At 39.1% G+C, this 72089-nt stretch overlaps 1 protein-coding gene across 1 annotated transcript; it reads right to left on the bottom strand.

The window, feature by feature from the left end:
• Positions 1-19330: 19330 nt before the first annotated feature.
• LOC107765048 ((-)-camphene/tricyclene synthase, chloroplastic-like) lies at positions 19331-25459 on the bottom strand. The gene is made up of 7 exons (XM_016583641.2): positions 25217-25459; positions 23209-23506; positions 21501-21885; positions 20763-20981; positions 20421-20559; positions 20090-20338; positions 19331-19726 (listed from the first exon to the last, which is right to left on the bottom strand). Exons 1-7 carry the CDS (start codon positions 25457-25459, stop codon positions 19418-19420), a joined length of 1842 nt encoding a protein of 613 aa, XP_016439127.2. The 3' UTR covers positions 19331-19417.
• Between the last annotated feature and the right edge of the window lie 46630 nt (positions 25460-72089).

Genomic DNA, 72089 nt, shown 5'->3' with positions numbered 1-72089 from the left:
TTGTTCAAGTATGAGAGGTAATTAAGGAATTAAAACCAATAGTAATAATTCTACGTCTATATGTTATGGTGGAGATATCGCAAGCGAAGATTTATCTATCATGAAATTCGAGAATTATCTCTACTCCTCATCATTTATCTTTTAATTTTCTGATGGTGATTTATTAATTTTATAAGATGCATTTAATATTTTTCTCTTTTCTTGAGTAGATCAACCTTCGCAATATCGGTAATCACTGTAAAAAAATTCTTTAACAGACTCTTTGATTTTATCTACGCTAAATTTCCTCCTTAACTCTTGGGATTTTACCTCTTTTACGTCAATGGAACCTGTGAATTCATCGAAATTATTTAAACGCTTTTACGCAGAGATGATAAAATCATTTAAACAATTTTAACTTATTCCTACATTTTTTTATTAGTGCTAATGCTATTGACAATATCATTAATTGTTGTACAAAGTTCTTTTGACAGATATTTTTTTTTTACTTTCTGTGCCAACTCATATTGCCTCTTAAGCTCTACATTTTTTTATTTCTTCGCATCAACGAAACCAACTTGACGTGAATTCGACGAAACAATTATGCCTCATTTTCGATGTTTGCATACAAAAAAGTCCAAATGCACACACATATATATATAATTTTATTTGATTTAAGTTTAAAATCTGCTAAGATGAACCTCAAAAGATTTAAAAAATTTATAATATTTTAGGACGAAAAATGTAAACTTTCCTTTTAAAAAATCCACCAGTTTCTTAACCACTGAAAATATAAGGTAAAGTCATTAGGTAATTATTCTTGAGGAAAAGTTCATTAGTTTCACAAGAGGAATGAGAATAACTTGACGACCTCTTGAGAAAAAGTTGATAATTCTTCTTTAAAGGGCTCGACTTAGGAGGACGAAAAAAAATAGAGACTCTGATTTAAATGGAAAAAAAAACACTAGCAAGATTGTTTTCATAAATTTTTATACTAAAAAAGAAGAATTAAAGTAATATTAATATAATTTAAAGGCGATCACAGAGATCTATTGTGTAGTGACTTAGGTAAAGAATGAAAAGAAGGTTAATTATTAGCATAAATAAATTTCCAAAAGAGAGAATATACAATTTGATTTCTAGATTACTTCAATTGAATTTGTGCTAGCCTTTTTGGTCAAAAAAAAATAATTCACATCCTCCTTTCACCCACATATATTTTTCTATTAGGCAGATCCTTTCATTTAATTACCACCATTCTTTCATGTGGCAATCACACATATATAGATGAAGTCAGTCTTTTTCGGATGGAAGTCCAGTGACATACATGAGAAATATGTTTTATATATATATATATATATATATATATATATATATATATATATATATATATATATATATATATATATATAAAAAAAAAAAAAAAAAATCTTTATAACGATTCAGCATGTCGTTTTGAGAGTTATAGTTCCAATCCCCTAATTACTGCTTCCCCCGTATCTTTTTCTGCTACTGTGACTTGCCGAGAGGTTTCGTTTTGGTTTTTGGAATGTTTTGGGATAATTAGTCCCTGAATGGAGGCTTAAGTTTTAGGATTTGGACCGTAGTCGGAACTGTATAAAGACGACTCTGGAATGGAGTTACGTCGATTCTGTTAGCTCCGTTGGGTGATTTTGGGATTAGGGGCGTGTTCAAATTGTATTTTGGAGATCTGTAGCTTATTTAGGCTTGAAATGACGAAAATTTAATTTTTGGAGATTTTGACCAGTAGTGGATTTTTTGATAAATGACGAAAGTTTAATTTTTGGAGATTTGACCAGCAGTGGATTTTTTGATATCGGAGTCGGATTTTGATTCCAGAAATTGGAGTAGTTTTGTAATATTGAATATGACTTGTGTGTAAATTTTGGGGTCATTCGGACGTGATTTGATAGGTTCGGCATCAGTTGTGCAAATTTGAAGTTTTAAGTCCTTTATGTTTGAATTGGAGGGTGGTTTGTGATTTTAGCATTGTTTGATGTGATTTGAGGGCTCGACTAAGTTCGTAAGGTGTTTAAGGACTTGTTGGTATGTTTGGTTGAGGTCTCATTGGCCTCGGGTGGATTTTGGGTGGTTAACGGACTAGTTTTTGGACTTGAAAGATAGCAGATTTCTGGTATTTTTGTTGCAGACATTCCCTACATCGCGTTCGCGAGAGAGGTCTCATGATCGCGTAGAGCATCCGGGAAAGGCAGCTAAGTTGTTCTTCGGTTTCGCGATGTGGTTCCCGTATTTGCGAAGATGTGGGACCTTAAGATTATGCGTTCGCGATAGGGTCCTCGCGTTCGCGTAGAGGAAGAGGCAGATGGAGCTTCAGGCACTAAGCCTACGCATTCGCGAAGGGGGTCCCGTGTTCGCGTAGGGTCAACAAGTGAAAGGTACGCGTTCGCGAAGGAGGAAAAAGTGGTCAGTGGAATTTAGTTATACGCGAATGCGAGAGAGTGGTCGCATTCGCAAAGAAGAAAATCTGGGCAGGCAGTATTAATTTCAAAAATGAGGGTTTGAACCCATTTTTCATCTTTTGAGCTATAGACCACGAATTTGGGCGATTTTTTGAGGGATTTTCGTGGATTTGATTGGTGTAAGTAATTCTTACTTGATTTTGGTTAAATCACATGATTACATCTTTAATTTTATCATCTAATTTGTGAATTGGGGTGAGAAATTTGGGAAAAGAGGAAGAACTCTTGAGTTGAGATTTTTAGGTTTTGATTGGGGTTTTGTTATCAGATTTTAGTAAATTTGGCATGGTTACATTCGTGAGTGAATGAGTGTACATATTTCGTTATTTTTACCCGATTTAGAGACGTTGGTCTGAGGAGGCTTTTTGGGTAATTTTTTTTTCCAATTTCTCTCTTTAGCTATGATTTTATTAGCTAGATTAGACAACTTTGGAGACTTCAAGGTATATATGTCGTGTCCGCAGACTTCGGAGTCCCTTTCTACTCTTTCCCATGTCAAACACTTTTTGTTAGACTCTGGAGTACAGAGATATTGTTTGCATTCTGTAGTTTTTGATTCACGGTGTTTCAGGTCTTGGGATAGTTGTGTACATTTTAAGAGTGATTATTGTATATGTCAAGCGGCATCTTAAATGCTTATTTAAAATTTCTTATTAGTTGTTAGATTTTATACTTCCATTTTATTTTTCCGCAAGTGTTATTCTTACCTAATCGTAGAGAATAGGTGATGTCACGACAAATTCACGGAGGGAGAATTTGGGTCATGACAAGTTGGTATCAGAGCTCTAGGTTCATAGGAGTTGTGAGTCACTAGCCAATTTACTAAAGTCTCGCAAATCGGTACGGAGACGTTTGTACTTATCTTCAGGACGCTATGGAACTGTTAGGAAAAATTCACTTCATCTGATTCCTTGTCATGCGAAATTATTGACTTTGAAATTATAAACTTCTATCTTATATTCTCTCACATACGGTGAGGACACATACAGACGGGGTGACCAGGCACCCACGCACCCTGCTAGAGCCGCCCGAGGTCGGGGTCGGGGTAGGGGTCGAGGACGCCCACGTGGTGCAGCTAGAGCACCCGAGCGAGCTGCTACAGAGCCACTAGTACCTCTAATCGGAGAACAAGCACTCGAGACACCTACTACTATTACACTAGCTTTTCAAGAGACCCTTGCACAGTTCCTGAGAATGTTCGGTACTCTAGCTCAGACAGGGTTGATTCCACTTCAGCCAGCCACATCTCATGCTGGGGGAGGAGCACAAACCCCCGCCGCCCGAACCCTAGAGCAATGGGTTCAGGTTGATCAGATTCAAGAGGTTATGCCGGTATCACTTGTAGCCCGAGTTCACCTCGAGGGTAGGGCAATAGTTTTAGAGGGGGAGTAGCGTAGGCTCGAGAGGTACCAGAGTACCACCCTCTTATCTTCAGTGGTTTGGCGATAGATGATGCTTAGGGTTTTCTGGAGGGGTGCCACCGTATTCTCCATACAATGGGCATAGCAGAGTCGAGTAGGGTGTTTTTCACTGCATTTCAGCTTCAAGGAGCAATCTGTTAGTGATGGCATGCTTATGAGTTGGGCAATCCGGCTGATGTAGCTTCCCTTACATGGACTCTGTTCTCGAACATGTTTTTGAGAAAGTATGTCCCTCAGAGCCTCAGAGACACATGGCGCACACAGTTTGAGCAGTTGCGCCAGGGTGCTATGACTATTTCAGAATATGCAATCTGTTTCAGTGACTTGGCTAGACATGCACCGGCGTTGGTTTCTACAGTTCGAGAGGGGATCTATCAGTTTATTGAGGAACTCCATCCTAGCATCACGACTAGAATGACTCGGAATTTAGAGATGGATATCTCGTATCAGTAGGTTGTGAGTATTGCAAGGAAAGTGAAGGGCATGTTTGCCCGGGAGAGAGAGAGAGGCCAAGAGGTCTCGAGAGTTTGGCCATTATTGAGGTGCCCTCACCCTAGCTATAGTTTGACATGGTAGGGGATATATGAGTCGCCCCGTTCATTCAGCTCTTCCAGCCGCCAGTGGTATTTTATCCCCTTCTAGGCCTCAGCAGCCTTAATATGCACCTCTAGTATCTAGTGTGCCTCCTACACGAGGTTTTATTACGGTCAGTCCAGCAGATCTCGCCCGATCAGCCATAGCAGCCACGTCCTCCTAGAGCATGTTTTTAGTGTGGCAACACTCACCATATGGTGAGGGATTTCCCCAGACTTAGGAGGGGTGCACCTCCACAGACTTCTCAGCCACAGCGTTCTCCACAGGGTCCCCAAGCTATAATTTTAGTACCAGCTGCCACTCCACCTACTCAGCAAGCTCGAGGTGGGTGTGGGGGAGGTAGAGGCCGCCCTAGAGGGGGATGCTAGGCTAGATACTATACCCTTCCTGCTCAATCAGAGGTTATTGCTTCTAGTTTTGTCATTATAGGTATTGTTACGGTCTGTCATAGAGATGCATCAATTCTATTCAGTGCAGGATCTACTTACTCCTATGTGTCATCTTATTTTGCCTCGCATTTGAGTGTATCTCGCGATTATTTAAGTTCCTTTGTTTATATGTCTACGCCTTGTCGGTCGTATTTGATTACTTTTAGTAGTTTCGAGACTAGAGCCGATTTATTGTTGCTCAGCATGGTAGATTTTGATGTTATCTTGGGCATGGACTGGTTGTCACCCCATTTTTCTATTCTTTATTGTCATGCCAAGACCGTGATGCTAGTTATGCCAGGTTTACCGCGATTAGAGTTAAGGGGTACCTTAGATTACCCTCCTAGCTGAGTTATTTCATTTCTTAACGAATAGTTGAGAAGGGGTGTGGTGCGTATCTAGCTTATGTAAGAGATGTCAGTATTGATACCTATACAGTTGATTCAGTCCCAATAGTGTGGGATTTACCTTATATGTTTCTAGGTGATCTTCCTGGCATGCTGCCTAACAGAAAAATTGATTTTGGCATTGATTTGTTGCCGGGCACTCAACCCATTTCTATTCCTCCTTATCGTATGGCCTCTTCTGAGTTGAAGGAACAGCTATAGGAATTCTTGATAAGGGTTTCATTTGGCCTAGTGTGTCACCTTGGGTGCTCCTATCTTGTTTGTGAAGAAAAATGATGGTTCTATGCGTATGTGCATTGATTATCGCAAGTTGAACAAAGTTACAGTGAAGAAGCGATATCCTTTCCCTCATATTGATGACCTATTTGATCAGTTACAGGGTGCCTGAGTGTTTTACAAGATTGAATTGCGTTCAAGTTATCATCAGTTGAAGATTTGGGAGCCAGATATCCCGAAAACTGCTTTCAGGACTCGGTATGGTCATTATGAGTTCCTTGTGATATCATTTGGGCTGAACAAAGACCCAACAACATTTATGCATTTGATGCACATTGTATTTCGGCCTTATCTTGACTCATTTGTCATTGTTTTTATTTATGACATTCTAGTGTATTCCTGAAGACGGGAGAATCATGAGCAGCACTTGAGGACAGTGCTTTAGACCTTGATAGAAAAGAAGTTATATGCAATGTTCTCAAAATGTGTGTTCTGGTTAGATTCCATGGCATTTTTGGGTCACGTAGTGTTGAGTGTAGGGATCAAGGTAGATCCAAAGAAGGTGGAGGCAGTGTAGAGTTTGCCCGGGCCATCCTCAGCTATAGAAATCCGGAGCTTTCTTGGTTTGGCGGGTTATTACCATTGATTTGTTGAGGGATTTTTGTCTATTGCATCACCTATGACCAGGCTGACCCAGAAGGGTGCTCCATTCAGGTGGACAGATGAGTGTGAAGAGAGCTTTCAAAAGCTCAAGACAACTTTGTCTACAACCCTAGTATTGGTATTGCTTACTGGTTCGAGGTCTTATATTGTTTATTGTGATATGTCACGAGTTGGCCTTGGTGCAGTGTTGATGTAGGACCATAGGGTGATTGCCTACACATCCAGACAACTGAAGGTGCATGAAAAGAACTATCTTGTCCACGACCTTGAGTTATCTACTATTGTTCATGCCTTGTAGATTTTGAGGCACTATCTATACAATCTCCCTTATGAGATCTATACTGATCACTAGAGTTTGCAGCATCTATTCAAGCAGAAGGATCTTAACTTGCATCAGCCGAGGTGGTTACAGCTGCTTAAGGATTATGATATCACTATTTCGTACCATCTTGGGAAGGCCAATATGGTGGTAATGCCTTGAGTCACAGGGCGGGGAGTTTGGGGAGCTTAGCATATTTTCCAGCAACAGACAGGCCTTTAGCCTTGGATATTCAGGCCTTGGCCAATCAGTTTGCTAGATTGGATGTTTCTGAGATGAGCCGCATTTTGGCTTATGTGGGTTCTCAGTCTTCTCTTTATGATCGTATTAGGGAGCGTCGGTATGATGATCCCCATCTGTTTGTCCTTAAGGACACAGTTCAGCACGATGATGTCAAGAAAGTCACAATTGGAGATGATGTTGCATTTAGGATGGATGGCAGGCGATGGGTGCCCAATATAGACAGATTGCATGAGTTGATTCTTCATAACGCTCACAGCTCGCGATACTACATTCATCCGGGTGCTATAAAGATGTATCAGAACTTGAGGTAGCATTATTGGTGGCGAAGAATGAAGAAAGACATAGTAGAATATGTAGCCCAGTGTCTAAATTGTCAGCAGGTGAAGTATGCGCATCAACAGTCGGGTGGATTTCTTCAGAAGTTAGAGATTTTGGATTAGAAAGAGGAGTGGATCACTATGGATTTCGTTGTTGGGCTCCCACAAACTCAGTGGAAGTTTGATTCAACTTGGGTTATAGTGGATAGGCTGACAAAGTCAGCTCATTTCCTTCCTATGATGACTACCTATTCTTTCGAGCAGCTGGCTCAAGTTTATATCCGCGAGATTATCTGACTTCATGGTATGCCGGTATCTATCATATCTGACCGAGGCACGCAGTTTACATCATGGTTATGGATAGATATACAATAGGAGTTAGATATTCGGGTGGAGTTGAGCACAACATTTCACCCTCAAACGGATGGACGGTCTGAGCGTACTATTCAGATTCTAGAGGATATGCTCTGTGCGAGTGTGATGGAGTTTTGATGTTTTTGGGATTTGTTCTTGCCCCTTGTGGAGTTTGCCTATATAACAGTTATCGGTCCAGCATTCAGATGGCACCGTATGAGGCTCTGTATGGTAGGTTTGAGCGGGGCGAGGCCAGATTATTGGGCACATACTTGGTTTTGGATGCTTTGGAGAAGGTTAAGGTGATTTAAGGATAGACTTCGCACAGCCCAGTCCAGACAGAAGAGTTATACGGATCGGAAGGTTCTCGATGTTGTATTCATGATTGGAGAGCGGTTCTTGCTCCAGGTTTCTCTTATGAAGGGTTTTATGAGGTTCGGAAAGAAGTGAAAGCTGAGCCCAAGGTTCATTGGTCCATTTGAAGTGTTGCGACGAGTTGGGAGGTTGCTTATGAGCTTGCCTTACCTCCAAGTCTAGCAGGAGTTCATCCGGTATTCCATGTTTCTATGGTTCAGAAGTATCATGTGTTCAATTTCAACTCAATGAAGTTGGAAAAGGATCTATCTTATGTTGAGGAGCCAGTGGTATTTTTTGACAGGCAGGTTTGTAAACTGAGGTCAAAGAACATTGCATCAATGAAGGTTCACTGAAGGGGTCAGCTGGTCAAGGAGGCAACTTGGAAGAACGAGCAGGATATGTGCAACCGTTATCCTCATTTTTTAACCACCTCAGGTATGTCTTTATGATCGTTCGAGGATGAACGATTGTTTAAAGAGGGGGAGGATAAAGACTCAACCGGTCATTTTAAGAGTTATAGCCCTGATCCCCTAATGAATGCTTTCCCCCGTATATTTTTCTTCTATTGTGATTTGTCGGGAGGTTTTATTTTGGTTTTTGGAGTGTTTAGGGACACTTAGTCCCTAAACAAAGGCTTAAGTCTTAAGATTTGTATCATAGTCGGAACTATGCGAAAATAACTCCGAAATGGAGTTCCGCTAATTTCGTTAGCTCTGTTGGGTAATTTTAGGCTTAGGAGCGTGTCCGGATTATATTTTTTGGAGGTCTGTAGCTTATTTAGGATTGAAATAGCGAAAGTCGAATTTTCGAAGATTTTGACAGGTAGTGGACTTTTTGATTCGGTATGGGATTCTGATTCCGGAAGTTGGAGTAGTTTGTAATGTTGAATATGACTTGTGTGCAAAATTTGTGATCATTCGGACGTGATTTGATTAATTTGGGCATCGTTTGTGGAAATTTGAAGTTTCAGTTCTTTAAGCTTGAATTGGAGGGTGATTCGTGATTTTAGCGCTATTTGATGTGATTTGAGGGGTCGACTAAGTTCGTGTGGTGTTTTAGGACTTGTTGCCATGTTTTGTTAAGGTCCCGGGGGACTCGGGTGGATTCCGGGTGGTTAACGGACTAGTGTTTGGACTTCAAAGACAGCATATTTCTAGTGTTTTTGTTGCAGACATTCCTTCATCGCATTCGCGAGAAAGGTCTAGCGATCACATAGAGCATCTGGGAAAGGCAGCTGAGTTGTTCTTCATGTTTGCGATGTGGTTCTCGCATTTGCGAAGATCTGGGACCTTAAGCCTACGTATTCATGATATGGTCCTCACATTCATGTAGAGGAACGGGCAGATTGAGCTTCAGGCACTAAGCCTACGCATTCTCGAAGGTGGTCCCGCGTTCGCGTATGGTCAACAAGTTAAATGTATGCGTTTGCGAGTGGTCCCTCGCGTTCGCAAAAGAGGAAAAATTGGTCAGTGAAATTGTTTTATACGCGAACGCGAGAGAGTGGCCCCGTTCGCGAAGAAGAAAATCTAGGCAGACAATATTAATTTCAAAAATGAGGGTTTGAACCCGTTTTTCATATTTTGAGTTAAGACCACGGATTTGGGAGATTCTTGTAGGGATATTCATGGAGTTGATTGGGGTAAGTGATTCTTACTTGGTTTTGATTAAATCCCATTATTACATCTTTAATTTAATCATCTAATTTTTGAATTGGGGTGAGAAATTCGAGGAAAAGAGGAAGAACTCTTGAGTTGGAATTTTTAGGATTTGAATGGGATTTTCTTATCACATTTGAGTAAATTTGGTATGGTTAGACTCGTGAGTGGATGAATGTTCATATTTTGTGAATTTTACTCGATTCTGAGATGTGGATATGAGGAGGCTTTTTGGGCGATTTTTTCCAAGCGCTATCATAATAATCAATATAACCCCTGCATCGTACAGTCTGATCCCATAACTGTCACTCATCATCAGGCTCTCAGCCTCACTCAGCTATCAATCTCTCTAGTCTCACCCACGGGCTCACAATGTCATGAAAACTGACCCGGAACAATGATATGATGTATCAATAAGTAACAACTAAGACTAAGATATGATATGAATGTATGAATATGACTGAGTACGAAATATCAATGAAATCAGTGAGATGACAGCAAGCAGCGAACACTATGGCTCCTAACGATATCAGCAAAAGCCTAAGCATGATATCTACCATGATTGTCAGTTCAGTTACTTTATCACATGGTAAAATCATAGGTATCAACAAACAATAGGGCCACTATGTAGTTCCATAAATATGGAGTCACAATTCACCGGGTGTACGCCCACATTCCCGTCACTTAGCATGTGTGCCACCTCATCATCAATCACATAGCACGAAATTCGGGGGTTCATACCCTCGACACTAAGTTTAGAAGAGTTACTTACTTCGAACAAGCCAATTCCAATACCAAGCAAGCAAGCGATGCTTCAAGAATGCCATCACACGCGCAGCGACCTCCGAACGGCTCAAAACTAGCCAAAAGTTACTCAAGTATATCAATTAAAGCCCAAGGAAACAATTCCAAATGATAACGATTGAATCCTCAATCAAATCCCAAATCCAGCCAAAAATCACACTCGGGCCCATGACTCGAAACTCGACAAAACTCACAAAATCCGAAAAATCATTAGATTATGAGTCCAACCATACTAGTTTCACTCAAATCCGACTCCAAATCGGTGTTCAAAACTCAAAAATTCATATTATGAAACTTTAGGCCAACACCCCCAATTTACATTTTAGATTTCATCAACCAAAAGTTAAAATCGAAGATATATTCATGGAATATAATCAAGACCGAGTAGATAACATTTACCCCAATTTATACGGTAAAAATTGCTCCAAAATCGTGAACCCTTGTATTTATCATTCTGTCCAGCACTTCTGCTTCTGCAACATCGCTTCTACGACATGAGCTCCGCTTCTTCGGAATCCATAAGCCAAATGACCCCTCGCACTTGTGAATCAACATCCTCTTCTGTGCAACCAAACACACTCATATGCTAAATCTCGTTCCTGTGCCCAAGACCATCGCTTCTTCAGGGCCACAAATACGCCCCATCTTCCGCTTCTGCGATCTGTTCCAGCCAAGCCTTCTTGCGCTCCTGCGACTAATTGTTCGCATCTGCAGACTTGCGTCTGCGCCCATACTTCTGGAGATGCGGAAACACCAGAACTAGCATATCTACAACAATGCAACAAGGAATGAAAATGATCTAAACCTTGCCCGAAACTCACTTGAGCCACTCGGGACCTCGTCCAAATATACCAACAAGTCCTATAACATAAAACGGACCTACTCGACACCTCAAAACACACATAACAACATCAAAACAATGAATCGCAACTCAATTCAAAAATTAATGAACTTGAAACTTGAAACTTCCACAACTGATGCCGAAACCTATCAAATCACATCCGATTGACCTCAAATTTCGCACATAAGTCACACTCGACATCACAAACGTACTATAACTTCCGGAATCGGAATCTGACTTTGATATGAAAAAGTCCTTTCCCGATCAAACTTTTCAAAATCTAAACTTCCGCCATTTCAAGCCAAATTCTACTACGGACCTCCAAATAACAATCTAGACGCGCTCCTAAGTCCAAAATCACCCAACATAGCTAACAAAACAATCGAAATTCTAATCCGAGGTCCAATACTGTAAAGTCAAAATTGGTCAAACCTTTCAAATTTAAAGCTTCTAGTTGAGAATCATTCTTCCAAATCAAATACGAATAACCTGAAAACCAAAGACGACGATTCACATAAGTCATAATACATCATACAGAGCTATTCATGCCCGAAAACTACAAAGCGAAGTGCTAATTCTTAAAACGAGTGATGAGGTCATTACATCTTCCCCCACTTAAACATACGTTCGTCCTCGAACGTGCCTAGAGTTGTTCCAAAAGCCATCAAACCACTGTGTAACCTTACCATGCACATACCCCGGGGGTGATATCAAGTCACCCTATCCCAAATAGGTCTGATAACACAACATAACTGAAATTTCCTAATTTAACTTAGACCATAAGCCTTAGAATCCAATTTGCAACATCCAAAATTTCCATAAGTTTAGAATCTTATATCAACACATTGTACAAGTCTGAATAAGCTATATCAAGTCTTCACCATGACCCAAAATGTAATCACATGATATACCACGCGACTCAAATACTCATAGCGATATCTTCTAATCACAGTAGCTGCTCCAAATAATCTAATGCCGGTAACAAACCTCTTATCAAACAAACCCTTGTTATAACACCTTCATACACTGCCAATGATGAAATAACCATGCAACAACTCATAACCATTCACCAGGTCAACAGGTTGTAGAGCTCCCTCTCCTTCGACCAGAACTATAGTAGATTTCCAAGATAACTTTTGACATAATCCTTCCAAATATACCATAATCAAATCCAATAGTATCCATCCTAGGTTCAATGACTTCATCTCGTCCAACCCGTCCACTTCAGTGGCATAAAAAATCAATACAATCTAACACGATGACCCGTGCAACATTTGGCAACATTCCAAATGTACTCAATCATGAAAATAACTCAAACGAGAGGACTGTCCTACCAACTTAACAAGTACTACCACAACGCTATGCTAAGAGCCTAGCACACACAGTAGAACCAAAACACACGAATCCAGCATAATGGATCATATCTCAACATAACTTCACGGCAATGAGTGATCCGATCCAAACACTGGTCCATATAATCTACCTCGAGCTGCCTTGCTCAAAATCAATAACCACGCAAAATTCGACATCAAGTACCCAAAGTGCATTACCATAATCACATAGAGAAAATAACACAATACAAATGTTCGGAAAGAACATAGCCTACGCGCAATCAATCATGCAATACCCAAATACTCATCTCGCTCAAATTCCACTGTAAAGCCCAAATAGAACTGCACTATATGTGCATATAACAATCGAATCACAACCCCTCATGACATAGAAGAGTAACTCACAGATCATTTCAAAACACGAATAAGATCAACAATAACTGAAAGGAACATCTCTCAATAATAGCAGTTCGGAGTCAACAAATTCGACTCGGTGTAGAACACACATCTATATTGGGCCTACCAATGAACCCCAAATTCGGTCACCCACAATAGATAAATAACCCTCCGAAAGTCCACAATGAATGAATCACAACACATACTACTCTTTTACTAACCTTGGCTACATTTTCACAGTCCACAACCCGAAATAATCCACTCATGAGAACTACTAGTCTCCAAATCCATAGAACCTACAAATGCCATATCTGATCTCGACTCCACCGCCTGAATGTCTAACACTTCTCCAATACATAATCATCCCTCGAGGAATACTTCTACAATTCTTCTGTGCCACAAAAAAAAATTTGAGCATCAACAGTCGATCCACTAGAAGAGTGTCGTAATACCATAGAAGTATCCATAAATCAAAACACAATGCCCCTTTTGAAATATATACTCTCATCAAGCCATACCAGATAGCAATATCATTTACCTAGTTATCTGAAACTGCACATATTGCCTAAAGGCTCATGACCTTCCCTTCAAAACTGAAACGTGACCTTAAACATGAAAACCCCAATCATACACAACACACCGCATATACCATGTCATCATACGAAAAATATGAGAACTTTGTAGTCCACTCCAAGTCACAAGTAACTATATACTCAATTAGCCAAGAACTTTTCATTTGATCCCATCAAGGAGAAAATCGCAACACGCAACATGTCTCACACACCAGTAGGAAATATATATCTCAAATCGTGGTAGAAACCATCAAGAACTCTCTGAGACTATTTGAACTTAATTAACCATCAAGACTGAATCTCTCTAACTCAACCAAGCTACGCAAGCCGTTAAACACAATATTATCACCACAAAACACCTGTAGAAACTCACTACATCATAAGAACCAAAAGAGTCAATCACATATGTTACCATACCGATCCAACCCATTACCAAGATGTCCTCATTCTCAGAGTTCCTTCTGAATTACCCTCAACTTGATACTCCTCATCTCTAGAGCACCACTATCCTTAACCAAACTCAACCTATGAGACCCTAGCATAAAACCACACCGCCCTAAGGACAACAAGCCACTGAATTCCCTCAAAAGCACCCCAAAGCACTATAACCGATACACCCACTCTGAAGAGACCTTATGCGAATTTAAAGTTGTTTCTTTTACCTTTGTAATACTGAAATGTAGAATCCATAAGGCTATAGAAGTGCCACAAGTCTCGACACCAACCAATGAAAAATCTTAGACCCTAGCCATATACAAATCTTGAAAATTTCCAATTGTTACATTAAATCTTAAATCCGTTAGGACCATTCTAAAGAGTCTTGCACTCTGCTCAAATATCAACTAAACTGACCGAACAACATGTGCCCCATTAGCACAACAACAATCAAGGAAGTAATCCACACTCCTAAGCAACCGAGTGAATTCCATACTCCATGCACACTACGTTCTTTACATATAACAACTTTATCATTAAGTGTTTCCTATATACCTACAAACATTATACAACCCGTATCCAGAAATGCTTTACTCGAGTCATCCTCGAACTCAACCTCTGCCAGCCATAACTGATTCACCAGCATACCTCAGACTGAAACCAATACAACAGATAACCGTACAATCAACTTATCCATAGAAGACTCCCCCACTTGTCTCAAAGTCATAGATCAAAACACATAATAACTCACAATTCCCACACTCTATTATTGCCATAATACCGCAGTGCGATTCAACTAAATCCTTTATAATCTCATGTAACACAAACCATCTAATATCTCAGATTATCTGCAATTCTCGCATTCACCCTTATAACAGTCAAGGCAACTCTCATAAATGATCTAAACTCAAATTGAAAAACATATAATTCACTGGTAAAAGAGGACTCACTACAAAACAACATAGGGATCACTGAAACCTTAGGACACTCCGCTGGAGATAACCCACCTGCTTTGCATCAAACTAATATCTCTTTATACCCTTCAACAGTCATAACTATTACGCAATCACTGAATCTTCCCAAGTCTGAACTCATATCACGACATTGAAAACATCACTTTGCTCTACAACCAAAAAACATGAAGTATCCTTTAACACACCCATAACTCGAGATTATACGTCAAATCAAGATAGAAATCAAGCACCAATTTACATCTCGATCAAATGCTTTTTGTAACATCCAAACCATCTGATCACTTCCTGCAGTCACATCATACTCGTTACATAGCCATCCAACCCCAAATTCCACCAATAGGGACACTACCGGACATATAAGTCCAAAAGCATATGCTCACATAACCAACATCCCTGCACTCAAGCTACAGTCAAAACACGGCCTCAAGTTCTTCAGACTGACCCATCATTAGCATACCGAACTCATAAGATTGAGTAGAGCAAGATCTTAACTCTGAGGGGGGCGGATTTGAAGTTAGGATAGGAATATACCTAATCGCCTTGCTTGATTATTATACGAGAATTATTAATGCATTCTTGTTAATCCTAATTCTATAGGAATATAGGCGCTAGGTTAGCTTGAATAGGCGAGTGGTACTTCGGAAGAAGGCTACGAGCAATATTAACCATGTCAATCAATAAACTAGATAAATTAATTAGACGATTTAAGTGGAAAACTCAACGGGATTGTTAGCTAACCCATAGCTCTAGAATATTCACTTACATTGAATTTGTCTCTATAATTCTCCAACTTGTTTTCTTTAATCTCTTAATTTGTTACTTTAGATTAGTTTTAGTTAAATATTCATACATTATGATTCACTTGAATAGATTAATTATTTTTGTTTAATTTAGTTGATAGTTAATCACAAGTCCATGTGGATACGATATCTGGACTTACAATCATGTATTACTTGTTGACCACGTATACTTGCGTGTGCGTTTGGGAGCAACAATTAATAAGTCCAAAATACTTTTCATTTGAAGAAATTAAGATACACCTACTTATGAGGAACAAGAAGAACAAGAGAACTTGATAGGGCAAAGCGAAGGTAGATCTCTTTTTGCGCACGACATTTCAAATTTACAGAATCTTATGTTAAATCAAACTATGTCAAACAAATCGAGATAGATGAAATAGCTCATTTGGATGGTTGTTACTCATTGTGTTGTACTTTTATTATGAATCGGAGCAACAATAAAACTCTGGATCTAATTGTTTAAATTTTATTTATTATATTATTCAATTTATTGTTACGTAACAACAAAAGACCCATTATATGTTTTTGAAGTGATTGGAGCATTATGTTATTGATCTCTTTCCTATCTGTTTTTTCTTTTTTTCTACTTTTCTATTTAACTTTATCTTACAGTATTAGAATCTTCACCTCATATTTCAAGTTCAACTACGCTACCGTTTTTTATAGCTCTTTTATCGATATATTCTCCATCCACTTTTTTCTATTTTTGCTAAGACTATTTTTGTTTTAGGTGATAAATTTGAAAATAATGTTGTCTTAAATTATTTTTATAGTAATGTTTGATGAATCTAATATTTATAATAATTCAATGTATTTTAGTAAATTTAACAGTTATCATTCTGTTTTAGAACCCGAATCCGGGTTCTGAGGCCTTGAAAACCTTATTTTATTTTTCCTCGATTTGGGTGTGCAGTCCAGACACATTTCCGGAAAGCTTTTATGTGAAATTTTAAAAAAATATTGAATTTGGCCTTTAAATTGATTAAAATTGACTTCGGTCAATATTTTTGATAAACGGACTCGGACCCGTGATTTGAAGGTCCCATAGGGTCTGTAGCCCAAGAAAAGAGTTTTTAAAGAAAATTGTTTGCTAGAAAATATAAAGGTTTTTAGAAATTGAATAGTGTTGGAGCTTGATGGTATCAGGTCCGTATTTTGGTTTCGGAGCTTGGTACAAGTTAGCTATGATATTTAAGTTCTATTTGCAAAATTTGGTGAGATCAGAGTTGATTTGACGTGATTCGGACATCCGGTTGTGAAAATAATAAATTTGAAGTGTTTTTGAGGAAAAACATGAGTTTGAGATTAAATTCATAGTTTTTTATGTTATTTTGATGATTTTATTGCACGAGCAAGTCTGTGATATTTTTAGACTTGCGTGCATGTTTGGTTTGGAGCCCGAGAGCTCGGGTGAGTTTTGGATAGGCCATAGAGTGATTAAAACTTAAGAAAACTCAATTGTGCATCTGGTGTTTTGCACAGGCCTCTGATCTCACAAATGCAAGATTAGGCTTCGCAAATGCGAAGTCTGCCGGCCTAGAAAATGCGACAATATTGTCGCAAATGCGAAGAAAGCTTGGGAAGGCCAACCTCGCAAATGCGAAACTTTGGCCGGAATTGCGAAGGCCCCAGAAATCGCAAATGCTACGTATGTGTCGTAAATGCGAAGTTAACAGTAAATTCAAAGTGCGAACCCCTGACGCAATTGCGATAACTGCACCCTGTTAAGTGAGATTTTAAACGGGATTTTCACTTCATTCTTCAAAATTTCAAATCCTAAACTCGAAAGGGTGATTTTCCTAGATAAAGTTCTTCCCCAAATCATAGGTAAATGAATCTTAACTCTTTTTCTTGAATCTATTTCATCTTTTTACACGATTTTACTTCAAAATCTAGGGGTTTTCATGGGAAATTGTGTATTCTTGGGTAGAAATTAAGATTTTCTAATTTTGGGGATTTGGACCTCAATTTAAGATCGGATTTCAAAACCAATTGCATATTTAATTTCGTGAGTGAATAGGTAATCGAGTTTTGGTTTGAACTTCGAGTTTTGACGAAGCGGGTCTGGGGTCGGTTTTTGACTTTTTTGGGAAAAACATTGGGAAATCTATACTCATGCATTAGAATTGGTTTATTTAGCGTTAATTAATGTTAATCAGTTAATTATGACTAGATTCAAGTGGATTGGAATTGGAACCGAGAGGTAAAGCAGTAATTGAGGCTTGATTTTGACTGTGCGATCGAGGTAAGTGTTTGGTCTAACCTTAGCTTGAGGAAATAAGTATCGTTGTCTTATTTGCTACATGTTAGTATTGAGTTCGACGTATAGGCATGGTGACGAGTATCTATACGTTGATGTTCATCGTGCAACTGAGTCTTATATTGTGACCGTTATGTCTCTTATCATGTACTGTTCATGCTTAAAATAATGTTTCTCTATATTGAGCAAGTTTTATGATATTGTTGAGTATTTGATCACTGTTAAGTACTGACCCATGTTGAGACTTATTTCATGGAATTAACTGTTGAAAAGAGATTGGTTATAGCTGATTCCCTTGCCGGGATGTTATTATTTCTATTGTTGATTCCCCTGCCAGGATGTTAGTGTTCACTCCATTGCCGGGATGTATTGTTTCTATTGATTGGGTAAGAAAGAGTGTAACGCTCGAAGGGTGATTCCGTGCACGATATTGTGAGTGAGTGTTAATGCACTAAGGGTGATATCGTGCCGATATGTGAGTGTTAATGCACGAAGGGTAATACCGTGCCATGATTTGAGAGCTAATGCACGAAGGGTGATGCCGTGCCACGATTAGGAGAGTTAATGCACGAAGGGTGATGTCGTGTCGTTTCTATTGTTTCTTATGGTGAGAACAAGAGTAAAAGCATGAAGGGCGATGTCGTGCACGTGTTACTGTTTCATTATCCATGTTGATACAAATGTGGTGTTCATTATGCTTCTCTGTTGAACTACTGCTAGAATTTGATATTCCCCGCAACATGTTTCCCCATCCCATTTTTATATGTTATTTTTTGTTATTATTGTTCTGCTCGTATATGATTTAACTGAACAGGTTTATATGATTGTCGTGTCCTAGTCTCGTCTCTACTTCGACGAGGTTAGGCTCGACACTTACTAGTACATGAGGTTAGTTGTACTAATACTGCACTCTACACTTTTGTGCAAATTTTGGTGCCGGACCTTGTGAGTAGATTCGAGGTTGCTGCCTTCAGTCCAAGGAGACCAAGGTATATCTGTTGGCGTTCGCAGAGTCTGAAGTCCCCTTTCCCTGTTTTAGTTTCTTTTGTCTTTTCTATTTCGAGAACATTTGTACTTCTTTCAGGCTTATATTTTTAGTAAATCTTAGTTGTTCGTGAATTATGACACCAGATCAGTTGGGGTAGTTATGTATTTGAATTGTTGGATTGTTATATCACTTCCACATTTCATAATTATTTTGTTTGTTATTATATGTTCATGTTTGAGTTAATAATGATGGTGGTAAAACTGTAACTATTGGCTTGCCTAGCTTTCACGAGTAGGCGCCATCACGACTCCCGAAAATGGAAAATCGGGGTCGTGACACATTCAATACGACTATTTAAACCGAATACTAAAATATTATAAAACTATATAAAATGATACAAACACGTACATCGTGAAAATATGGGTAACAACCATCAAAACAAGCTATATATCGTGTAATTAATAAGTTGACTCATCATTGCTTTCACGTACAGTATTACGCAAGCACAAGTTCACAGTCTTATTTGATACATATAACTTATACTACTAGCTTTTAGCTTTAATTATAGGGATGGATTAGGAACTGTGATATGCTCAAAAAGTATTTTGGATATGCTATTTTCACTATCGGCGTTTTGAATTCCATGCCAATCTCCATGCAAATACATGCACTGTCCCGTTCTTGCAATATTCTTTGCAACTTCAACAAATGTTCCAGAAAATAACAAGTTTTCTCTCTGAGCTCTGTTCAACATTTCCCATGTCTCCTTTATCAAAAATTGTATGTGTTCTCTTGCCTCTTCTTCCGAAACACCCTTTTCGTTTATGTAACACTGAATTGACTTTGGAACATCCCCCCTTTTCAATTCATACTGAAATAAATATACGAGGAGAAAAATTATATGAGACATCGAGAATTTGCAACGTCCGTTTGTTATTTTTGAAGGCCATATATTTCATACTACTTTGATCCGAAAGGAAAATAAGGGCTTATTTTTCTAGAGGGATTTGCTAACCTAATATATATATATATATATATATATATATATATATATATATATATATATATATATACAGTATTACACTATTTTCACCACCATCGAGCTATAATCGGTGGGCAGGCCCCTATTGGGCAACCTCTGATCAGATATGTCATTATGAAGGTTTAAAATGTTATAACATTTATAAGAGGAGTTATATAAATTTCATGGGAAAGAAAGGTAAAAAAAGCATACCGGCGATGTCCCTAAATCATCAGCCAATCGAATAATTGTTGCAGACCAGCGAATTATGTCTGGGTACTTGCTTATTGATTCCAATTCCTCTTTGGTAATTGGGTTGGTGACTGAGAAGAATGCGTGGATTAATATCATAGGCATTGAAATTGAGATCCATGCGTTATCCATGTATTCTTGCAGAGTTGGCTTATGTCCATTATAGAACCATCTTGCTTCTTGTAAGTAAGTTTTGCATAACTCTGTCCACTAATTAATTAAAAAAATAGGAAATTAATAAAATAGGCATGATTTATCTATGGGGCTATAAATACAACGATATTATTCTTACTGGTTTTGTAAGGTAGGGTAGGACGTTGATATCCTGCTCTTTAAGAACTTCGTACGCCATTTCATTGATTGTGTTGAACAACGCAAGGTACATTACTTTCATGTAGTCCGGAAGTTGCTCCATTGCTCTTAGCTCCCATCTGAATTTATTATTATTTTATATTTTCACGTCAATAGAAAGGAGAACTAATAGAGGGCTAAATTAATTAGAGGAAGTAGGTGAAATTTGAACGTACGTGAAAAGGAGAAGCTAATTATTAAAAAAGAATCTTGAAAATATTTGTCGCTTGAGTCATGTTTTGTGTTACGCAAGATTATAATGAATTGTAGATACTTTAATTACCTTTCTACAGCATCAGTGAAGAGTTGTAACTCATGATAAGTCCCATAAATATCATAAATATCATCAATGGTTGAAACAAGAGCAATGAGCTTTGTTATCATTATTCGGCAGTGTCGTTGTTGAGGCTCAAATACTGTCCCTACTCCCCAGAAGAAAGACTCCACCAATCTGTCCCTTGAAAATGGCAACTTCTCTGCCAGGCATGTGTTCTTCCACCACCTTTAAATATAAGTAATTACTCATCAATGCTGAATGAGAAATTATAAAAAAAAAATTAAAAAAAAATTCTAAATAATTATGTAAAAATATTTGTTCAACCTATATGTGTTAACGATAGATATATTTGTTAGGACCGAAAAAAATCAAGTGTCATGCGGAAACTAGCAAAGTAAACGTGGAACGACGATAAATCACACAACAAAAGAGAAATCTATCAAAAGAGACATAAACATATAATGTGGTTCGGTCAACTGACCTACATTCACCGCGGAGATGAGCAATCCACTATAATAAAAGAAAGTACAAGATATCGAGAGAACAGTTTCACGAAGAGACAAACAAAAGTGACATACTAACACTTGTCCCGTAAAGTTCTCCCACTAAGCACGACTCTCAAACCTCATATAGCTATATTGTGGATGCTACCGAATAAGAAGGAATGTTGGAATTACATAATGAACACTTATAACGATAGATATATTATACATTAATAAATAGAGACAGAGAGAGATGTCTCACCTTGATACATCTCTTAAATCTTCTTGATGTGTTGCTTGAACAATGTTGAAGTCCAACTTGGCAAGCTCGAGCAGAAGAGGATTAGCATTTGGCATTTTCTCATAAACGTTTAAGTACCACCTTGTCTCTAATCTCAACATCATCCAATGCGAAGGGAGTTCCAACGCATGGTGGACTAATGTTGCTGTTACATTCTCCTCATTGTGTTCATAATTTTCAAGATAATTCTTCAGCTCCAGCTTTGTGACTATTGTGGCGGATTTCAAAGTGTTTTCTGTTTCTGTAGCAAAAAACGAAGCTTCGTACAATTGCAACAATCCTTTTAGGTCTTTACCATGACTTTCCTTGAAATTACCGTCCTCAATCTTGAAACTGTTCAATATATCTAAACAAGGAGGAAAAAATCTAAATATATGTGCAAATTTTTTTACGGAAGGAAATCTTTCATTATGAATATATATACACATAATATTTTGTCACAGAGACCGATTATTGGTAATCGTAGAGGTTATATATCTATAAAGATGGTTGTTATATATATAGAGGAGCGATTTTACAAAAAAAAAAAAAAAAAAAAAAAAGAAAGAAAAGTTATTACAATAAAGATGGATATTATTGTTAATAATTGGTAAAATGCTATTTTAGTGAGATTTGACTTTTATAATAAAATATAATTATATAGAGGTGTGACTGTTCTTTTTAAAACATTGGTAGCTCTATCAATTATGCATTAGTTATTCTTTCCTTACATTGGTAACTCCTGAATTGAGTAACTAATACTATAATAACTTAATTGTGGGTTAATTATACCTAACATTGAATTTTTCATTTAGATCTAATTTGTAAAGGAGTAAGTAACTAATATTTTTTGTACTTTCAAACTCTCAAAACTTAACCTTCTCTAAGTGTCCTTAATGACTTGATCTTCTGAAAATTGCCATGAAATATTGTGGATTTTAAGATATCTTATACATTATTATTTTATATTTCAAAAATTTTCTTTCCTTGTTAAAATTTATATTCAATTTATATTGTTGCTTAAATAAAATGGAAGGACTATATATTTACTTAATTTTTTTCAGCCTTTTCAAGTCAATTCTTTTTCTGTGCCTTATATATGTTAGTTTTTTCTTGCAGTAATCATCGTATTTTCTTTTAGTTTATATATGTTAAATTTGTGGTGCTTTTATTTTTATTTTTAATGTTGTGATAACTTATAACCCAAAAAAAAAAACTACTCCTAAGCCTATAAAAGGAACTGAAATTACTCAAAACTTTTAGCTAATTTACCTAAAAAAATTTAGAATTAATTATTATGTTAATGACAAACAAAAGTATCCCAAGATGTGAATGTGATGCAAAGTTTCTTCCTTTGAACACACTTAAAATAGGGTATACCTTGTGTCCTAAAAAATCAGTTTTTCCTAATAAATACACAAATTTAGTCCTAAATATTAGGAAAAAGAAATAAATGTATATTCCTAAAAAATCTGCACATATATGTATGTGACTCTGTGTATGTCCCATGTCAACATTTAGATGTATACAAGGTTGGCTTCCTCCAAAATTTTCAATCTTTTTATAAAATCACACAAAATTTGAGACTATTGCCTTACTGGTCTATGTTAAAAGACATAATATAACCAAAAGAATATAAGAGCATAAAAAAGGACCCCAAAACATGCACAGATGAACAGTAGGTACGTACCTTGAGAGATATCAAAACCATATTCTCTCAAGAGTTTAAATTTCAAAGCTGTGGCGTATAATAATGAATATTCTCCTGAGACTATGTTTCTGCCTTGCTGCTGTAATATTTGTTGTTGGTGTATGCTTCTCAAAATTTGAAAGATTTCATCCTTGAAGTGGTAACTCAGTCCAAGTCTTTGTAAGTTGTCAATCAGCTCCAGCTTCTCTAATTCTTCTCCATCAACATCATCCATCATCTTCAACTTCTTCCGCATTTCCTCCTTCAGTTCATTAAATCGCTTCGTATAGTTCTTTCCCTATATACGCAATTTTTTTTAAAAAAACTAAAATAATCATCACTAATTAATTTATTTGTGCTTCGCGCAATTAAATATACTTTTGTGAAAATTAGGAATTATAAATTAAACAATAAAATATAATGCAAGATATATATAAAAATAAAATCAAATGTAAAGATATGCTAAAAAATCATTAATGTGGAGAACTTTTTGAGGTTGTGTTCTTTTTACCATCCAAATGAAAGACCATTATAAACTGGGTATATGTACTAAATCATTAATGTGGAGAACTTTTTGAGGTTGTGTTTTTTTACCATCCAAATGAAAAACCATTATAAACTGGGTATATGTACTAAATTTTTATACAGCCCTCGATTAACTTCTTCACCAGAATATTAATTTGGTCTTTTATTAATTTTCTGAAACACATTATATGTTCGTAATTCCTATACTTTTTTATAAGGACATGATTGTACGCATGTTCAAAGTGCTTACCAAGTGAATGAAAATTTAATGTCTTCCAAGTAACTTGTTAGAGTTAACTATACCATCTTTGCAACCTTTATGAAAGTGGAAGAAATACTTCATATTGTCCACAAAAAACATTAACATAGGATACAAAAAGTATCCAAAATTGTCATGTAAATATTCTCAACTAAAATATAAATATATATTAATCCCGAATCTAGCGAAATCATTAAAGCTCAAATTATTCATATATTGTTTTCGAGCATAATACATAAAACAATAACATATTATGTTTCTCTCATGGGACAAAAAAATTATGATAAAAGGTCACCATCCTTTAAATAATGGTTAAACGTAAAAATCATTTTTCTTATTCTTTCAAGAATATTTTTTAAATATTAATATAAGCCTAATTCTTGTCTAACCTTGAAAATATTAATCGACATATTTTCATTTATATAATTAATCAACTCGTATATATGTCAATAGAGGTAACAACTATAACCATTAACCATATGATACTACTATTCATGCATGAAGTTAAGTTTAAATTATGCAATAGAGATCACCATTTTATGATTACATGTACCCTATTCCTTAAAGAAGTTAAGTTACAATCGGTAAGATATGAAAATTTTAACTCTAAATTAGTTAATTAAAGGAACAAAACCTGACGTTGATGCCATCAAAATTAATACGTACCTGTTTGCAAAATCTGACCCTTACACATTATATCTATTAAAGAACTCAAAATTGCATTCCTTGATTTCTTATAACACAAAAGACAATCCAATCAGGAAGAAGAAGTTTTGGAAGGGTTGGAGTAGAACTCTTTCAATTCAGAAGACCCGCATAATGGTTAAGATAAGTTTATATTTCTGACATAAAGAATATAATAGCATCCTGGAAGGAGCAAAAGCTTGAGATTTAGAATTCCTATAAGCGTTCCTTTTATAGAACAAACGGTTATTAAACTAACTACTGTCTCAAACTGAAAGGGGTTGTTGTCTTTTTTAAAAAATAAAATTAAATTAAAATAGCATATAAATGGAGAAAATAGGAACCAAAACCAAAGAAATTGAGAAAAAGGATAAATGGGATTCCTAGTTTATAAGAGTTCCACATCACTGAGCAATGTCCCACAATTATATTATTATATAGATTTGATTAAATACTCACGTGATTCTGATCCATTAAAATACAGTATATAGAGATATTATCTTTAAGTAACAAGAAAGACTTAATCATAAGAGTCTGTACCACATAATCATTGCTAATGGATTCGATATATTCGAAAGGCCAGGTAGCAGGTTTGTAATTCCCAGAACGCCTATCGGTATTCATATTTGTGGGAATAGAGCTGTGACTCAATGGTGGTTCAGCTTTTGGACTAGTGGAATTAGCCGTAGAGAGGCTGCAGGGTTTGGCTTTTGATACAAATGATGTCTTTCTGCCACTGAAAAAGGAAAGAGAAGGAGCTGCAGGTCTTATGGAGGTGGCCATCAGTAGCATCTCTACTTTATTCAAGTTTGATCAAATTTTATGAGTGGAGAGATTTTTTTAATATGGTAATTGGATCCCCAAGCAGTTGGCATATATAAGGAATAATACATAAGCTGCTCTTTATACTTGTTAGAAAAAATTAGTTTCACACTTAACTTTATGGATGTTCTAATACCATTAGTATAACAAATACCACTCTAAAAGCTGATGTGGCGAAGAAATTAAATATAAAGAAACAGTGGGCGCGTAATAGTCCAAAGTAAAGCAAAAAAATCAGCCCCAGCCCCTCCTATTCTTCATCTTCATCACCCCCCCCCCCTCTTCACCCTACCGTCCTGTTCTTCTCCTTTCACACATTTTCCTTCTTCTAATCCTTTAAACACTTCTACATAGAAACCCTAGAGGCCTAAAAACAAAAAATTAAAAACTTTCCAGAAAAGAAAAAAGCCTTAATTCATAGTTTCAGTTTTTGTCACGACCCGAAATTCTCACCTTCAGAATCGTGATTGTGCCAAATATTAAACTTGCTAGGCAAGCCAACATTAGAACAATTTAACAATTTTCAACAGTCCAATTTGAATAATAAAAAAGAAACTGTAATAACTGCAATAATCTAAAATATAATGCGGAAAATCATAACAACTGAAATATCTAATACAACTCCAAGTGCACGAGCTACTAGAATAGTACAAATAAAGGTTAGAATATAACATGAAGTTGTCTGAGGGGAAAATACACAGCTAATAAGAAGGAAGGGGACTCTAGGGGCTACGGACACCGGGCAGATGTACCTCAAGTCATATCTTGAGCTAGGAGTGTCCAATTACAATCCCTTTGCACCGCTAGAAAGAAAATGCAAAGACCTGAAGTACCTATAAATTTCATGTCAAAACTCCTTTCGGGCTATCAACAAAAAATTCGCGACGTCGACTTAACTGCAGTGAACATTCATGTAACGACCCGATTGGTCGTTTTGCTTTTTAGAACACCGTTCCCCTAGATAAGACTTTCCGTACTTGCTTTTACTGATTTATGACTTGTGGGAATAGTTGGTTCGGGATTTGGAAGAGTTTGAGTTGAAATTGGAACACTTGGTTCCTTAAGGTTGGCTTAAAAGGCCAAGTTTGACTTTGGTCAACGTTTTGAGTAGACGGCCTCGGAATCCGAATTTGAAGATTCTAACAGGTTCGTATGATGATTTCGGACTTGATCATATGTACGGATCGGGTTTTGGATGATCCGTGAGTGTTTTGGCACCTAATAGTGAAAGTTGGTTCCTTAAGGATTTTGAAGTTCTTAATTATTTGGTTTGGAGCGGGTTTTTGTGTTATCGATGTCCGAACGAAGTTATGAGATTGGGAATAGTTCCGTATTGCCATTTAAAACTTGCACGCAAAATTTGGTGTCAATCCAAGTAGTATAGGTGTGTTTCATCGCATTGGAAGTAAATTGAAGAACTTGAAGTTCACAAGTTTGACTCAATTGATTTAGGAGGTGATTCTTAGATTTAGCGTTGTTTCGGGTGTTCTGAGGGTTCGAGCGAGTCCGTTTTATGATTTCAAACATGTCGGTATGTTCGGGCTGGGCCCGGGGGCCTCGAGCGTCAATCGGACGAGGCTCGAGTGAAGTTGGAAATTTTGGAAAGGAGCTGAAGCTCCATTTATCCGTCATAATCGCACTTGCGGTTGGTCAGCCGTAGGTGTGACACCGCAGAAGCGGTCGAAGCGTTGCATGTGTGGCCAAGAGGAAGGAGCCTAGGAACCGCAGATGCGGCTCCCTTCCCGCAGAAGCGGCTTCGTAGCAGCGACCCCCCAGACCGCAGAAGGGGTCCCAACCAGCTAGCCCAACTCCACATATGCGGACTCCCTCTCACAGAAGCGAGACCGCAGATGCGGTCCCCTAACCGCAGGTGCGGAAATTGTTGAAGTCAGTGCCTTCATTTAATATGGGAATGTGTCATTTTTGACACATTTCATCCATTTTTTGGGCGATTTTGGAGCTTCCAAAGAGAGAATTTCCACTTAGCATCTTGAGGTAAGTTATTTCTACTTATTTTGAGTTTAATACTTGAGTTTTGGGTAGATTAACACATAAAGACTAGTGAAAAATCATGGGATTAGAGTAAAACCTAGGGTTTTGATAAATATAAGATTTAACCACGAAATTTGTTATGGAATGAACTAGAAACCATATATTCTTGATCCTTAGGTTATAGAGAACAACTTTCTTCAAAATTTTCTGGAATCCAGGCACGTGGGCCCGGGGACGGATTTTAGGAAACTTGTGTTTAGGGTTGGGAAATTACTTTAATAGTTAGAATACGAACTTTTGAGCTTGTATTTACTAGTTCTTACCTCGTTTAAATAAATTTTGGATCGTTCGGCTCCAAATTGAGGGTTTGAACACGTTCTTGATATTGGAAATACGCTTTGGAGCAAGGTAAGTCACCTTTCTAACCTTTTAAGAGGGAATTATCCCTTAGGTGAGTTAACTAATTATGTGATCCTAATTGTGGGGGCTACATACTTACGAGGTGATGAGAGTCCGTGCGTAGCTACTATTATGTTAATTGTTCGGGTAGTTTAGAACTCGTATCATACTATAATTGTAAATGTTTATATCCTTTTATGCTAATGAGATCACTTAGGACATGTTAGGGATTGGAAATAAATATATGTGAACGTATGCAATTTCTTGAGCACTTGTATGAATTTATTTAATAATGAATGTGATGTTATGTGCCTTCTTAATGATAATTGATATTGTGGATCGGATCGATCGCCTCGGTAGAAATAGATGCATCTATGGTTCGCGCCATTCGACCCTGTGGCAGTGCACAGTTTCTTTTCTGTTGGACCGCGCCGTATGACCTCGGTATAATGTGCGCATGATATCTATGTGAAATCTTATTCATGACTTACTTTGTTAAATTTCTTGAAGTGAAATTATTATAAGACATGACTGAAATTGATAGATTGTTTTCTGCAAACTCTAAGCTTGCTATTATGCCCATGTTATCCATACTTAGCGAAAATCTTTATTCATTATTGGTATTGACCTTAGTAAGTGTGAAGTCGACCCCTCCTCACTACTTCTTCGAGGTTAGACGGGATACTTGCTGGCTACATGTTGTTTATGTACTCATACTATGTTTCTGTACTTAATTGTACAGGATCTGAGGCAGGTACATCTGGCTACCATTCTGGTGCGCATTCTTGATCGTTGACCGAGATCCCACGGTGAGCTGCTCCCTTCCTATGCCGTTCAGTAGCATGATAGTGTCTCTCTTTGTTTTTGACTGTCTATTCTATTTCAGACAGTAGGATAGAGTTATTCTTTTATGTATTCTACTAGATGCACATATATTTGTGACACCAAGTCTTGGCACACACATTGGTAGACTATTCTTTTGGATTGTATAACTATTATTGTACGATGCTAATCATCACTTGTTTTAAATTCAAATTAAGAAATTATCGTAACTATTTTAGTAAAGTAAAACGAAAACTGATTAATATTTACGCGTTGGCTTGCCTAACAACGATGTTGGGCGCCTTCATGACCTGTACTAAAATTGGGTCATGACAATATGGTATCAGAGAACTAGGTTCACATAGGTCTCATAAGTCATGGGCAAACCTAATAGAGTCTTGCGGATCGGTACGGAGATGTCTGTATTTATCTTCGAGAGGCTATAGGGTGTTAGGAAACTACTTTTTATTCATTTCCTATCGTGCAGTGGTTGGTGTACTAAATTTCCCTCTTTTATTCTCTCACAGATGGTGAGGACGCACATGGCAGAGGTTCCAGACCCAGGAAAAGCTGCTCCCCCTGTTACCAGATGCCGAGGCAGAGGCCGGGAGAGCGCACCAGCCCGAGGTAAGGGATGAGGGCGTCCCAGAGCTGCTCCAATAGCACCACCAGCAGATCCTGCGGGAGATCCTATTATTGAGGAGTAGAGCGAGGTGCCTACAGCTGAGCCTAGCCCAGCGGACTTCATGACAACACCGGGCTTCCAGGAGGTCATGGGCCGTATGTTGCGGTTCATAGAAACTATAACTCAGGATTCTTTATTTCCAGTGGATCCAGCTACATCATAGGCAGGAAGGGGAGCACAGACCCCTACTGCTCAAGCTCCTGGTCATGCAGTTGTAGTGTATCAGGCTCTGGGTGCACTACCCTCTAATATGGCTCAGCCAGTTACTATAGTAGTGCCCGAGCCCAGACCAACTGCGGATGGTGATCCGCAGAAGCTATTGGACAAACGGACCAAACTACACCCTTTTGTCTTTGGGGGTGAGCGTCATGAGGATGCCCAAGATTTCATTGATAGGTGCAGGGATAGACTGCACAACATGAGGATGTGGAGTCGCATGGGGTTGACTTCACTACTTTCCAACTGGAGGGCAGGGCCCGTAGATGGTGGCATTCTAATGTTCTTTGCAGGCCAGCGGGTTCTCCTCCCCATCACTTGGAGTTAGTTCACACAGTTATTCCTGGACAGGTATATCCCACCCTCTGAGAGGGAAGAGCTACTGTATCAGTTTGAGCAGCTAGAGCAGGGTCAGATGTTTCTTACCCACTATGAGGTGAGGTTTTCAGAGTTATCCCGCCATGCACTGATGATACTTCCTACTGATGCAGAAAGGACGAGGAGGTTCATTGCAGGGTTGCATTCTGGCATTAGGGCCAACATGACTCGAGAGATGAAGATGGGCACTCCTTATCAGCTAATGGTAGAGATTGCTCGGAAGATTGAGGGCTACCGTCTGAGAGGTAGGGAACAGATGCAGCAGGAGAAAAGGGCTAGATTTTCTAGAGAGTTCAGAGGTGCCCCGGCTAGGGGTAGAGGTCATTTTGGAAGGGGTCAACCTAGCAGGTCCCCAAATTCAGCACCACCACTTGCTCGAGGTGCTCCAGCACGCCCCTATTTCAGTGCCATACTAGAGAGTTCTTACCGCCCGCCAGCTATTCAGGGTTCCTCCAGTGGGTATTCAGGTCCCCAGGGTTCTTCTAGTTCCTATTTCAGTGCTATACCGGAGAGTTCATACCGTCCACCGGCTATTCAGGCTTCTTCCAGTGGGTCTACAGGCCATCAGGGTCAGCCATCAGAGTAGTAGGTCACTACACTACGAGGGTTGTTTTGAGTGTAGAGACCTGTTTCATATGAGGAGGTACTGCCCCAGACTTCGGGGTAAGGCAGTACAGCAGGGTCAGCAGCCCATGATTAAAGAACTGGTTGCCCAACCACCTAGAGGAAGGGGATAAAGTGGTAGAGGTCGTCCTAGAGGTGGAGGCCAGGCAGGGAGAGGTCAGCCAGCCACTGCTCAATCAGGTGGAGGCCAGCCAGCCGACGCTCCAGCCAGATTCTATGCCCATCCGGCCAGGCCAAATGTATTGGCCTTAGATGCCGTTATCACAGGTATTATTTTCGTATGTGGTAGAGATGGTTTAGTGCTATTTGATCCAGGGTCTACCTATTCATATGTGTCATCTCTGTTTGTTCATTTCCTGGTTATTCCTCGTGAGCCTTTGGGCACTCATGTTCACGTGTCCACTCCTATAGGGGATTCTGTGGTTGTGGATCGGATCTACCGGTCCTGTGTGGACACATTCTGTGGTTTCGAGACTAGAGTAAATCTCTTGTTGCTCGATATGATCGACTTTGAGGTAATCCTGGGCATGGATTAGTTATCTCTATATAACGCTGTCCTAGATTTCCATGCCAAGATTGTTATATTAGCAATGCCAAAGTTTCCAAGGTTTGAGTGGAAGGGTTCCACAGTTGATACTTCTAGTAGGGTTATCTCTTTTCTGAAGGCTCGACATATGGCCGAGAAGGGGTGTTTGGATTATCTAGCTTATGTTTGGGACACCACCGCAGAGTCTCCGACGATTGATTCAGTTCTAGTAGTCTGGGAGTTTGTCGATGTATTCCCTTCTAACCTTCCTGGCATGCCACCAGATTGTGACATTGATTTCTGTATTGATTTGGCTCCAGGTACCCAGCCTATATCTATTCCACCGTAATGTATGGCTCCGAAAGAGTTGAAGGAGCAACTTGAGGAGTTGTTAGCAAAGGGATTTGTTAGACCAAGTGTGTCACCTTGGGGTGTACCAGTGTTGTTTGTAAAGAAGAATGATGGGACCATACTGATATGCATTGATTATCGCTGGTTGAACAAGGCTACCATCAAGAACAAGTACTCGTTGCTGCACATTGATGATTTGTTTGACCAGTTGCAGAGTGCTAGAGTGTTCTCTAAGATCGACTTGAGATCAGGGTACCATCAGTTGAGGATTCAGGACTGAGATATTTCGAAGACTGCTTTTCATACTAGATATGGTCATTATAAGTTTCTGGTGTTGTTATTTGGCTTGACTAATGCCCCAGCGGCATTTATGGACTTGATAAACAAGGTGTTCAGACCTTATATCAATTCCTTTGTCATCGTCTTCATTGATGACATCTTGATATACTCACGTAGCTTGGGGGAGCACGAGCAACATTTGAGAGTAGTGCTTTAGACCTTGCGAGAGCATAAGCTATATGGTAAGTTCTCCAAGTATGAGTTTTGGCTAGAATCAGTGGCATTCTTGGGGCATATTGTGTCAGGAAAGGGTATTAAAGTGGATCCCAAGAAGATTGAGGCATTTCAAATTTGGCCATGTCCTACTTTAGTGACCGAGATCAAGAGTTTCCTAGGGTTAGTAGGTTATTACCGGCGATTCATGCAGGTCTTTTCATCTATTGCATCACCCTGACTAGATTGACCTAGAAGGGTGCTCCTTTCTGCCGGTCCGATGATTGTGAGACAAGCTTTCAGAAGCTTAAGATAGCTTTGATTACAACGCCCATTCTTGTGTTGCCTTCCAGTTCAGGGATGTATACGGTATATTCCGATGCTTCACGCGTTGTCTTGGATTGTGTATTGATGCAGGAGGGGCGAGTTATTGCATATGCTTCACGTCAGCTGAAGATTCATGAGAAAAATTATCCTGTGCATGATTTAGAGTTGGCGACGATTGTTCATGCTCTTAAGATATGGAGGCATTATCTGTATGGGGTGTCATGTGAGGTATACACCGATCATCGCAACTTACAACATTTGTTCAAGCAGAGGGATCTCAAATTGAGGCAGCGTAGATGGCTTGAGTTGCTAAAGGATTGTGACATCACCATTCTTTATCATCCGGGCAAGGAAAATGTGGTCGGGGATGCCTTGAGCAGGAAAGCAGAGAGTATGGGTAGCTTGACATTCATTTCAGCAGAGAAGAGGCCATTAGCTTTGGACATCCAGTCCCTGGCTAACAGACTTGTGAGGTTGGACATCTCACAGCCCAGCCGATTTCTTGCGTGTGTTGTTGCTCAGTCTTCACTTTTGGGGAAAATCAAGGCTCACCAGTTCGAGGATCTGCATTTGGCAGTTCTCAGGGAGACGGTGCTACAGGGTAGTGCCAAGGGGGTTTCTATTGGCGAGGATGGTGTCATGCGACTCCAGGGTCACCTGTGTGTTCCAAATGTTGATGGCTTGATGGAGAGGATTCTAGAGGAGGCACATAGTTCGCGGTATTCCATTCACCTAGGTGCTACGAAGATGTATCGTGACTTGAGGCAGCATTATTGGTGGCGGCGAATGAAGAAAGACATAGTAAAGTATGTGGCTATATGTTTGAATTGCCAGCAGGTTAAGTATGAACACTAGAGGTCAGGTGGACTACTTCAGTAGATGCCTATCCCTGAGTGGAAGTGGGAGCGCATTACCATGGACTTCGTAGTTGGGTTGCCCCAGACCTTACGAAAGTTTGATGTAGTGTGGGTCATTGTGGACAGGTTGACCAAGTCGGCACACTTTATTCTAGTTGTGACTACTTATACTTCAGAGAGGTTGGCTCAGATTTACATTCGGGAGGCAGTCTGGTTGCATGGTGTGCCTATTTCCATCATATCAGATAGAGGCCCTCAGTTCACTTTCCATTTCTGGAGAGCCGTCCAGAGTGAGTTGGGGACCCGTGTTGAGCTCAGAACAACATTTCATCCTCAGAACGATGGACAGTCGGAGTGGACAATTCAGATTATGGAGGACATTCTTAGAGCGTGTGTGATTGACTTTGGAGGGCAGTGGGATCAGTTCTTGTCCTTGGCAAAGTTTGCTTACAACAACAACTATCAGTCCAGAATCGAGATAGCTCCATTTGAGGCTTTATATGGTCGGCGATGTCATTCTCCTATTGGGTGGTTCGAGCCTGGTGAGGCTAAGTTGTACGATACACACTTAGTGAAAGATGCCTTGGAAAATGTAAAGTTGATTCAGGAAAGGATTCGCACAGTATAGTCCAGACAGAAGAGTTACGCGGATTAGAAGACGAGTGATGTATCATTCATGATCGGGGAGAATGTTCTCTTAAAAGTCTCGCCAATGAAGGGTGTGATGAGATTCGGGAAGAAGGGCAAGTTGAGCTAAAGGTTTATTGTCCCATTTAAGGTGTTGAGGCGTGTTGGAGAGGTTTCTTACGAGCTTGCTTTACCTCCCAGCCTATCGGGAGTTCATCCAATTTTTCATGTGTCTATGTTTCGGAGGTATCACGTCAACCTGTCCCATGTGCTAGACTTCAGCACTATTTAGCTAGACGAGAGCTTAGGCTACGAGGAGGAGCCAATTTCCATTGTTGATAGGCAGGAGTGCCAGTTGAGATCCAAGAGGATTTCTATAGTAAACGTCCAGTGGAGGAGCCAACCAGTCGAGGAGGCTACCTAGGAGTCCGAGGAGGACATGTGGAGTAGACATCCACGCTTATTCGGCACTTCAGGTATGAATCTAAAGTCGTTCGAGGACGAACGTTTGTTTAAGAGGTGGCGAATGTAACGACCCGACTAGTCATTTTACTTTTTAGAACCCTGTTCCCCTAGATAAGACTTCTCGTACTTGATTTTACTGATTTATGACTTGCGAGAATGGATGGTTCGGGATTTGGAAGAGTTACAGCTGAAATCGAAACACTTGGTTCCTTAAGGTTGGCTTAAAAGGTGAAGTTTGACTTCAGTCAATTTTTTGAGTAAATGACCTCGGAATCCGGATTTGAATATTCCAACAGATTCGTATGATGATTCGGACTTCAGAATATGTATGGATCGGGTTTTGGATGACCCGAGAGTGTTTGGCGCCTAATAGTGAAAGTTAGTTCTCTAAGGATTTTGAAGTTCTTAATTATTTGGTTTGGAGCGGGTTTTTGTGATATCGAGGTCCGAACGGAGTTCTAAGATCGGGAATAGTTCTGTATTGCCATTTAATACTTGCATGCAAAATTTAGTGTCAATCCGAGTAGTATAAGTGTGTTTCATCGCATTGGAAGTAAATTGAAAAACTTGAAGTTCATAAGTTTGATTCAATTGGTTTTAGGGGGTGATTTACAGATTTACCATCGTTTCAGGCATCTTGAGGGTTTGAGTGGGTCCGTTTTATGATTTCAAACTTCTCGATATGTTCAAGCGTGGCTCGGGGGCCCCGAGCGTCAATCGGACGAGGCTCGAGTGAAGTTGGAAAATTTGGAAAGGAGCTGAAACTACAATTATCTACCATAACTGCACCTGTAGTTGGCCAGCCGCAGGTGCGAGACCTCAGAAGCGGTCAAAGCTTCACAGGTACGGCCAAGAGGAAGGATCCCAGGCTCCCTTCCCGTAGAAGAGGCTTTGCAGGAGCGTTTCCCAGACCGCAGAAGCGGTCCCAGCCAGCTAGCCCAGCTCCATATATGCAGACTCCCTCTCACAAAAGCGAGACCGCAGATGCGGTCCCCTAATCGCAGGTGCGGAAAACGTTGAAGGCAGTGCCTTCATTTAATACGGGAATGTTTAATTTTTGACACATTTCCTCCATTGTTTGGGCGATTTGGGAGCTTCCAAAGAGAGAATTTCCACCTAGCATCTTGAGGTAAGTTATTTCTACTTATTTTGAGTTTAATACTTGGGTTTTGGGTAGATTACCACACAAAGATTAGGGAAAAGTAATGGGATTAGAGTAAAACCTAGGGTTTTGATAAAAACAAGATTTAACCACGAAATTTGTTATGGAATAACGTAGAAATCATATATTCTTGATCCTTAGGTTATAGAGAACAACATTCTTCAAAAATTTCCGGAATCCGGGCATGTGGGCCTGGGGACGGATTTTAGGAAACTTGTGTTTAGGGTTGGGAAATTACTTTAATAGTTAGAATGCGAACTTGTGAGCTTGTATTGAATAGTTCCTACCTCGTTTAAATTAGTTTTTAATCGTTCGGCTCCAAATTGAGGGTTTGAGCACGTTCTTGATATTGGAAATACGCTTTGGAGCGAGGTGAGTCTCCTTTCTAACCTTGTAAGAGAGAATTGTCCCTATAGGTGAGTTAACTTATTATGTGCTCCTAATTGTGGGGGCTACATACGCACGAGGTGACGAGAGTCCGTGCGTAGCTACTATTATGTTAATTGTCTGAGTATTTTAGGACCCGTATCATGCTATAATTGTAAATGTTTATATCCTTTTATGCTAATGAGATCACTTAGGACATATTAGGGATTGGAAATAAATATATGTGAACGTATGCAATTTCTTGAGCACTTGTATGAATTTATTTGACTATGAATGCACCGTTATGTGCTTTCTTGATGATAATTGATATTATGGATTGGGCCGCTCACCTCGGTAAAAATAGATGCATTTATGGTTTGCGCCATTCAACCCTCTGGTAGTGCACAATTCTTTTCTGTTGGACCGGATCGTACGACCTCGGCATAATGTACGCATGATATCTATGTGAAATCTTATTCATGACTTAATTTGTTAAATGCCTCGAAGTAAAATTATTTTAAGACATGACTGAAACTGATATATTGTTTTCTACAAACTCTGAGCTTGCTATTATGCCCATGTTATCCATGCTTAGTGAAAATCTTTAATCATTATTGGTATTGACCTTATTAACTGTCAAGTCGACCCCTCGTCACTACTTCTTCGAGGATAGACTAGATACTTGTTGGGTACATATTGTTTGTGTACTCATACTATGCTTCTGTACTTAGTTGTACAGGATCTGAGGCAGGTACATCTGGCTACCATTCTGGTGTGCATTCTTGATCATTGACCGAGATCCCACGGTGAGCTACTCCCTTCCTATGCCGTTCAGCAGCATGATGACTTCTCTCTTTGTTTTTGACTATCTATTCTATTTCAGATACTAAGATAGTGTTATTCTTTTGTGTATTCTACTAGATGCCCATATACTTGTGACACCAGGTCTTGGCACACACATATTGGTAGACTATTCTTTTGGATTGTATAACTAGTATTGTACGTTGCTAATCATCACTTATTTTAAATTCAAATTAAGAAATTGTTGTAACTATTTTAGTAAAGTAAAACGAGAACTCATTAATATTTTATGCGTTGGCTTGCTTGAAAATGGTGTTGGGCGCTATCACGACCTGTAGTGAAATTAGGTTGCGACATTTCAGATTTGCGTACCTTCAGTGAAAATAATACAATCTGTTTGTGGTGTCAAAAAGTAGACTCGGAGATCTAATACTTAGATAAATTTCATAATAGAACTCCTTTCGTACTGTCAACAGAAAATTCGTGAAGTCGACTCAACTGCAGTGAACTTTCAGATTTGCGTACCTTTAGCAAAAATTATACAATCCATTTGCGGTGTCAGAAAGTATACTCGGAGATCTTAAACTTGTATAAATTTTATGGATGAAATCCTTTCAGACAGTCAACATAAAATGTCCAAAATTGACCTAACTGCAATAAACTTTCAGATTCGCGTACTTTCAGCGCAAAAGATCATCTTGACCTTGGAGTGTCGTAATTGCAATCCATTCGTGCCGTTAAAAAGTAAACTCAGATGCCTGAAGTATCTACGAATTTCATGGAAGAACTTTTTTCGATCTACCAATAGAAAATTCGCGAAATTGACACAACTGCAATGAACTTCTACATTCGCATCCATATAGAGGTCTTTGCGGCATAAGACCTTCTAGATTAGTCAAAGTTCCATATAATGTATTGCTTGACCCATCGAAACCCAAATTAGAAATTTCACAGTTAGGCCACATGATGGGGGAACAATTCACATTGCATTCAACTACGCAATGCTTTATGGTAGCATCTTGTTTTGAAGAAATGAAGTAAACTTGGAAAGGCATTCAAGACAAGATAGCGACAGTCTTTCACGTCAATTGCTTTTATGACTTAGATTCTTCATATAGGACAAAGTATAAACATTTTTCATCCTTTTAGTATCTTGACAATGATGTATCAGATCCTTGTAGCATTGAAGCAATGAAATGTCCACTTTGGCTCGACACAAATTGCCTTCTGTCTTTCTGCAATATGCGCCTATTTGAGTAATCAATGTGATGCTTCAGCTCGAATTTTGATGATCATGTCACGTTGAAACACATTTTTTAAAGCTTATGTGACTGAACTTAGATGAAACTCTAAGCTGCCTACGTACCTCGGTGAAGAGGATCAAGTCATAACGTAGTTCAAAATAAGTGAGTTTTTATTTTTATTTTTTATGTCCTAACTTTTTCCTAGGCCGCCTCTTTTGAGGTTTTCAACCTAGCAGAATATGTTTTTGCTTAGGCCACCTTTTTCAAGGTTTTTAACCTAGCGAATTTTCTTATGTCCTAACTTTTGCCTAGGCCGCCCCTTTCGAGGTTTTTAACTAAGCGGACTCCTTTTTTTGGGTGTCGTTCGCAATTTAGGCTCATGCAGGCTAGGAGAATAGCAACATGCAGTTTAGGCTCATGCATTAAGGAGCATTTATTCTTCAAGGATAATAACTCTTCAAAAATTTCCCATTGATAGGGTCAATTCTCATGCCATCTACATCAACCAACTTGTAAGCTCCACTTGAATAGGCTTCTTGCACAACTTATGAACCATCCCATTTTGAAGTGATTTGCCCCCGGATTTGTGAAAGGTGATAACAGGTCTTCTTACTGAGAGAACTTGATCTCCAACTTGGAAGGACCTCAAGAGAACCTTTTTGTTGAAAGCACGAGAAAGATGAGCTTGATAACATTCAAGACTTTATTGAGCTTCTATCCTTTTTTCATCAAGGTACTCTAGTTCTTCAAGGCACAAACGAGCGTTTTCTTCTTCAGTAAGACCTTCTTGGACAGCAAGTCGCAAGGATGGTATTTGACGCTCAAGAGGAAGAACTGCTTCGACTCCATAAACAAAAGAATAAGGAGTTGCTTGTGTCGGCGTGCGATGAGTTGTCCGATATGCCCACAAAGCTTCTTCCGTTCTGTCATGCCAATCTCTTTTAGACTTGGAGACGACCTTCTTTAACAAGTTACAAAGTGTTTTATTAAATGCTTCGGCTAGTCCAGTTGCAGCAGCATAATACATTGACGAATTACGTTGCTTGAAGCCAAAAAGTTCACAGATCTTGGTCATCAATGTGTTATCGAACGGTTTGCCATTATCTGTTATTATATAACTAGGAATGCTGAAATGATATATGATGTTCACTCGAATGAAGTTTGCAACATTCTCTTTCTTCACTTCCTTGAGAGCGACGGCCTCAGCCCATTTTGAGAAGTAATCAGTTGTAGCCAAGATGTATAGATGTCTTCCAGAAGATTTTGGAAATTGTCCAACAACATCTAATCCCCAAGCGTCAAATGGCCAAGATGCAATAGTAGGGTGTAACATTTCAAGTGGTTTGTGTATGAAATTTAAGTGAAACTGGAAAACCTTGCATCTTCGAGCATAATCTAAACAATCTTTCACTATTGTCGGCCAATAGTAACCCATCCTCTTAATGTGGAAATGGAGCTTCGACCCAGATTGATGTGGTCTACAAACTCCAAAGTGTGCCTCTTTTATATCTTGAGGTTCTTCATCTTCCTCTAAGTAACACAAGAGAACTCCCTCAAATGATCTTTGATACAAAGTGTCTTTGTAGTAAAGGAAGCGAGGGGCATGCCGTCGAATTTTGATCTTTCTCCTTGGATCTTTTTGAAGTATCCCATAACATAAGTAGTCGATCATGGTTTGTCGCTAATCAACCTTCTCAGCTTCAGCGATGGCTACCAAATGCTCAAGCTTTTTTTCTTCATCCTCATTCTCATCTGGCAGCACTATCCATTTTTGTCAGATAGTGATTTGTGTTAGGTCGGCAGAGTCAATGTCAAAGCTAGAGCAGCTAAGGCATCAGTTTTCTTATTTTTCTGCCTTGGCACATGCTGAAGATTTACATTGCCAATCCATCCAATCAATTTCTGCACATAATCATGATAAGGACGCAATTCTGGATTTTTGGCCACATAGCTACCTAGAAATTGATTGATCACTAACTTAGAGTCTCCAAAAATATGTAATTAGAGTTGTCTCATATTAACGGCCATCTCAAGCCCAAGTATAAGTGTTTGATATTCTTCAACATTGTTGGTGCAATGTTGTGTTAAGGTGAAGGAATATGGCAAGACTTCTCCTTGAGAAGTGACAAACACAACACCTGCGCCATCTCCTTCACGATGTGCGGCACCATCAATATACATTTTCATGGTGGTTGCACTTTGATGACCATTGCATCCTCATCAGGTAGTTCATCAGTCAACTCCCAGTCATTTGGAATTGACCTTTGGAATCTGCTAAAACTTGTCCTTACATAGCTTTTGTTGGGATGTACACAATCACGAATTGTTGAAATTGGAGGTACCACCTTTCCAATGCCAAACAGAACTTTTTGATCGGAGAATAGTTCAGCTCATTTGAAGTCATCATCCTACTCAAGTAGTAGATGGAATTTTCTTTACTTTCACCATTTGCTTGGGCCAAAAGGGCTCCAACTAACCTTTCTTGGGCTGCAATATATAGAATCAATGGCTTTCCTGGTATAGAGGCTGCCAGAACCAGAAGTTTCACCAAATAGGATTTGATGCTTTGGAATGCGTTGTTACAAGCTTGGTCCCATACAAAAGGTACATCCTTCTTCACGATACGGCTAAAAGGTTGGCACTTCCCTGCTACATTTGAGATGAATCTTCTAAGGTACGCCAATTTTCCTTGCAGACTTTTTAGTTCATGTATATTTTTAGGCTCGGGCATCCTCAAGATTACATCAACTTTTGCTTGATCTATCTCAATCCCTCAATGTCGAACAATAAAGCTAAGGAATTTTCCAGAAGTAACTTCGAAGGCACATTTTAACGGGTTCATTCTAAGTTGATATCTCCGGAGTCGTTCGACTGCAAGTGGTCTCCTCTCTTTCTTGATATCAACACTAAATCATCCACATAGCATTCCACATTCTTGTAGAGGATGTCGTCAAATATATTCTGCATTGACCTTTTATATGTGGCGTCGGCATTCTTCAAGCCAAAGGGCATTACTTTGTAGCAATAAATTCCTTTAGGAGTGCGAAATGCAGTAAACTCTTCATCTTTCGGTGCCATACATATTTGATTGTAGCCAGATGATACATCCATGAAAGACGTTGCCTCGTATCCGGTGGTGGCATCAATTATGAGCTCTAGGATGGGGAGCGGAAATTCATCCTTAGGGTATACATTATTGAGGTCTCAAAAATCGACAAAAACTCGAATTTGGCCATTCTTCTTCTTCATAGGAACAATGCTTGTAATCCATACAGGATATTTAACCTCCCAAATAAAACTAGCTTCGATGAGTTTATTTACCTCGGCTTCGATTGATGGGATCAATTCTGGCCTGAAGTGTCTTTGGGCTTGCTTAACAGGACGAGCTCCTTTCTTGACCGCAAGATGATGAACTGCTACTTTAGGATCTAAACCAGGCATCTCTTTGTAGCTTCAAGAAAATATATCTCTATATTCTTTGAGTAGCTCCACATAAGTGCTTTCTTCATTTGTGGTTAGTAGGGGACTTACATAGGTGGGCATGGAGTCTTCTGCAATGCCAAGGTTGACTTCTTTCAATACATCAACTATCATTTTAATTCCTTCTTCTGGTTCCAGAGGAGCGCCCATGACATCTTCGTCTTCTTGGGGATCACCATCATTAAATGATATATAGCTACACCAAGAGTCATCTCCCAAATTTTTGTCGACCTCCCTTATAAATGTAGTGTATTGCTCCTCATTCGCAGTAATGTGATATGAAGATCCTACACTTTCTTCATCTTCGTCATGCTCTCTAGTGTGGACCACCGTGCGAGTCTTCACTTTGAGTACCTCTCCGCATGAAATCAAAAGTTCTGATTGTTAGCTCATTCTAGAAGGGATCAGGCTTTGACACTTTTTGGAGATACTTTGGACTCTAGATGGCAAAGGACTTCTTATTTTTTCATAATTTCTTTGGGACTTGTTCTTCTTCCTTTTCAATGGACCCAACCTCTCAAATACAGAAGTTCTTGTAGTTGGTTCTCCAAGTCGATCAAAGACAGAAGGCCTTTTATTAGGACCAGCAGGTTTATCTTCTATCGTGATATAGTTAATACTTGCTCTTCTTATGGAGATGTGAACTGGTGGGGGTTGTTTATAACCCAGACCCTCACGTGATTGCTTCACCACATGCTCCTTATCCTTCATCGTGTTTTGTTTCCTGGTAGATTCAGGTGGGAGCTTCCCTAGCTTAGATGGTTCGTTGGGATCATATCCATCCTTTGCGAACAACCTGTAAGCATTCAGATCAAAACCTTCATTTGTGCTTTTCGTGGGGAGTGCCTTATTTTGAGGCACGTTAAGGGACACAAACTTTTCCATTAACTTTGAAGATAACTTTATGGTATCAATCTTCTTGATAGGGAGGGTTAGTTCTCTTAGTGCATCTCGTTGGAGGCTTTATGATTCTCCTTCATCTTTCTTCACTTTTGGGACGTAACGAAATAAAGGATCTTTTTCTTGCCTACAGTTGCAACATTCGTTTTGTGAGCCTTCGAAACTTGGTATGATTCTATTATAACTTTATCTTCACTACTTCAGCCCTTTTAGACACGATATTATCTACTTTCTCTTATTTGCTAGCAGAGGACCTATCTTTTTCGGATGATGAAGATCTCAAAGCATGCATTGGTGCACATGACACTTGGAGTGCTTGCTGTCCCAAAAGCTCTCCTTGCTTCGGGTGATTGGCCCTAGACTCCCCATAGTAGCGTTCAGGATACTTTCAACGTCAGAAGAAAACTTAGAGTCAACAACTTTTTAGTCGATCTTCTTTGAATTCATCTTAGTAATCTTAAATGTTGAGAGTTGAGAAGAGATGAGAGGTAGAGATAGTCCCACCTGGCGTGCCAAAATTTTAACAACTAAATTTTTCTTCTGAAAAATAATAATCAAGACAAGAAATATAACGATAAATATTATATTCGATTTCAAGTGATGGTGTTACAATCTCTAATATATCTCTAAATCTAAAGAGATGTAGTTCTCTGGTTCTTCTCCTCACGGACGATGGTTCAAGAGCCTGAGAGCTTGATCTTGAACTTGACGGATTTCAGATTTATAGTATGTTACGAACAATTTGAAGGTCGTCACAAACCAGGATTTGGTGTTGGATTATCACAAACGGAAGATTTGAAGCCCGCCTATGATTTGAGTTTGCCTTTGGAATTTGTCCCTAGACAACGATTGCAGATATGGATGGAGACCTTGTTGCTATTCTTCATATCTTCTTTAGCCTTTCCTTCTGCTTACATGCGTGTGTCTTAGCCTTCTCCTTTGACCCCTTTATATAGGTGTGGGGTGGAGTAATCTCCGAGAAAACCCTAGTAGATCATTGGGCTTGAGGTTTATGGGCCGGTCCATCTGATAGAAGATCAACTGACGAGCTAGCCCAATAATACATTGAACTTTTATTTAAATCAATTTATTTTAGATTTAAATAATCAACCCGATTATACAAGCCCATAGTATCATTTGGACAAATATGTATTTAACATATGATAAAGTCCAAATTACTTGTGATTCAAATTTAATAAAATTTTAGTTGTCTGCAGGGTCATATTTTATAAAATATTTAGTCACCAAGAGAGCTACTGAAAACGAGGTTTCTAATGTATACTACTATATGTTTTCTACTAACTCAGTAAGAATAATAGGTTTTACATTTCAAAATCATTCAAGTGAACTCAATGTAAGCTGGAGAATGCTTTGGAGTTTAGTGATTTGTACCAATCATGAAAACTATAATTACAAGTTGCCATCCAATCCAGACATATGCATATTTGCTTGGCCGATCACGGCTATAATTGTCTATACGATTAATATCTGCAAATCCGTAAACTCTATATTTGGATGTCACATTGAAGCGTGAATTATAAACAGTAGGAAGCTCGAATTGATATTGTTTTCTCCGGATGGGTTGATTTTTATCTAAGAAATAACAATTGGGTCCATAAAAATAATCAAATAAATTAAAGATGTAAGTTGTTGTTTTTCGTTCTTCCTGAAAATGAAAAAGAAGCCATTTACTCAATTAGCAATAATTTTTTCTTAGACTTTTGGGCAGGAAATAAAGAAGGATAAGGATAAAGTGTCCCCTCAAGTCAAGAATTAGGGCCCTCCAAGTTTAACCAGTGAATCGATTTTTAGTACTACACATATTTTTGTTACAACAATAAACCAATTGTAATCCCACAAATTGGGTTTTGAAAAAATAGTGAGTACACAAACCTTACCTCTATCTTGAAAAGATTAGATAGTTGTTTCTGATAAATCTTTAGCTCAGGAAAAGATAAAAAGAGAAGTAGCAACAAGCATAACAACAACAAGATAATAACAACTGAAGCGAAATAAACAACAGGCTAATAAGAAAATACAATACTAACAGTAATACTCAGAGGCAGATGCACACTATACGTACAGCGGTCACCGACAGCTGGAAACTTCGACAAAAATACTATATATATTTGTAAATATTTTTAAGAAATAATAAGATATTAGTGTAGGCCACCTTACCAATTCTTATGAATAGTGATATTGAATGTCATGGTGACCCGCGACCGCCGAATCCTGGACCCACCATTGCTAATATTACTGGTATGGAGGAGAGAAATACTTGACTATCTACCAACATTTTACCCTAATTCATGACCTCCGTACCCTCCTATCAAGGATCATATTCTCGATAAGCTGAAGCAGCGTCATGTCCTGCCTAATCACTCTCCCCAATACTTCTTCGGTCTATCTCAACTTCTGTAATGCCCCGATAGATCATCTAGAGTTTTACCTTAATTTTATATTCTGAAGCCTCCAATAGCTTCTTTAGGCCTTCCTAGATTTGTGTGCAAATTTCGATTTCTGTAAGACTTTTATGTTAAAAATTGATAAAATATGAAATTTTGTCTTAAAATTCATTTGAGTTGACTCTAGCCAACATTCTAAGCAAACGGGACCATACTCGTATTTTGACGGTCCTGGTAGGTTCGTATCGTAATTTGGGACTTGGGCGTATGCCCGAAATCGAATTTGGAGATACCTAGCTAGAGTTATCACTTTTTGTCGAAATTTTTAAGCTTAAAGGTTTAATGAATTCAAAGATTTGTCCAATGTTTGACTTTGCCGATACCGAATCCGTATTTTGATTTTGAAACTTGATATAGGTCCATTACTATATTTATGATTTATCTGCCAAATTTGGTGAGAAACGGAGTTGGTTTGGCATTATTTGGATGTCCGATTGTTAAAATAGAAATTCTAAAGTTTCATTGAAAATTTCATTTGATTTGGTGTCACATTAGTAGTTCTAGGTATGATTTTTGTGATTTGATCGCGGGAGCAAGTTCTTATGATATTTTTGGACTATTGTGCATATTTGGTTTGGAGCCCCGAGGGCTCAGGTGAGTTTCAGATAGGCTATGAAATGAATTTGGACGTAGAAAATAGGTGGTGTAAATCGGTTTCTGGTGCAGACCTCAGACCTCGTAATTGCGAGGTCAGGCTTCGTATTTGCGATGAAGCAGCGTCACTGTCAGCTTCATATTTGCGAGCTATTTCCTCGCAATTTCGAAGAATAGCTGGCACCATAGCTTCGCATTTGCGGACAAATTCTTCACTTTTGCGATGGGAACTTGGGGGAAGTTTGTTCATATTTGCGATCAATTAGGTCGTATTTACGGTAAGACTCAGTTCACATTTGCGAACAAATCATTGCAAATGTGATGATAGCAGAGATAGGGGACATTCACATTTGAGAGGCAAATGGCGCATTTGCAGGATTCGTAATTGCGAACCCCAGGTCACAATTGCAATATTTGCGCCTGATCAAAAGGTCACTACAACAAAAAGGGGTTTTAGCGGCAATAAAAAAAAGCATTAGCAGCAATAACAATAGCCATTGTATCATTTACCAGCTATTGATGTTTAGCCGCTAAAGCCGAGGTCGGTAAGCCTTCAGCGGCGTTTATCACAAAAGTTTGTAAAAGGTGTGACTTATTGCCGCTAAATATCATCTGATATAAGGGCAGTTGATTGCGACAATGGCTACTAAATCCAAGCTAAAACAGCTACTAATGTTCTTTTAATGTCCATTTTTATTGCCACTAAATTAAAAAAAAAATATCGCTAAAAATCCATATCTTTAGCGGTAATTATTTTGTGGCAATAAGTATTAATATGCCTTTTTAGCATCTATTTTAATGGCTAGTAAGTTCAATTAAATTATCACTAAAAATCATCTTTAGCAGCAAATATAATAACTACAATATCCCCCGGGGAAAAATCTTAAATTTGTGCTAAAAGTGACAAGCTATAATGGCAATAGTTTGGCCACCATTAATCATAGCTACTACATTCATTCAAAATATTTTCAAATAACATAACATATTAATATTAATTCATAAAAACATAATGTATCTCATTAAATCTTAACAAATAAAAATATTTATCCAAAATATTAGTATCACAGTAACTTAAAAAATAAACTTATATTGTTTGAAGTAAATAGCTAATGTCATTATATATGACAAATCCCAACGGACAATAGTCTTCAAATAATTTTTGTAACTTTTCATCATGTTGAAATCTTTGACCCGCTAAATTATCGATCATCATACTGTATGACCTGAAATTATAAAATAACTATGTCAATAGATGAAATATATGAGCACGGTAGATGTACGCATAAGCAAGCAAATCTTCTTCTTCTACTTGTATCCATTTGTTGCTTCTGCAATGGACTATTTTGATCCACAGTGAACCAAAAGGCCAGAGATCATATCTTCTGTAAGTGAAACTACTAGTGCTCTTTAATTCAAAAGGCCAGAGATCATATCCAAATGTACGACATTCTTCTACTTTTAATTGAGCTAATAAATAATATTAATTGAGACCATACCAGGGAGTCCAGTACAAATCTGTCTTTATTACAAAATTTAGAAAGTTAACTATATCTATTAAGGCATCTTAAATTGTTTTAAGTTACACCAATAAACAAGGTCTGTTACACATTAGGACTTCAACATATGACTAGTCTCAATTGCACCATGAAAACGTCTGTGATTTTCTCCCTATCCTTTATCCCCACAATGTTTGCGGGGATTGTAAACCAAATCTTGCGCAAAGTTATTTGTCTTCCTACCAGTCACCTAAGGTAAGCTTTTTGGGAAATTTACCTAGCTGAGATCCAAGGATATCTGCCCAATATTATACATTTTGCCACATCATTTACAGGGTATAACATCCTTTTACTAATATTATGTGTGGGTGAATTTTCAGTAAAGGACTCTATAGTTATTGGAACATTTGGAAATCTTCCTTTTATAACTCATGCTTCAGAGTTTTCAGTAAGATTTAAATATACCAAATCAACACATCTGTTTCCCCGAACATGGCGGACGAACTATGGATCCTATCTAGTAAAGGAAGAAGAAAACGTCCGGCAAAAATATACTACGATAAAAAAGAAGAAGATTTCGTAATGATCTACAATAAAGAAAAACTCAAACAGTAGAGCGCTAAACGATAAAGATAAGTAGTCCCGTGAGATGGTGAAGTGTTTGCAGCAACAATCTGGGTGTATTTTCGGAAGACTTTTATATTAAAAATTGATAAAATATGAAATTTTGCCTTAAAATCCATTTGAGTTGACTCTAGCCAGCGTTCTGAGCAACCGGGCCTGAATTCGTGTTTTGACGGTCCTGGCAGGTCCGTATCGTGATTTGGAACTTGGGCGTACGCCCGAAATCGAATTCGGAGGTCCCTAGCTAGAGTTATCGCTTTTTGTCGAAACACTACAAGATTATGCATATACAGCTACGAAGTACGTCGTAGCTAAACATAAAAATTTCTGTGGTTAAACACTTTAGCTACAATAATTTTTTCGTAGCATCCTTAGCTAGAAGTAGTGTAGCAAAAAGTTAGCTGCAAACTTTAATATTTCTTGGCTAAGGATTAATACTTATTGCTACAAAATATTTTGTGATGTAGTTATATTAATAAAATATTTTTCCACGAAGAATATATATTTATAGCTAATTATTCTATTGTTTTGCCACGATAAATCAATTTTGCAGCTATCTTCTACTTTAGCCACAAAGGGATATACCGTGGCAAAAGATGTTATTTATTTAGGCACAAAATTCAAATATGTAGCTGTGTTCACATAATAAATTTGTATTATAGTATTTATATTTAGCTACCGATCCATAATTTCATAGCTATAAATCATCAAAATATCCTGATTAGATATTTTTATTATGTTTTATTTGGAGACTAAATTTTTTTTGTAACTACCCGGCCGGTCGTTTCATGAGTTACTACTCTGTTTCCCCTATTTCTGCTTCTTTACATGTTGTTCAGATGTATTTCATTGCATCGTATTGGTTAGTTTGGGTTCAGAGTTGTTTTGTAGAGAAATAAGACACTTAGTCTCCTAAGTTGCCCTTTTAGTTGGAAAGTCAACCGGAAGTTGACTTGTGTGAAAATGATCTCGGAATTTGGTTTTTATCGTTCGGATAGCTTCGTGAGATGATTTGGGACTTAGGAGCATGATCGGAATGCATTTTGGAGGTCCGAGATAGATCTAGGCTTGAATTGTGAGAGTAGAATTTTGGCGTTTTTCAATCGTTAGTGTAAATTTGGATATCGGGGTCGGAATAAAATTCTGGAAATTGGAGTAGGTCCCTTGTGTCATTTGTAACGTGTGTGCGAAATTTCAGCTCATTCGGATAAGGTTTGATAGACTTTTTGATCAAAAGCGGAATTTGGTAGTTTTGGAATCTTTTAGCTTGAATCCGAGGGTGTTTTATGATTCGATGGTGTATTGAGTATTTCGAGTGTTGGTAAAAGTTTGAATACTGTTATGTGACTTGTTCGAACTTATGGTTGAAGTATCGGGGGCCTCGGAATGAATTAGGATGATTTTCGAAAAAATTGGCTTTGGAAATGAGCAGCTGAAGTTGATGCCCCTATCATAACCACACCTGCGGATTGGGGACCGCAGGTGCGTGATCGCAAAAGCGTTGGGGAAGCCGCAGAAGCGGCCTGGGGCTAGAGGACCAGCAGTCCCAGGTGCGAAAACTTGAGCGCACGTGCGAGACCGCAGGTGCGGTTCGAGGAATTTAAGTGAAAACCACAGAAACGGAAATTTGACCGCAAAAGCAGTAGCACAGAAGCGGAAAAGGGAACGCAGGTGCGAAATCCCTGGGTCAGAAAGTATATTAGGTGTCCTTCGCGAATTTTTGCTAAGTTCTCCATTTTTTATTCGGGTTTGAGCTTGAGGGAGTAAATTGAAGAGGGATTTCGAGGGGATTTCGTGGAGGTAAGGTTTTTGGACCCTAAACTTGTTTTTATGATGGTTTTTAACTGCTTAAGCTTGAAATTTATGGTAATTAGTGGTTAAAATTGGGGGTTTAGTGCTTGGAAATTGGATACCTAAATTTAGGGATTTGAGGGGTCATTTTTTGTTAGATTTTTGTATTATTGGTATGTATGGACTCGTAGGAGGATAAGGGTTATATTGACGTGATTTTTATCGGTTTTTGAGACGTGGGCTCGGGGGTCGGGTTTTGCCAATTTCGGAATTTGTGTTGTAATTTGATTATTTTCGTATGGGCTTAGCTCCCTTAGCATATATTGATGTTGTGATGCTGTTTTTGGATAGATTTGACGCGAGTTGAGGCTGAGTTGAGAGGCAAGGGCGTCGCGGAGTAGTATTTCATCTGGTTTGAGGTAAGTAACCATTGTAAATCTAGACCCGAGGGTATGAAACCCCGACATTTTGTATTGTTTTGATAAATAAGGTGACGCACATGCTATGTGACGAGCGTGTGGGTGTGCACCGGTGGGGATTGTGACTCAGTTCGTCCCGGATCGGTTATTAAGCCGCGTATTTGATTTAAAATCTTATGAAATCCCTTATTTTTTGAGATTGATACTATATTTTAGGTAGTACGCCGTGTTTGGGCCTTGTGTCGATCTCTTTAGACCCTTAGAGGTATTTTTACTACTCTCCTCACTCTATTAGATTTGAAAGCATATCCTCAGTCATGTTTTACTCGCTATTTGTTTAAAACCGGTTTCATCACTCTATTTTTTAATATATGAAAACTGTTGAGCTGAGTTTCCTTGATTGTCCCTGATTTGCCCGAGTGACCGTGAGCTGAGAGATGTTGAAGGCCTAATGGTGAGGAATATATATATGGATCGGGATGCATGCCACAACGATATATCTTGGATCGAGCTGCGTGCCGCATCGATATGACGCTTGGGTTGTAGGAGCCCCTTCAGAGTCTATACACCCCCAGTGAGCGTAGTCGACTATAAACTATGGATCAGGCTGCACGCCGCAGCAATTACTATTATTATTATATTGATACCCAATTTTTCCCTATGTATTTTTATATATAAAATACTTTCAAAATAGCATGTACATATAAGCATGCCGAAGAGTTTTTGTATTATTTTTTCAAATTTTTAAAGATTTTAAAATCAATTTATTTTAGCAGTACAAAATTCATAATTATTCCCAAAATCATCAATTTTGGTGAATAATTTATTTTATTCCCATATTTATACCAAAAAAAATAATTAAGATAATTTTTGCATATTTTTTACAAATTTATTTGGTATTTTTAAAACTAAATTGCATATAATTGCAATTATAGCCTGTTCTACGATTGATAGCATTTTGCAACTATAAAATCGTTTCCAGTATTTTTAGATTAATATTTATATATTATTAACAAGTTCAATGCTTTTAATATTTTTTCAAATCATTTTAACTATTTTTATAAAATGAAAGAGGGGAAAATTGGCTATTTAACACATAGCCATTTCTATTTCAATTTTAACCTCAATTTAACCCCGAATTCCACCAAATTTAAAACGACCCAATTCTAATTTTAACCCGACCCTTTGACCCGTTTTCAGACCCGCCCGGCCTCCCCTTTAATCCTGGCCATTGATCATTCTGATCAACGGCCGTGATTCGTTCTTTCCTTTTTTAATTCCCATACTCCCTAACCCTAGATCATTTGTATCAAAGACGCCGCCTTTGAACTCTCTTCATCTCCCAAATCCTCTCTAGCCCTCCCCGAAACCCTAATCGATTCCCACCTACTTCTGTCATGTTTCTACCGGAATCCATGGCATTCCTGGCCATGGATGGCCTGTGCTCACTCTCTCTCACCATTAACCTAAGCCACTCGAGGTTTGAAGGCTGATTTCAATGGCTCCTTTTAGATCTGTAATGCCTCTCCGGCCATTTTCCGGCGTATTCGAGCAATATGAGTCTCTTCAACTCAGGATCCGACTTTCCTCAAGACCTTCTCATTCTAGGGTCTTCTCTATTGTTTTTAAGCCGTCTAAGGTTCTATACTTACTTATTTTTTCTTAGATCTGTGCCATGCCTGGTCTTTACTTGACGTCTTAAGATTTTTCCCCAAAATTTCCTTTTCAAAATCGTTCAAATTCAATTTTTAGGGTTTCTGGAAAGTTTCTTTAAATGTTTTCTAACTCCTTTGTTCTCTCTTTATGTGTGTTTATACTCATATCTTTATTTCTTATTATTCTCGAGTTTGCTCTCTTTTGTTTCTTTTCTGATTATGAAAGACCTTTCTGTTCTTTTTGTCACTCTCATGCTCACATGTTAACTTGGTGTGTTATTCCTCATTCTTTTCTATATGTGTTTAAGTTTGAGCTCTTTGATTTTGTTTCACCTTACTAAATTTTGTTGATGTTTCTGCTAAGCATGTTTTTACCTGCTTTGTTTAAAACTCATATCCTCTCTTTCTTCTGAATTCGTTTGTGTATGTTTGCCTCTCACAAGCCTTTGAAAGGGGCTTCTAATCCTCTCTCAATGACATTAATTTCTCACCTCTGATTCTATTTGAAACTCTAAAGATTTGGGGATTTTCTTTGATAAGTAGTACTAGGGTTCCACTTTGGGACCCTAGGTTTGAAGACTCACTATGAGCCTGTAATCGAACTTGAACCCTTTTGTTTGTGACTCTGAAACTTTCAGTAACTCTTTTCTAGGGTAAACGGCTCTTTTGTTTGATTTAGGTGCTTTATATATGATAAAAAAACTCCTCTTTTAAAAGGTTTTCACAACCAAGTGATTGATTCCGAAATCCCTTTTAAAAAGGCTAATAATTCCTTACTGATTTCTTTTGATTGAACCTCGTTTACCCTACTGGCTATTTATTTTGATCTTTTTTTGTAGAAATTCTATGCTTGTGATGTTTTCCTTAAATACATGGTCTCGTGTATTCTTTCTGTAATTCTATACCAATGTTTGAATTACTTCTATAGTTATATGATTCTTTCCTTTATTACCTTGATTTCCTGTGATTACAATTAGATCCGGGATCCTCTTGATTGGTTTTCGAACTGATGCCCTATTTTTACTTTATAAATACCCTATTATTCCAACTTTCCTTAATTACCCACTATGTATTTGACCTTGTTTATGCACTATGTAATTTCTCTGCCCTAATCAGCCCTATTGAACTAATTTCTTTCCTTATTCTGTCTTGACTAACTGTTTGAACTAGACTCCTTAATTAAAGGATTCCAATTGTCTTAATTGACACTAATTGATTGCTATTTCCATATTTGTGCATCCTTTGCCTATGTATTACTTGTTTTCAAAACTATATAAAGACCTAGTCTTCCCTCTTTACACACACTGACATACATACGAACAATAACACTTTTGATTACTTACTGTCTTGCAATACTGTTTGAATTCAATACTTGGCTTTGCTTGAGATCTTTTGGAACTACTTTGTTTGCAACTTGGCTCTCTCAAGGCTACTGTTTTCTTACTTATTTTCCTTTGAAACTGGTATGTCTTTTATTTAATTTTCTGCCTCACCCCTATGTGTTCACTCTACAGTTTCAGACTTTTTGTTTACTTTACTGCTCATGTTCAGTAATTTATGCTAAATATTTTTCTTCCTTGCTTTTGTTTCTGTTATGAATCCCTACCCTTATTCCCTTCTATATGCCTGAGTTAAGGTCTTGGACTGACAGTATCCTAATTACTGCCTAGGTTATAACCTGATCCACAATGGATCCTAACTCTCAATGTTTGGCTAGCAGGTTGGTTAGGGGTGTGCCAACATTCCAATTGCTGGGCATGACCACCAGCCTGCCATGTCTCTCCCTGATTCCATTCCCCCTGTGCACTTACACTTATTCTTACACTTTTAAGTTCTGCCCCTCTCTTATGAGCCTTGCTTTGGGACCTTGAGTTCCCTCTAAACTTGAACATCTGAGGGCTGGCCTTTCCACACTGCACTATGTTCTTAATTCTGCAATGTTTTGGGGTGTAAGCATTGCCCGGAGTCCCTTTGAGACTCTTGGGAACTTTGACACACTCCAAATATTAGAAAGTCTTTTGGAAATCTGATCCTGGAAGTTGGTTCATCTCATATTGTTGGACTTCGAGTCTGAATTAGGCTATTTAGATGTAGCTAGAACTTTTGATGTAATTTTACTTATTTTTCTGATTCACTCGGGTCTGTAATAATTTGTAATAACTACGGGGTGTATAGTAAAAAATGGGGGAGGGTCTCTCATGTTATGCATATAGGGTAGACATCATGCTTTAGGTTCTATTTCTGCAATCACAACATTTTTTCGTTTATATATCTGCATTTAGAAATTCTGCCTATATGATTGTTTCATTATGCATTTAGAAATTCTTCCTATAAGATTGTTTCATTATGCATTTAGAAACCATGCCTATAGGTCTTTATAACTTCTGCATTACTGCATTTAGAAAACATGCCTATAAGTCCTGCATTTCTGCATTTTAGAAAACATGCTTATAAGTTCTGCATCTTAGAGATTATGCGTATAGGTTCTGCATATAGAAAACATGCCTATAAGTTTTTCTGCACTTCTGCATATACCCGCCGTTAGGCAAACAATCTTAGGCTTAATAATAACCAATCCATTCTAGATATCATGGCTATAGGGTTCTTGTATTTATGTAACTTTTGAAAAAACCAATAACACTTAGAGATCATGCCTATAGGAATAAATCAACTGAACCAGTCCCGTTTTGAATCTAAAACCAGTCTTAAAGTCTGCGGATCCTTTTTTATAAAACCAGCAAACTTTTTCCTTAAAATCAATACAGCTCTATTAGATGTCATGCCTATAGGCCTCACTTAGGCAAACTATTAGGTGATTAATTAACTGTATCAGTCTTTGATAACTACATCTAGACAAGGCTAATTCGGACTCCTCATCTGAGAAATATGTGATGAATCAGCCTATCCTGCGCCTTAATTTAATTCAGACCAAACCAATACTTGTAAGTCATGCTAAGTAATTTGCTGCTTTGAATGAGGAGGCCTACTTGAGCTTTAACTGCTATTTTTCCCCCCTTTAACTGCTATTTGTTATTGCTTGTCGCCTAGATTTTTATCCTTTCGAAAATTCTGGAAAAGCCCCAACTCCCTCCCCTTTAGGATTAGTAGTCTCAATGCCTCCGAGGCTGATAGGATCGGGATAGGAAATAGCATGCAATAAGCAATGATACCATTCTGCGCCTTAATACCTTAATGGGTTGGGAAGGGTAGATATGGAGATGATGACCGATGCACTAATATCTCATGTAGCCCCTCTTCCGATGAGTGATTACTGGATATTGCATTGACGTGATCCATATTAATCATATACCTAGGACCCCCCTCTATTTACCTGTCCTTATCTGCTTTCTTTAGAATTGCTTAAATCTTTCATAAATTTCTTCCCTCTTTACTGTTCCTCAAACGTTTTCAATTTATTTGCCATATTATATGCAAGCCCCTCTATTTGAGCCCTTGATTGCTTACTTGATTATGTGAAGTCACAATTGTAACATGGCCGGGAACCACACTAGTGGATCTTGAGGGGTTCCTAATACCTTCCCCTCGAGATAATTTCTAGCCCTTACCCAAACTCTGGTTCTTCAAACTCAAACCCTTCTTATTGTCCTAATGTACTTAATCATTAGGTGACGACTCTTTAAGTTCCAAAACCCAATTCCTAAAAGGGAATGAGTTGTCCTCCCAAATGTCATAAGCCCGATTTCGCGAGAAAAAGGGGGCACGACAGCGTGGCGACTCTGCTGGGGATATTTCTTTTAGGCTTTTACCATTTCACGTTATTTGTGACTTTACTGCTTCTTTGTTGCCTTTATTTAATGTCTTTATTTCCATTCTATTACGAAACTGACTTGGGTCCTTGTTTCTTTCCTTTAATGCTTTCTTTTACTGCTTTCCTTCAATACTGTTGTAATTATGAGCAATTATTGTAATCATTACTTTATGAACATGCAAATACATGACAACTTGTTTCATTCTTGTAATTGCATCCTCAACATCATATTTCACTTGTGCCAAACAAAATACCATAGCAACGCTTATAATGAGTGGTTGCGCCCTTCCGATATCATTACCCCCTAAATTTGGCAAAGGCGTATTTTGCGGTAAAACCAGTCGATCAACGGTGTAGTCGACGGTTCCGTGCCTTTCCCTCTTGAGTTGTTCCCTCAAGGGTACTAGTCTAATACCCCATAGAAACCTTACTCTGTTCAATTCTGTATGCATCACTATCGAATCTAGTCGAGTCAGTTATGTTGTCCACATAATGACTCTTTAGGATATCCTTGTCCAAAGTCCACTGGGTTTCCTTGGAACCCAAATGGACACTACCACGTTCTGTGCATTTATTTGGAGAACTAAATGCTTTTTATGCCAATTATTGATATTTAATAGTCGAGTCTTGTGGGGGTAAAGGACTAACCCTTTTTGTTTTGCAGAAAATGAAGAGCGAGGTACCCAACTTCGGTATGGTTAGCAAACCCTCACTCTTGCTAGCTTAGTGGAGGAATCTCCCATCAAGTGACCAAGTCAATGAATGGAAAGAGAAGACCACCAAATCCAGCGAAAAGCTAGAATATCTAGAATACAGTCTGCTGGAATTGGAAGGAAAAGTGAGGAAAAGAACCATTGATTGCTAGAACGCTGAGGGAAACGAAGGAGAACGCTTGGCAAAGGCATTTTTACTGGAGAATCTACGTGAACTGGAGGATTTGATCAACGAGAGCATTCAACCTGGGAAGGTCCTTTTGGACCAAATAGATAGGATTCTTTTCTTTTTGCTTTAAAAATGTAATAAGGCCAACGACCATTAGTGACATTTTATTTTCTGCTATTTTAATGTCGTTTTGGGATTCGTCTTATTTCTATCATAAAATGAGGCATTTATCATTATAAGTTCTCCAAATTAACTTTTCGCTAGGACTACCTCGGGCACAACGAGGCTCCCAAAATAGGACGCAATTCATATTCTTACACTATGTGTTTAAATACTGCAACATTTTTCTTCTCATAATCCGCACTAACTTGCTTCCTTTTTGTTTTTACCTTTTGTTTATTCCCCTCCCCAAAGGTTAGTTCGTGCACTCTGGCATCATCATCTTACTCCACAAGATCCAAAGGCCCTTCTATACAAATTGTGAGTTGAGGAGCACGCCTCAACAATTGGTCCATCAGAACCACCAGGGCCCGGAAAGCTTTGGGGTAGCAAGGCTGAACAAAGCACCATGCATTATCTTTATTTTTCGCTAATTGACTTTCTTTCCGCATTTTTAATGTTGAAATAAGAGCTCCAATGTTCAAAACAATTATGAAATTTACCAAAGCATTTCAGTTTCTTATAAATCTTGCTCTTATTACTTTTTATCATTTACTTTATTTACACAGCATTACTATTACTTGTCTTGATGAATCGACGATTGTGACATGCAACGAGACAACGCAACAAACGGATATGGACTCAGAAGAAGATGATATACCAGAAGAGGTTGTTAAAGAGGTTGAGTATTTTGAGAACAGACCTAAGTCTAATTTGGACGAAACTGAGATTGTCAACCTGGGAGATGCAGAAAATGTCAAAGAAACACAAATCAGCGTTCATCTGTAACCATCAGAAAAGAAAAAGTGCATAGAATTTCTAAGGGAATATGAGGACATATTTGCCTGGTCTTATGATGACATGACTGGTCTTAGTAGATCTATTGTAGATCACAAATTTCCAACCGATCCGATATGCCCACCAGTAAAACAGAAGCTCAGGAAGTGCAAACCTGACATGAGTTTGAAAATCAAGGAAGAAGTCACCAAGTAAGTCAAAGCCAAGGTTCTTAGGGTAGTGGAGTATCCAACATGGTTAGCCAATATTGTGCCAGAGCTGAAGAAGGACGGGAAGGTCAGAGTCTGTGTCAACTATCGGGATCTCAACCAGGCCAGTCCGAAAGACGACCTTCCCTTGCCGAACATACACATTCTAATTGACAATTGCGCCAAGCATGAACTGCAGTCGTTCGTTGATTGTTTTGCTGGGTATCATCAGATATGGATGGATGAGACACAGAGAAAACGGCTTTCATTACGCTGTAGGGGATGTATTGTTACAAGATGATGCCGTTCGGGTTAAAGAATGCTGGGGCCACCTACATGAGGGCCATGACTGCTATTTTCCATGACATGATACACAAAGAGATCGAGGTATATGTAGACGACGTCATCATCAAATCCAAGAGATCCAATGACCACATGGAAGATCTGAGGAAGTTCTTCAACAGACTAAGAAGGTACAACTTGAAGCTGAATCCCGCCATATGTGCATTCCGGGTTCCTGCCGAAAAACTACTTGGGTTCATTGTGAGTCGTCAAGGAATAGAACTAGATCCGTCAAAGGTAAAAGCCATCCAAGAATTGCCACCACCGAAGAACAAGAAAGAGGTTATGAGTTTCTTGGGAAGACTTAACTACATAAGCCGGTTCATAGCTCAATCCACTGTCATTTGTGAGCCAATCTTTAAGATGTTGAAGAAGGACGCCGCTACCAAATGGACTAATGATTGTCAGAAAGCCTTCGATAGAATCAAGGAATACCTGTCAACGCCACCAGGTTTGGTCCCGCCCGAGCTGGGTAGACCTCTATTACTCTACCTCGCAGTATTGGATGGAGCTTTCGGTTGTGTTCTGGGCAGCATGATGAAACGGGAAGAAAGGAGCAGGCCATCTATTATCTCAGCAAGAAGTTCACCCCGTACGAGGCCCGATATTCTCTATTGGAACGCACCTATTCTGCTCTGACTTGGGTAGCTCATAAGTTGAGACACTATTTTTGTGCCTATACCACTTACCTCATATCAAGAATGGATCCTTTGAAGTACATCTTTCAGAAGCCCATGCCCACTGGCAAGATAGCCAAGTGGAAGATCCTACTGAGTGAATTCAACATTGTTTACGTAACTCAGAAGGCAATCAAAGGACAAGCACTGGTCGATCATCTCGCTGAAAATCCTGTGGATGGAGAATACGACCCTCTAAAGACGTATTTTCCTGATGAAGAGGTATCTTTCATAGGGGAAGATATTGCAGACCCCTATGAGGGTTGGAGAATGTTTTTCGACGGAGCAGCAAACTTCAAAGAAATTGGCATAGCAGCAGTCCTAGTATCAAAAACCGGCCAGCATTATCAGGTATCTGCCAAGCTCAGGTTCTCATGCACCAACAACATGACCGAGTACGAAGCCTGCATCTTAGGGCTTAAGATGGCCATTGACATGAACAATTAGGAATTGCTAGTGATCGGAGATTCAGACCTACTTATACATTAGGTCCGAAAAGAATGGGCAACCAAGAACTCCAAAATACTCCCTTATCTGCATCATGTACAGGAATTGAGGAAGAGGTTCACAAAGACAGAGTTCCAACATGTTCCCAGAGTTCAGAATGAGTTTGCCAATGCATTGGCTACCCTATCGTCCATGATACAGCACCCAGACAAGAACGTCATTGATATTATTCCGGTAAAGATCTATGATAAGCCAGCTTACTACACTCATGTAGAAGAAGAAGCGGACGGAAAACCTTGGTTTCATGATATCAAAGAATATTTGACGAAAAGAGAATATTCAGAACTTGCAAATCCTACTCAGAAACGCACACTTCGAAGATTATCTAACAACTTCTTTCATAGCGGAGGAATCCTGTATAGGAGGACTCCTGATTTGGGGTTACTAAGGTGTGTCGATGCAAAGGAAGCATCCAGGCTATTGGAGGAAATTCATGCAGGGACCTGCAGTCCGTATATGAACGGCTTTGTCTTAGCCAAGAAAATACCCCGAGCTGGTTATTTTTGGATGACTATGGAAACGGACTGCATCTAGTATGTCCAAAAATGCCATCGCTGTCAGATACATGTAGACATGATAAAGGTTCCTCCAAATGAGCTTACTGCAACAAGTTGCCATGGCCGTTCGCCGCTTGGGGAATGGATGTTATCAGACCTATCGAGCCTGCCGCATCAAATGGGCACAGGTTCATTCTAGTGACAATTGATTATTTCACCAAATGGGTTGAAGCAGCATCTTACAAAGCAGTGACTAAGAAAGTGGTAGCAGATTTTGTCCGCGGCCGTATTGTTTGTCGATTCGGAATTTTGGAGTCAATCATCACTGATAATAGTTCCAATCTCAACAGCGACCTGATGAAAGCCATGTGTGAAACCTGCAAGATCAAACACAAGAATTCTACAGCTTACAGACCTCAGATGAACGGAGTTGTAGAATCCGCCAATAAGAATATCAAGAAGATACTAAGGAAGATGGTAGAAAAGCATAAGTAGTGGTACAGAAGCAGTCATTCCCGCCGAGGTAGAAATACCCTCCTTAAGAATCATACAGGAAGCCGAACTTGATGATGCAGAATGGGTAGAGAGTCGCTACGAGCAGCTAGCTCTTATAGACGGAAAGAGAATGAATGCAGTTTTCCACGGTCAGCTCTATCAGAACAGAATGTCCATAGCCTTCAACAAAAGAGTCAAGTCGAGACAGTTTACACCAGGGCAGCTGGTGTTAAAGAAGATTTTCCCACATCAAGAGGAAGCCAAAGAGAAGCTCTCTCCCAACTTGCAGGGTCCATACATGGTTCACCGGGTCCTCACCAGAGGAGCCCTCATACTTGCAGAAATGGACGGTGAAGTTTGGCCGAAGCCGATCAATTCAGATGCACTGAAGCAATACTATGTGTAACTTTTATGCTTTCCTGATATGATGTAATTTGAACTATGCCTGACCTGATTCACGTTTAAGAGTGGATACATAGGCAGCCCTATGGGTTCGGTCATAATTCAATAAAATTTTCATTTCCCCCCGCTATTGGAAACTGGGGCAAAATTTTGAGGAGGACCCTCAAAATTCCGGAGCGAGAGAAGTTGCAGTATCTTGGACCACATCGCAGTCGTCGGTTCATCTAAAGAAAATCATTCTTAATTATGCACTTATATTATGATTTTACTAAATCATGCATGTCTGTTACCAAAATTGCTTCGTTTAGCAATGCTACCCCAATGATACGCCCAATATCATCGGAACGGAGCCGATAGGTCAAGCAGAGCCAGCGGGAATACGAACTAACCTCCCCTCTTTAAAAAACTCACGATTTTTGTTTGAATGCAGGCACTTGAGTTGCAAAATCATCAAATATACTATACACTCAGGAGACTCACATTGCTCAGGAATATAACTCTCAGAACCGTTGCACTTACTCTCTGCTGCTATCCGCACGCAGTGCTACCAGCAGACATAGTATCCCCAGCAGTCGCAATGCCTCGATCCGCTATCAGCTAAGAAAATTCCATCATTATTTTGCCCTTTTTACTCCTTGCATAAGGCTACCTTTCTGCCTTCCGAGACTAAGCATTGTCTCCATCTGCATTTCTCTGCATTGCATAAGGCTACCTTTCTGCCTTCCGAGACTAAGCACTGTCTCCATCTTGTATTTCTCTGCATTGCATAAGGCTACTGTTCTGCCTTCCGAGACTAAGCACTGTCTCCATCCTGCATTTCTCTGCATTGCATAAGGTTACTATTCTGTCTTCCGAGACTAAGCGTTGTCTCTATCTGCATTTCTTTGCATTGCATAAGGCTACCTTTATGCCTTCCAAGACTAAGCAGTGTCTCCATCCTACATGGCTGAAATATCGCCACTTTATCCCTCTTGCATGGCTAAAATATTGCCATCTTTATTTATGTCTTGCATCGGCTGAAATATCACCACCTTCTACATTTCACGGGCTGAAAGATTACCAAATTGTCAAAAGGCATCATTGTTCGGAGGCACCATTTGCATAGCCCGAGAACGCCATGCCATGGCCTGAGGACTCCATTTTACCTCTTGCATATCATTATTCAAAGGCATCATAGTTCGGAGGCATCATTCTCATAGACCGAGAGCATCATTTCATAACCTGTGATTCCTTTATCATACACTTCATGGCCCAGGATGTCATCCTAACCGTCCAAAGACAACATTCATGGTTCAATGGGAACTTGAATCACGTTTAAATTTATGCACAATATATGCTCATTCACAGGTAAACCGGCTGGCAACGACCGTCTTAGCTGGAGCGATCTCGCTCTAGTTCCCGCAGCTTATCAGAATTTGACTATCCTTCTCAACCCGAACATCGCGTCCGCTTTTTGAAATCTCCATCGGCATATTCCGCCAATGGATCCTGAACTACATATGGCCTTATTCCTATAAGACCAGGGATATGTAGGAAGCTCAGGAACCAGAGCTCGGTCAAAATTCTTCAAATCGTTGCATTCGGTCAAAATTGGCCATCATATCTTTACCTGACAACTCTTTCATCCTTCCCGGGTAAAGAGTGGCAGCTGTTAATACCCAATTTTTCCCTATGTATTTTTATATACAAAGTACTTTCAAAATAGCATGTACATATAAGCATGCCCAAGAGTTTTGGTTTTTTTTTCTAATTTCTAAAGATTTTAAAATCAATTTATTTTAGCAGTACAAAATCCATAATTATTCCAAAAATTATTAATTTTGGTGAATAATTTATTTTATTCCCATATTTATACCAAAAAAATAGTTAAAATAATTTTTCCATATTTTTTACAAATTTATTTGGTATTTTTAAAACTAAATTGCATATAATTGCAATTATAGCATGTTCTACGATTGATAGCCTTTTGCAACTATAAAATTGTTTCCAATATTTTTAGATTAATATTTATATATTATTAACTAGTTCAGTACTTTTAATTTGTTTTTAAAATCATTTTAACTATTTTTATAAAATGAAAGAGGAGAAAATTGGCTATTTAACACATAGCCATTTCTATTTCAATTTTAACCTCAATTTAACCCCCAATTCCACCCAATTTAAAACGACCCAATTCCAATTATAACCCGACCCTTTGACCTGTTTTCAGACCCGCCCGACCTCCCCTTTAATCCTGGCCGTTGATCATTCTAATAACCGGCTATGATTCATTTTTTCCTTTTTTAATTCCCATGCCCCCTAATCCTAGCTCATTTGTATCAAAGACGCCGCATTTGAACTCTCTTCATCTCCCAAATCCTCTCTAACCCTCCCGAAACCCTAATCGATTCCCACCTACTTCTGTCATGTTTCCACTGGAATCGATGGCATTCCTGGCCATGGATGGCCTGTGCTCACTCTCTCTCACCATTAACCTAAGCCACTCGAGGTTTGAAGGCCGATTTCAATGGCTCCCTTTAGATCTATCTCAGATCTGTAAGATCTATGGCCTCTTCTGCCATTTTCCGGCGTATTCGAACAAAATGAGTCTCTTCGACTCAAGACCCGACTTTCCTCAAGACCTTCTCATTCTAGGGTCTTCTCTGCTGTTTTTAAGCCATCTAAGATTCTATTCTTACTTATTTGTTTCTTAGATCTGTGCCATGCCTGGTCTTTACTTGACGTCTTAAGATGTTTCCCCAAAATTTCCTTTTCAAAATCGTTCAAATTTGATTTTTACGATTTCTGGAAAGTTTCTTTAAATGTTTTCTGACTCCTTTGTTCTCTCTTTATGTGTGTTTATACTCGTATGTTTATTTCTTATTATGCTCGAGTTTTCTCTCTTTTGTTTCTTTTCTGATTATGAAAGACCTTTCTGTTCTTCTTGTCACTCTCATGCTCACATGTTAACTCGGTTTGTTGTTCCTCATTCTTTGCTATATGTGTTTAAGTTTGAGCTCTTTGATTTTGTTTCACCTTACTAAATTTTGTTGATGTTCCTGCTAAGCATGTTTTTACCTGCTTTGTTTAAAACTCGTAGCCTCTCTTTCTTCTGAATTCGTTTGTGTATGTTTACCTCTCACAAGACTTTGAAAGGGGCTTCTAAGTCTCTCTCAATGACTTTGATTTCTCACCTATGATTCTATTTGAAACCCTAAAGATTTGGGGATTTTCTTTGATAAGTGGCACTAGGGTTCCACTTTGGGACCCTAAGTTTGCAGACTCACTATGATCCTGTAATCGAGCTTGAACCCTTTTGTTTGTGACTCTAAAACTTTCAGTAACTCTTTTCTAGGGTAAACGAATCTTTTGTTTGATTTAGGTGCTTTATATATGAGAAAAACTCCTCTTTCAAAACGTTTTCACAACCAAGTGATTGATTCTGAAATCCCTTTTAATAAGGCTAATGATTCCTTACTGATTTCTTTCGATTGAACCTCCTTTACCCTACTGGAAGTTTATTTTGATCTTTTGGGTAGAAATTCTATGCTTGTGATGTTTTCCTTAAATACATCTTCTCATGTATTCCTTCTGTAATTCTGTACCAATGTTTGAATTATTTCTATACTTATATGATTCTTTCCTTTATTACCTTGATTCCCTATGATTACAATTGGATCCGAGATCCTCTTGATTGATTTTCGAACTGATGCCCTATTTTTACTTTATAAATACCTTATTATTCCAACTTTCCTTAATTACCCACTATGTATTTGACCTTGTTTATGCACTATGTGGTTTCTCTGCCCTAATCTGTAATATTTAACTAATTTCTTTCCTTATTATGTATTGACTAACCGTTTGAACTAGACTCCTTAATTAAAGGATTCCGGTTTTCTTAATTGACACTAATTGATTTCAATTTCCATTTTTGTGCATCCTTTGCCTATGTATTACTTGTTTTCAAGTAATAGTCTTCCCTCTTTACACACACTACCATACACACGAACAAAAACACTTCTGATTACTTACTGTCTTGCAATACTGTTTGAATTCAATACTTGGCTTTGCTTGAGATCTTTTGGAACTACTTAGTTTGCAACTTGGCTCTCTCAAGGCTATTGTTTTCTTACTTATTTTCCTTTGAAACTGGTATGTCTTTTATTTAATTTTCTGCCTCACCCCTATGTGTGCACTCTACAGTTTCAGACTTTTTCTTTACTTTACTGCTCGTGTTCAGTAATTTGTGTTAAATATTTTTCTTCCTTGCTTCTGTTTCTGTTATGAATCCCTACCCTTATTCCCTTCTATATGCCTGAGTTAAGGTCTTGGCCTGATAGTATCCTAATTACTGCCTAGGCCATAACCTGATCCACAATGGATCCTAACTCTCAATGATTGGCTAGCAGGTTGGTCACGGGGTGTGCCAGCATTCCAATTGCTGGGCATGACCACCAGCCTGCCATGTCTCTCCCTGATTCCTTTCCCCCTGTGCACTTACACTTATTCTTAGACTCTTAAGTTCTACCCCTCTCTTATAAGCCTTGCTTTGGGACCTTGAGTTCCCTCTAAACTTGGACATCTGAGGGCTGACATTTTCACACTGCACTATGTTCTTAATTCTGCAATGTTTTTGGGTGCAAGCATTGCCCCGAGTCCCTTTGAGACTCTTGGGAACTTTGACACACTCCAAATATAAGAAAGACTTTTGGAAATCTGATCCTGGAAGTTGGTTTATCTCATATTGTTGTACTTCGAGTCTGAATTAGGCTGTTTATATGTAGCTGGAACTTCTGATGTAATTTTACTTATCTTTCTAATTCACTCGGGTTTGTAATAATTTGTAATAACTATGGGGTGTATAGTAAAAAACGGGGGAGGGTCTCTCATGTTATGCATATGGGGTAGATATCATGCTTTAGGTTCTATTTCCGCAATCACAACATTTTTTCGTTTATATATCTGCATTTAGAAATTCTGCCTATAAGATTGTTTCATTATGCATTTAGAAACCCTGCCTATAAGATTGTTTCATTATGCATTTAGAAACCCTGCCTATAAGTATTTATAACTTCTGCATTACTGCATTTAGAAAACATGCCTATAAGTCCTCCATTTCTGCATTATAGAAAACATGCTTATAAGTTTTGCATCTTAGAGATTATGCGTATAGGTTCTGCATATAGAAAACATGCCTATAAGTTTTTCTGCACTTCTGCATATACCCGCCGTTAGGCAAACAATCTTAGGCTTAATAATAACCAATCCATTCTAGATATCATGGCTATAGGGTTCTTGCATTTATGTAACTTTTCTAAAAACCAATGACACTTAGAGATCATGCCTATAGGAATAAATCAACTGAGCCAGTCCCGTTTTCAATCTTTAACCAGTCTTAAAGTCTGCGGATCCTTTTTTATAAAACCATCAAACTTTTTCCTTCAAATCAATACAACTCTATTAGATGTCATGCCTATAGGCCTCACTTAGGTAAACTATTAGGTGATTAATTAACTGTGTCAGTCTTTGATAACTACATCTAGACAAGGCTAATTCGGACTCCTCATATGAGAAATACTTAACGAATCAGCCTATCCTGCGCCTTAATTTAATTCAGACCAAACCAGTACTTGTAAGTCATGCTAAGTAATTTGCTGCTTTGAATGGGGAGGCCTACTTGAGCCTTAACTGCTATTTGTTCCCCCTTTAACTGCTATTTGTTATTGCTTGTCGCCTAGATTTTTTATCCTTTTGAAAACTCTGGAAAAGCTCCAACTCCCTCCCTTTTAGGATTAGTAGTCTCAATGCCTTCGAGGTTGATTGGATCAGGACGGGTAATAGCATGCAATAAGCAATGATACCATTCTGCGTCTTAATACCTTAATGTGTTGGGAAGGGTAGATATGGAGATGATGACCGATTCGCTAATATCTCATGTAGCCCCTCTTTCGAGGAGTGATTACTGGATATTGCATTGACCTGATCTATATTAATCATAAACCTAGGACCACCCTCCCTTTACCTGTCCTTTTCTGCTTTCTTTAGAATTGCTTAAATCTTTCATAAATTTTTGCCCTCTTTACTGTTCCTCAAAGTTTTCAATTTATTTGCCATATTATATGCAAGTCCCTCTATTTGAGCCCTTGATTGCTTACTTGATTATGTGAAGTCACAATTGTAACATGGCCGGGAACCACACTAGTGGATCTTGAGAGGTGCCTAACACCTTCCCCTCGAGATAATTTCTAGCCCTTACCCAAACTCTGGTTCTTCAAACTTAAACCCTTCTTAGTGTCTTAATGCACTTAATAATTAGGTGGTGACTCTTCAAGTTCCAAAACCCAATTCCCAAAAGGTAACGAGTTGTCCTCCCAAATGTCACAAGCCTAATTTTGCGAGAAAAAGGGGGCGCGCCAATTATTATTATTATGAGACATCTATTGAGCCGGAGTGCTGAATGTTACTACCGATTGACAAGAGCTCAGTCACGAGTAATTGAGAGACTTACCCGATAGGCTATACTTATGAGTGATACCTGGCCTAAGAGGCTTGTCTGTGACATTTTGATGTTTTTCACACTTCTTTTATACTGAGCCACTTTTGAAAAATGTTCAATCAATGTTTTCAAAGAATTTTAAAATGAAACTGGAGTTTTACGAGATAACTGGCTATTAAATTGCAAGATTTGACTTGATACTTCTGTTGAGACTTCTTATGTGATTTTAACTGCTCGTCACTACACTCAAACTTTATTTATTTTAGTTACTTATTGAGTTGTCGTACTCACGTTACTCCCTGTCCCTTGTGTGCAGATCCAGATGCCTGAGCATCAGAGTGAGAGCTTCCAACACTCTCAGAGTTTTCCGGAGATCGCAAGGTAGCTGCACGGCGTTCGTAGCCCTGCCTTCCTTATTCCTATCTTAATATTTTGTTATTTAAGACTATTTGTATTATTCAGACAGTTTTGGGTTGTATTTATAAGCTCATGACTAGTGACACCAGATTCAGGCTGTGTTAGTGTATTTCATATTGTTTTCCGCACATTTCTATTGATTTATATATTACTCATGGTAAGTGTTGTATTGGCTTTCCTAGTACTGTGATAGGCACCATCATGACCGGGGTATTTGGGGTCGTGACAAGTTGGTATTAGAGCCTAGGATACATAGGTCTCGCGGGTCATGAGCCAGTTTAGTGAAGTCTCGCAAATCGGTACGGAGACATCTGTACTTATCCTCGGGAGGCTGTAGAACCTTTAGGAAAAACTTCACATTCTTGAAATTCCTGTCGTGCCAATCTGTTGATTCTAGTACTAAACTTTTGTTATTCTATTCTCTCACAGATGGTGAGGACACGTGCTACCGGTCAGGATGGATGACCACCAGTTAGGGCCACTGGAGGTCGAGGTCACGGCCGAGGTCATGGTAGCGGCAGGGGTGTAACCCGCATAGTAGCTAGGGCAGAACCTACAGATCCACCAACCTTCCCAATTAAAGATCAGGTCCCATTTATGGATGCTCCAACAGCACCATCTCTAGCACCGGCTGTTCCTATTGTGATTTCAGGCCTTCAGGAGGCCCTAGATTAGATTCTATCAGTGTGCACTGGTTTGGCACAGGCGGTCTGAATTACTACGACCACAGCTACTTCTCAGGCAAGAGGAGGTACTCAAACTCCCGTTGCTCGCACACCTGAGCAGGTTGTGTAGGGACTTCAGATGCTGGGGGCACCTCCAGCCCAGCTGGTTGCACCAACCCAAGATTATGTGGTATCGGTTATGCCTGACGACGAGCAACATCGAATGGAGAGGTTTGGTAGAATTTAGCCTCCGACTTTCAGTGGTACGGAGGGCGAGGATGCCCAGGCTTTCTTGGACAAGTGTCAGGGGATTCTTCGCACAACGGGTATTCTGGAGACCAGTGGGGTCCCATTTACTACATTTTAGTTTTCTGGAACTGCCTTTACTTGGTGGGAGGCTTATGAGTGGCGTAGGCCTATTGATGCAGCACCCCTTACCTAGCAGCAGTTCTCCGTTCTCTTTTTGAAGAAGTATGTGCCACAGTCTCACAGAAAGAAACTATGCAGGCAGTTCAAGCAGTTGCATTAGGGAGATGTGACTGTGACATAGTATGAGATGAGGTTCTTAGAGTTAGCTCATCATGTTGTTTGGTTGGTTCTTACGGACAGAGAGAGTATTCGTAGGTTCGTTGATTGCTTCACATATCAGCTTCGGATGCTCATGACTAGGGAGAGGGTGTCAGGTGCTACTTTTGAGAAGGTTGTTGCTATTGGTTAGACATATGAGGAGGCAGTGTCCTCGTTTTCTTGAGAGTATGTCTCAACAGAGGAGCCAGCCCTCGGCTTCAGCTCCAGTTACTTCACCACCCGCTCAGGCAGCTAGGTGTGAGGGCTAGTACGCTAGAGGTCGCCCCAGAGCGGGAGGTCGATCAGGTGGTGGTCAGGCCCGTTTCTATGCACTCTCAGCCAAACCAGATGTTGTTGCTTTAGATATTATGATTACAGGTGTTATTTCAGTCTGCCAGAGAGATGCCTCTGTATTATTTTATTCTGGTTCCACTTTTTCATATGTGTCATCATACTTTGCTCGTTATTTGCATACGTCCCGTGAGTCTCTTGTTTCATCTATTCGTGTATTTACTCCGGTGGGCGATACTATAGTTGTGGGCCATGTATACCAGCCGTGTGTGGTGACTATTAGGGGTCTAGAGACCCGAGTGGACCTATTGTTGCTTTTTATGGTGGACTTTGATGTGATATTGGGCATGGATTGGTTATCTCTGTATCGTGCTATATTTGACTGTCATGCTAAAACAGTGACGTTGGCTATGTCGGGTGTGTCACGGATTGAGTGGCGAGGTTTGACTGATTTTTCCCCAAGTAGGGTGATTTTGTTATTGAAGGCCCAACGGATGGTTGGGAAAGGTTATCTTTCATACTTAGCCTTTGTGAGGGATGTCAATGCACATACTCCTAGTATTAATTCTGTTCCTGTTGTAAGGGATTTTCCCTATGTGTTTCCTGCAAACCCGCCGGGCATGCTACCAGACAGGGCTATTGATTTAGAGTCGGGAACTCAGCCTATTTCTATTCCATCGTATCGTATAGCACCGATGAAGTTGAAAGAGTCGAAGGAGCAGCTTTAGGAACTCCTTGATAAGGGGTTCATTCGGCCTAGTATTTCGCCATGGGGTGCGCTTGTTCTATTTGTGAAGAAGAAGTATGCCACTATGAGGATGTGCATTGATTACAAGTAGTTGAACAATGTTACAATTAAGAACAGATATTCTTTGCCTTGCATTGATGATTTATTTGACCAAGTTCAGGGAGATAGGGTATTCTCCAAGATTGATCTCCGTTCAGGATACCACCATTTGAAGATCAGGTACTCGGATATTCTTAAAACAGCTTTCAAGACCCGATATGGTCATTATGAGTTCCTTGTGATGTCTTTTGGCCTGACCAATGCCCTAGCAGCATTAATGCATTTGATGAACAATGTGTTTTGGCCCTATCTCGACTCGTCCGCGATTGTTTTTATTAATGATATTCTGGTATACTCGCGTAGTTAGAAGGAGCACGCAGAGCATTTGAGAGTTGTGTTGTAGAGAGTGAGGGAGGGGAAACTTTATGCAAAGTTCTCCAAGTGTGAGTTTTGGCCCAGTTCAGTGGCTTTATTGGGCATGTGGTGCCGAGTGAGGGTATTCAGGTTGATCCGAAGAAAATTCGCAGTTTTCTTAGTTTGGCAGGTTATTACCGTCGGTTCCTTCAGGGGTTTTCATCCATTGTATCACCCTTGACCAAATTGAATTAGAAGGGTGCTTTATTTAGGTGGTCGGATGAGTGTGAGGCGACCTTTCAGAAGCTCAAAATTGCCTTGACCACGACTCTAGTATTAGTTTTGCCATCAGCTTCAGGTTCATATACAATGTATTGTGATGCTTTGAGAGTTGGTATCGGGTGTGTGTTGATGCAGGAGGGTAGAGTGATTGCTTATATTTCTCGTCAGTTGAAGCCCCATGAGAAGAACTACCCTAATCATGATTTGGAGTTGGCTGTCATTGTTCACGCATTGAAGATTTGGAGATATTATTTGCATGGTGTGTCTTTGAGGTATTTACTGATCATCATAGCCTCCAGCACTCGATCAAACATAAGGATCTCAATTTGAGGCAGTGAAGATGGTTGGAGATGCTAAAGGACTATGATATTACTATCTTGTACCATCCGGGGAAGGCCAATGTAGTGGTCGATGCTTCAAGTAGAAATACGGAAAGTATGGGCAGCTTGGCGTATATTCCCGTTGGGGAGAGACCCCTTGCTGTAGATGTTCAGGCCTTGGCCAATCAGTTCGTGAGGTTGGATATTTCGGAGCCCGGTTGGGTATTGGCTTGTCTGATTTCTCGGTCTTTATTATTTGATTGCATCAGAGAGCAATAGTATGATGATCCTCATTTGCTTGTCCTTAAGGACAGAGTTCAGCACGATGATGCTAGAGATTTGACTATTGGTGATGATGCGGTATTAAGGATGCAGGGCCAGATATGTGTGCCCGATGTAGATGGGTTTTGGGAGTTGATCTTAGAGGTGGCCCATAACTTGCAGTATTCCATCCATCTGGGTGCCGCGAAGATGTATCAGGATTTGAGACAACATTATTGGTAGAGGAGAATGAAGAAAGATATTATGGGATTTGTAGCTCGGTGCCTCAATTGTCAATAGGTGAAATATGAGCATCAGCCACTGGGTGGCTTGGTTCAACAGATAGTGATTCCAGAGTGGAAGTGGAAGCGGATCACCATGGACTTTATTGTTGGGTTCCCACGGACTTTGAAGAAGTTCGATGCTATTTAAGTGATTGTGGATCGGCTGACCAAGTCCGCACACTTCATTCCTGTGTGTACTACCTATTTCTCAGAGCGGTTGGCAGAGATCTATATCCGAGAGATTGTTTGCTTGTATGGTGTCCTAGTTTCTATTATTTCATATAGGGGTACTCAGTTTACTTAACAGTTTTGGAGGGCTGTACAGCGAGAGTTGGGTACTCAAGTTGAGTTGAGCACAACCTTTTACCCTCAGACGGATGGGCAGTCCGAGCGCACTATTCAGATATTGGAGGACATGTTGCGCGCTTGTGTCATTGATTTTGGAGGGTCGTGGGATCAGTTTCTATCGCTTGAAGAGTTTGCTTACAACAACAACAACTATCAGTCGAGTATTCAGATGGCTCCATATGAGGCTTTATATGGGAGACGGTGTAGATCTCCAGTTGGTTGGTTTGAGCCGGGTAAGGCTAGGCTTTTGGGTACAGACTTGGTACAGGATTCTTTAGACAAGGTGATGGTGATTTAGGAGAGGCGTCGTACAACACAGTCACGATAAAAGAGTTACGCAGACAGGAAGTACAGGAAGGTCCGTGATGTGTCTTACATGGTTGGGGAGAAGGTTCTACTGAAGGTTTCACCCATTAAGGGTGTTATGAGATTTGGGAAGAAGGGTAAATTGAGTCCTCGGTTCATTGGGCCTTTTGAGGTGCTTCGGAGGATCGGGGAGGTGGATTATGGGCTTGCATTTCCACCTAGCTTGTCGAGTGTGCATCCAGTATTTCATGTTTCTATGCTCCGAAAGTATATTGGTGATCCATCTCATGTTTTGAATTTCAGCACGGTTTGGTTAGAGGGAGATTTGACTTATGATGTGGAGCCAGTGGCTATTTGGGAGCGTCAGGTTCGAAAGTTGAGATCAAAGGATATAGCGTCAATGAAAGTGCAGTCGAAAGGTCGGCCCGTGGAGGAGGCTTCTTGGGAGACCGAGCGGGAGATGTAGAGAAGATATCCTCACCTATTTGAGTCTTCAAGTATGTTTTTTGACTCGTTTGAGGATGAACATTTGTTTAAGAGGGGGAGGATGTAATGACCCAGCCGGTCATTTCATGAGTTACCACTCCGTTTCCCCCATTTCGGCTTCTTTACATGTTGTTCAATATTATTTCATCGCATCATGATGGTTAGTTTGGGTTCGGAGTGGTTTTGTAGAGAAATGAGAAACTTAGTCTCCTAAGTTGGCCTTTTAGTTGAAAAGTCTACCGGAAGTTGACTTGTGTGAAAATGATCTCAGAAT

Source organism: Nicotiana tabacum, chromosome 6, assembly GCF_000715075.1.
Source record: "Nicotiana tabacum cultivar K326 chromosome 6, ASM71507v2, whole genome shotgun sequence".
Taxonomy (NCBI): domain Eukaryota; kingdom Viridiplantae; phylum Streptophyta; class Magnoliopsida; order Solanales; family Solanaceae; genus Nicotiana; species Nicotiana tabacum.
Note: the sequence above shows the minus strand (reverse complement) of the source record. Positions and strands in the feature narration are given on the sequence as shown.

Excerpts from the sequence above, each read along its gene's own strand:
- LOC107765048 (XM_016583641.2), bottom strand. The coding sequence starts at position 25,459 with ATGGCCACCTCCATAAGACCTGCAGCTCCTTCTCTTTCCTTTTTCAGT. Across the intron at positions 20,560-20,762 it reads TTCACTGATGCTGTAGAAAG|ATGGGAGCTAAGAGCAATGG; the intron begins GTAATTAAAGTA and ends TAATAAATTCAG. Across the intron at positions 19,727-20,089 it reads ATGATTTAGGGACATCGCCG|TATGAATTGAAAAGGGGGGA; the intron begins GTATGCTTTTTT and ends TATTTATTTCAG.